We start from the raw sequence: 72089 nt of genomic DNA on the forward strand, positions 1-72089 counted from the left end.
TTAGGTGTTATGTGTTCTGGTTTAAGTGCAGTTGTTCTCTAGTGGTGTCGGTTCTTCAAGGAGTGTTTAGGAGACGCCTCTGACATTCCAAAAATAACAAAACTTGGTCGTTGTGCCAACAGAACCTAACAGCTACCTTTGTCTGCATTTTCCTATTAGTCTGCTGTAAGATGGTCTGTTGAAGGCCGCGATTAAGTTTGGTGAACTGTATGGGTGTGTGTTTGTATGCACATGACAAGGTAATCATGGTGGTGTTATCGGGTCGCTCCACACCTAAAAATCTCCAACTTTTTTTATGAACCACGATGTAATGAAAATACGGAGATGAGTACCAGACACCTTGCTATGTCGAAGGAATGAAAGCAACTACCTGTGGTAGCACCCTCTGCCGATGCTCGTGGTCTAAACCCATTTTTATTTTATTTTCAACACACCCTAAATGTATTTAGAGATAACTTTACACTATTTGCAAAATATGTGGATATATATTCATTTTGATGCACATGGCTGGGCAATATTGGTCAAATATTTTGCAAAGGTTGCTTGTGCTAAGTCTGCAAAATAGCGAGTGCCGAAAATGAGACACCCAACCAAAATTACGCACCACGTAGAGTTTCACACCGATGGTACGCTTAATTATGCTTGTTCAGTGCATCTGATGGGACTTCGTACACGACCTTGAAGACTTCTGTTGTGTCTGTTTCAGCCTATCTTTCTTGTTCACGCATATCCAACACACAAAAAGGCCCTTAACACACTTTGTGCCTCTTACACTATGCATTTTTAGGAGTTGTTGTTGCTTTGATGTATAATTTGATGGGAGGTTCGCAGCTGAATAGATCTATATCTCTTTGGTGCTGAAAGATGTGTAGGCTTTATGCAGATTTCAGCAGCTGTGTGAAAATAAAGGATAGTTCAGTATCTCACGCATTGTCGATGTTTTGAAATAGCATACCGAAGTCTGGAGTGGAAAAATCGCGGCCTAGGGTAGAGACTCATTGCTCACTCAAAGTCGCAAAGTGTTCTTGAAATTGTGATATGAACCTGGTGAAAAATATTTACTTTTATTTTGTTTGACCTAATTCATTACTAAAGTCACTACTCCGCTGGGGCACTCAATGTTTCCAAAGCATCTTTGTAAAATTTCAGGTACAAAAAGCATCACAGAATGTATCACATGAGACCACGAAATGAAAACTATTTTAGCCCAGCCAGAATCATTGATCTACAAAGTGAAAGCAAGAGGCAACATCTGAACAAGAGCCGGCTAAGCAATGTATATATACTTGAGTTTATTGTCTATCACACAATTAACTGACTAGATTTATTGAGAATTAGCTCGGGGACATTCAAGATCTTAAGTACATGTACCAAATTTCAGGTACATCTAGTATCACAAGAACATATCATGATAGCCCCTACAATGAAGACACTTTCTGCACAGCCAAAAAATTTCATTCAGCTTTTGACCAAGCGGGCGGTACGTGTGGTTGTTGTGGGCGAGCACCGCAGTGCAGAGAGCATCGTTAGGCTGCGGGGCTGGTGCTGGAAGTGGCAGCGAGGTGGCGCAGCTCTACCGGAAGGGCGTCGAGAAGAATGACATGCTACAGCGGCTGGTCGGTGATGCCGTTCATCGCCAGAACGGCCGAGCTGCATAAACCATACCTTGGGGTAGGCTGATGGGAACGGCGGCACTGGCAAACAGAAACGTGGAAACATGGCAGCCGATGGCGCGTCGAAGGGTGCGTTCTCCGGGTCACCAATGTAGCGAGAGGAAGACGGCACGGTGGCCAATGTGGTCATGTCAAACTCGCTGCTTTATTCGAATACCAGTGCAGCGGCGGCGGCTGCCAGGTCCAAACCGCCAGGCGCGTAAGCCTGTTTTAATCCTCGTGCAGCTCGAGCTAGCATCAGCTGTGCGAGAGACGCGGCGCAGTGATCGAAAAATGATGATGATGATGATCATGCCTTTACACCTGTTCCCTTTGGTAGTTATAGGGAATGGGTCAAGTAGTTCGAAGCCTACATGGAAGTATTGTTCTGTTTGGACCTCAATTGGCTGAACAGAACCAGCAGGAGGCAAAGCAGGCGTTTTTCGCCACTAACACAGGTCGCAAGAAGCGACATAGTGTTGCACAGAGTGATAGAGACCTGGACAGAGGAAGCGGCACCTTACGCATCATGGGAGTTGCTGCAGATGGTTTTCGAAAGTTGCCAAAAACACGATTACATCATCTAGATAAAAGAGACACATTGACCACTTTAAGCGCGGCCTAGTTTCCGGAAGTGAAGCAGCCTGTGGATGGGGACAAAGAGTGGTGCATGAGTGGTGAACGTGTCCGATGACCTGGCGAAGACTGTAGTGGTAAGATTTTGGCGAAAAATTGATCTGGTTCACGATAATGATCTGGTTTAGAGTGTAGGGCAAGAAGGAATGATTATCGAGCAGCAGGTGGTTGCGACTGGCATAACCGTTGACGTTTGGTTTGCCATTGCTGCTGACTAAGAAATTGGCTGTCGGTTTTCCAGGGTGGCGGCAAGCACATGACGTTTACTGCAAAGCTCCATAGTGGTACCCAGCCCCTCCACCAAATGTTGCGGGAAGAGTGCAGAGGCACACAAATACATAGCTGGTATATTGGCAGCAATTTTAGCAGTTGGCCTGGGGGTGATGAGTGGCGTCATCTTCTTCCAATCTGAATGAACTTTTTCGTTTTCTATATTGCAACAATACTCCACTGGCCCTAAAAAATCAGGTATGCGAAGTTGTCTAATGCAAATCAAAAACAGCAGTAAAAAAACTACGCTAAAAGCACGACTCCCAAGAAAGCCTTGGCCATTCTGGCAAAAGCGGACAGATCCTCAAATGTGAGCTCGACCATCCTGTAGTTCCCCACTTACATCATCACAGAACGTGATATCCTCCCGAATAAAAACGAGACTACACACTTGATGGCCAGAGACATGCTGCACTGAACATGGACGTCCCTCTCGTACAATAAGGAACATACCTCATATATAAGGAGTGTATCACTAGCTATAAGGAAACAAACAAAGGCAGATTTAACACAAGAAGAATATGCCCACCGCTTAGTCCCCAACTAAACAGCTGACAGGCCATTTTTTGGGGACAGCTCTAGATGAACAACTTCCATAACCCAGTCCGTCTAAGATGAATATATTCGGACAACCATCAGGACGACACAAAAACGTCCCAGAAAGGACGTGCAACACTCTAACACATGTTATAGGGTTGTAGTTATGTTGCCAGAATGCTTGCAGTTACTCTGGAGACCCTTTCATTGAGGTTGGCTACTGCTCTGCACATCTCAAACTTTAGCGTGTAGATATGAGCAGTCCAGCAAGCTAACGACGCGGCTTTGAGGCAAGGCTTTGCCGTTTCCCTGTGCGAGACCACGCCGATATTGCATTAAACCTTGTTAGACATTCAATAAAGTTGTATCAATAATGAAAAAATTGGAAGCGCAAACCAACAGGACACAAGAGAAGAGACAAACAAGCCCGTTGTCCCGTTGGTTTGCGCTTCCGACTTTTTTATTATGAATTTGTACCAACTAGCCCGCTTGTCAACCCTTCTGAAAGTTGTACCCTTTGAACCATAAAGTAAGAGAAAGAGGCAACATCTGAATCTCAAGCTTGTGCGTGTTACAGAACGAGCGCTCAAACAGGGCGCGCCGCCAAATTCTTGCGATAACGCGCGGGAGAGACGCCGCGAGGTCAAAAGAAAAAAAGAAAACAAACATCCAAGGCTCCCCGGGCGTGCGCTCTCCCCTCGGAAGCGTGGCCTCGCCGACGAACCTCCTCACCCTACATAGGCGGCCGAGCAAGCACTCGAAATTTCTAGAAGGAAAGGGGCGTGGTCTTGCCGGGTTGAGTCATCCATCTCGGAGGGCATTCGAACCGTCTCGCCCTCTCCCCAGCCTTCTCTGCGTATCGCGCCGATGAAATGACGAGAACCTTCTGGAATCTCGCACGGAAGGTATTTAATCGAGCGGTCGAGACGAGAGATCAAGAGAAGACGGAAGTTAGCGCCAGAGCGCGTAGGGATTCCGCCGAGTAGTCGGCGAAGGTTTTCTCCGTAGGGACGAAGCAGGATAAGACGGCAGTTAGCGCCTAAGCGCGTAGGGATTCCGCCGTGTAGTCGGCGAAGGTTTTGTCCGTAGAGACAAAGCAGGAGAAGAAGATGATTTCCACCTGAGGGGTGACGACTCGAGCTACAGGCAAGAGTGTGTATTTACCGCTATCGAGCGAAGACGCGTGGCAACAGCTGCGGGTGTGAAGCCGACGTGTTTCCGGCGAAGAAGTTTGAAGCTTGGAAAGTGGCCAATTGAAGACGCGAGGTTTCCTGGAAGAGAAACTTCGGCGAGGTTTCCTGGAAGAGAAACTTCGGGGGCTGCGGAACGACAACGATGCGGGACTTTGAGTGAGTGATTCACGGAAGAGTATCATCCAGAGTTTTGTTCCAAGAACTTTGGACTGAATAGGGTTTCTATCTCTTTAGTCTTTAAGTGTCTTGGTTGTTCAATGCATGCGACTGCAATGTAGTGCGTATTGTTGTCTGTGTCCGTTGTTTAGAGTGTGGCCGATTGTACTGTGTAGTACGTTGTTTGATTGGTGACATATTGTATGCAACTATTGTGGAGTGTGCATTCTTGTGTGTTGGTTTCGATCTGCCAATATTGAGAATATAATTTTGTTTGTTTATCAACTCTCGGCTCTGACTTGTTCTTTGGGCCACAGCCGGTGTTCGCTGGCACGCCAAAAAGGACCACTTCTAAATTGTCCACGCTTTCGTGGGGCGGTTCGGGGGGCCGATACTTCGCCCCTTGGATTAGCCCGGCGATCGCCTCCCTAATTAATGAGACCTGTGTGACAATTAATCTGGCGGCCGCGACACAGGACCTTTTGGTGCACAGTGTGTCCAAAGTAGTAAGAAAGAGCCTCGAGTTGTTGATAGTGCTATCGGAACGATTTTGTGTGTTGTTCAGTGTTCTCGTTAACGAGTGCATGGGAGTGTTCCGATAGGCTGATTTAGGCAGATACTTTTTTGCACACGGCAGGCTTTACTGGCGAGACACGATGGATCTCGAAAAGTTGGTAGCTCTTGGTGAGAAGATGGGTCTTTCTGGCGCTGAACTAGTACGGAAGTGGGTCACCCAGAAGGAAAAAGAAGAAAAAGAGAGGGCCAAAGAAGAAAAGGCAGCTGAGCTGGAAAAAGAAAGGTTGGCGGTCGAAAGAGCCAAAGCCGAAAAAGAAGCTGAGTTGGAACGAGAGAGGTTGGCAGCTGAAAGGGCCAAGGAAAAGGAAGAAAAAGCAGCTGAGTTGGAGAGAGAGAGGTTGGCAGCTGAGAGAGCCGAGGAAGAAAAAGCAGCTGAGTTGGAGAGAGAGAGGTTGGCAGCTGCTAGAGAGGAAGAAGAAAGAGAGGCACAGGCGCGGCAGCTGAAGGAAGAAAGAGAGCAACAATTGAAGTTGGGGTTGGAGAGAGAAATGTTGGCAGCCGAAAGGGCAAGAGAAGAAAAAGAGCAGCAATTGAAGTTGGAGCTGGAGAAAGAAAGACTGGCAGCTGAGAGGGCGAAAGAAGAAAGAGAGGAAAGGGAACGGCAGCGACCGCACGAGATGGAACTCGAGCGGCTCCGTTTGCAACAGCGAAGTGAAACTCCCGTTCAAGCTAAAGTTGAAAGCAGCGAACGGGAAGATCATGGCTTCCGCTTGAACCCAAGCAAGCTGCTCGTAGCGTTTGATGGAAGGAAGGACGACCTTGACGCGTACCTTCACAGATTTGAGACGATTGCAAGGAGCCAGAATTGGCCGGAACATCAATGGGCAACTGCTTTGAGTACTTGCTTGAGTGGTGAAGCACTCAGTGTGTACGGTAGGCTGACGCCGACCGATGCAGCCAACTATATCAAGGTGAAAGCTGCTTTGCTGAAGCGATTTAGATTTACCGAGGAAGGATTCCGGGAAAGATTTCGGGCAGGAAAGCCAGCTGATGGTGAGACGGCTACGCAGTACGCCGCCCGACTTAGCCACTATTTCGACAGATGGATTGAACTTTCAGGGAGAGCGCGGGAGTACGATGAGCTTAGAGAGCTCCTAATTAGAGAACAATTTCTTACTAGTTGCCACCCAAGCCTGTCGCTGTACTTGAAAGAGAGGAAGGCTGAGTCACTTGAAGGAATGCTTGAATTGGCTGATCAATTCCTGGAAGCGCAAGGTGGAACTAATTTGGCCAAGGTCAAGAAGGAGTGTCCCGAAGATTCAAAAAATTCGGCACCCGAACAAAAGAAGCGTGCACCGGAGAGCATTCCGCGATGTTTTTTGTGTAACCGAGTGGGTCACCGTGCTAAAAACTGCCGAACTAACTTTACGAGCCCTACGGTTGTAAAATGTTTCAAGTGTGGTCAGACTGGGCACAAAGCAGACGAATGTCGAAACGGAGCGAGTCAAACTCCCCAGGTGGCCTGTGTGCTAGCAGCACCGAAATCCGATGATAATGCCGTCATTGACGGATTTGTAGAGTTGAAAAATGGAGAGAAAATGCCAATTGTGGGTGCGGTAATGACAAAACAGCCAACCGGTGTTTCGAAGGGAATGCCAACGTTGCCTGGAAAAGTTGCGGGCAAAAAGGCTACGGTGTTAAGAGACACCGGTAGCTCCACGGTTATCGTGCGGAGAAATTTGGTAAGGGAAAGTGAGTTAACAGGTGAAACGAAAGCAGTCTGCCTAATTGACCATACGGTTCGGATGCTTTCCGAAGCAGAAATTGAGGTTGAAACCCCGTACTTCAGCGGGAAGGTTACCGCTCTATGTATGCGACCCCCCTGTACGACCTTGTCATCGGAAACATCGACGGGGCGCGAGGACCGAATGATCCGGAATGTTTGGGAGAAGACCTTAAGATAGAGCCCTCGCCAACCAAGCGACCGCGAGATACAGTGGAGGAGCAACCCGTGACGGATCTCACTAGAGCCCAAGGTGAAGCCGCGGTGCAAGAGACAGTGAATGAGAAGATGATCGTGTTGGATGAGTTCACGGGCCGGGCAACTGGACTTACGTCGGCACGACCTGAACCGACCGACAGTGCAAAGGAGACGGAGTTGGCCAGCCAGGCCAAATGTCGGGACGTGAACAAGCGGGTGAATAGCCGGGCAGGATCGGTTGAGCGTCATGACCCGTTAGCAGTGTCGGAAGTGACAATGATGGCTGAGACGCCGCCTCAGATATCGTCGTTGGAAAGGGCTCGCCGAAAAAGAACGTGGAAACACAAGAAGAGATCGAGCGAGCACCGCAAGAAAGGGCGCAAGCGGCGCTCGGAATGCACCGGATAGGTGTCGAGGTCGACTCAGAATGTGTTTGGCAAGGCTGAGTGCCATATGTTGTGTTAATGTTGTGTTATCCTGTGTGACAAGTGTCGAAGCGTTTGTGCTGTCATGTATAGTGTTGTATAATTGTTGTAAAGACAGACCTTTGTACGTTTGTATTGTTTGGATTGTGTGATGAAGCGTTGTACTCATGTACCTGCGGTTATATTTCATGTGTGTGAGATTGAATTGTAATGTCCAATCGTATTGAGTGATATATTGTGAATGTGACGTGTCATGAGCGACGGACTATGTTACAGTCTTTGAGAGTGTGGGGACGGTTCGCGCTCGTTTGTGTGGTTTTGAATATTATGAGATAATAATCTTAAAGTGGGGGGCAGTGTCACAGAACGAGCGCTCAAAAAAGGCGCGCCGCCAAATTCTTGCGATAACGCGCGGGAAAGACGCCGCGAGGTCAAAAGAAAAAAAGAAAACAAACATCCAAGGCTCCCCGGGCGCGCGCTCTCCCCTCGGAAGCGTGGCCTCGCCGACGAACCTCCTCACCCCACATCGGTGGCCGAGCAAGCACTCGAAATTTCTAGAAGGAAAGGGGCGTTTCATGCCGGGTTGAGTCATCCATCGCGGAGGGCATTCGAACCGTCTCGCCCTCTCCCCAGCCTTCGCCGCGTATCGCGCCGACGAAATGACGAGAGCCTTCTGGAATCTCGCGCGGAAGGTATTTAATCGAGCGGCCGAGACGAGAGATCAGGAGAAGACGGAAGTTAGCGCCAGAGCGCATAGGGATTCCGCCGTGTAGTCGGCGAAGGTTTTGTCCGTAGGGACAAAGCAGGAGAAGACGGAAGTTAGCGCCAGAGCGCTTAGGGATTCCGCCGTGTAGTCGGCGAAGGTTTTGTCCATAGAGACAAAGCAGGAGAAGAAGATGATTCCCACCTGAGGGGTGATGACTCGAGCTACAGGCAAGAGTGTGTGTTTACCGCTATCGAGCGAAGACGCGTGGCAAGAGCTGCGGGTGTGAAGCCGACGTGTTTCCGGCGAAGTTTGAAGCTTGGAGAATGGCCAATTGAAGACGCGAGGTTTCCTGGAAGAGAAACTTCTGGGGCTGCGGAACGACAACGACGCGGAACTTTGAGTGAGTGATTCTCGGAAGATTATCATCCAGACTTTTGTTCCAAGAACTTTGGACTGAATAGGGTTTCTATCTCTTTAGTCTTTAAGTGTCTTGGTTGTTCAATGCATGCGACTGCATTGTAGTGCGTATTGTTGTCTGTGTCCGTTGTTCCGAGTGTGGCCGATTGTACTCTGTAGTACGTTGTTTGATTGGTGACATATTGTATGCAACTATTGTGGAGTGTGCATTCTTGTGTGTTGGTTTCGATCTGCCATTATTGAGAATATAATTTTGTTTGATTATCAACTCTCGGCTCTGACTTTTTCTTTGGGCCACAGCCGGCGTCCGCTGGCGCGCCAAAAAGGACCACTTCTAAATTGTCCACGCTTTCGGGGTGTGGTTCGGGGGGCCGATACTTCGGCCCTGGGAATTAGCCCGGCGATCACCTCCCTAATTAACGGGACCTGTGTGACAGTGCGCCATAGCTAAAATGTCTCAGCCTGAAATAAAATTAGGGAAACAACAAATTCAACAATGAAAAGGAGGCTGTTGCTCAATGCAAGCATATATGCACCTGCAGGCATCATATGAGGTCTGTTCGAAAAGTATCCGGCGTTTGGTGGAACAGCCAAAACGGGCATTATTGAAGCATTGTAAACCTAAACACCCTCAAAGCAGTCCCCTTGGGACTCTAGAGACTGCTCTAAGAGGTGATGCCATTGTTGGAAGCATTCCAGTCACTGCTTCAATCACTCCCTCATTTTTCTTGCAATGAAAAACCGATCAGAGCACTGTGCATACCTCACTCAAACACTGCAACTCAGTGTCTGACGAAATTGCCAGGAGGGAAAAAATTCACACGTGCCTACGAAGGTTCAAAATCGGCTAGTGCAAGCGCGCTTGTTCCAAATCCAAGAAGTGCTTGCGAAAAAAAAGGGTCGGACACTTTTGTAACAGACCTCATACATTTTCCACTGGCCTTATGTGAGACAGAGGGGCAATGTATTGGCAAAAGCGAGTGGCAAACAGGAGGCGCTATCTGCAAAACTTGTTGAAAAGCTAACAGCAAAGCATCACCAAGAGCAACTGTTGCAGTATTGTACAACCATGAAATTGTTCATAAAATATACCTAAACCTCCACATAACAAAGTACGAAACATCAGCGATACAAATCGTGGTATTGAAGGTTCTTCGCATAAGAATTGGAACTTCTTTGGCGAAACCCGAGATGCCCGTATATTAAGGTTTAGGTGCATCTTTGAGATCACCACTTGGAGATAATTTCTTGAGCTCTCCACTACGGCGTCTCCCACAATCATATTGTGGTTTTGGGTCATAAAAACTCTAAAAATAATATTAAATTACACCCACCTACCTTCCTCTGCAGTGCTATTCAAATTATTTTATGACTTCTGTATTAGATTACTACACTGCTATTTTTTCTTCTTCAACTGTTTGCGAAGTTTAGAAGAATGTATTCCCCTTCAACTGTAGTGGCTGGTCTCTGTTGCACGGAAGATGACTTGACAAACGCTAAATTTACATGTTTTGACAACTGACACTAGCATATGTTTTAGTGTATTGCCTTCTTTTATCAAATTTTTAATAAAGCGCATGGACATTCAGGTGCTAAATAAAAATTGGAACTTCAACCTTAATTTTCTCCACGAATAATTAATTTCTAACAGTGAAACATGGGGTTAGAGTTCCCAGAGTGCAGTTTGTCAATCTAAAACCAAGTCATTGTTTCTCTTTAATGTTCATTCCAAGGAGCCATGACAAGCAAATTTCATAATCTGTATTATAAAAGTTGGTCCTTTGCTGTTGACAAATGAGCTGGTGAAATTTCAGCACACTTGGTCGAACAAGTATTTAATTTATAATGAGGATTTTCATAAACACGAATGTGGCCCGGTAGCTTCACAACAGTACTTGTGAACCATGACATAATAAGCCACTTGCTTTGTGAGCGTCTCTACTCTGTCCACCGTGCCACTTGCTTTGTGAGCGTCTCTACTCTGCCCGAAGGACTACTTCCTCTCTTTCTTATTACTTACAGCCATTATTACCATACGCTCTTGACAGTAGTTGTTTCAAAGGTAAAAAAACCAGCAACTGATAGTTCCTAATGATGTAGCAAATACGTTTCATGCCAGCAGACCGACTATGGCTGAGTTTCTCATCTTCAATAGCTTTTGCCATATTTTATTTTTGTGACATCACATGTGCGCTGCATCAAGTTAAAATGAAATGCCTGAGTGCTGAGTTTGCATGTAGACAAAATGAATAACTGACAAAGATAACGATGCAGACAGCACTGGCTTATTTCGGTCGCCTGCAAATGCTGTTTTCGTACTTTCATGCCTGGTATCTGCAGCAACGCCTGCGGCACCTCATGATTGGTGGGCTTCGCGGATCGTTCATATTACCCACGTTGGAAACAAATGTAACTGAATCAATAGGTTTTATGGCAATAAAATGTACTAATGCTGGCCGTGGCTAGCCAAGGCTCCCGAGTCATCCAATTTTCTTAATAATTCATAAAGTCAAACTAACGAGCTTGTTCTGTATTACTCATGAAGCTGCATGAACTTGTGCTTAAAATCACGCACAAATTTCCAAAAATATACTTAAAACAAAGATGAGCTAACCTATGTCTATGGCTCTTTGAAGTTAATGCAAAGGCTCTCTGGCTACGCACATTATATTATATATTTTCTGGCAGCAGAGCAAAGGTGATGACATTTTATTAACAATTTAGTTCTGGAATATTTCCTGGAATAGTTCCATAGCCTTCTAGCGCAGCAAATGCTTCGTATCAATTGTAATATGCAACATTTCACTACAATAAAAGGTAGCACCTTTTATTGCCACCTTGACTTCACTGCAAGTTCACATCATTGCAACCGACTGGAAGATGATCACGTGTGCTCTGAGATTTCTCACAGTGAGAGTGGCCACATGGCCCTGAGATTGTGGATCTATTGAAGGCCACAACAGCTACCAGACGATGGCACACCTAAGCACATGCCACGTCATAAATTTGCCTAACATAAAAGGACACAGGAGACACCAGTTTTCCCATATCTCCTTTCCTGGTCAAAACTAAAGATGCGATAAAGCCATATACTCGGAGATTTTAGGGGACAAAGAAATAAGCTTTCCCCAAAAAAGATTTACTACACAATTAAAGTGTTTTTTAACTCTTGCATTCAATAGCAAGCATCTTCATTTACAAACGTGTACTTGCATTTTGAATGATACTCTTGTTTTCTACCAGGCAAAATACAAGAAACAGTGATATGACCAAGCTTTCTTTTACACACCTTGCAGAGGCACACGAGTGTTGGCCCCCCCGTCTGGTCTCACCAGTGTGGGCATCAGGGGGCCTCCCACGCACAGTTGCATCGCCTGGTAGTCCAAGAAATCGCAAGTAAACAAGTTCAGAAGGAGGCTGCTACTTGAGTCTAGTGCACACAAAGCAGACTTATTCTCAGACAAAAAAAGGTAGAAAAGCAGCAAGGGCAACTAAAAGAAGTGGATCCATGATGAAACTATGCGACTAGTTTTTGAACATACTGAAAATACTTACACTTATTAGGTACTTATTCTCTTATCAATTTATTATTGCATAGAACAAAAATATTGCACTGAAAAACAAAACAATGTCCTTCACTGAGCTCGTATTAGTTTAATTAGGGACTTGGTGCAAATGTTAGCAACAGCTAAAATCTGACCCTGTATTTCTTTATAGCACAAAATAGAATTTTTTAGGCCTCAATAGCTGCACCTAAAGTCGCTTTTGTTGATGTTGAAACACTGATGATGAAATTCATTTGATTCTGTTGCATGTACCAACAAAACTAGACATTACAAACCTGCAGCAGCAACATTTGAAGGACTAGATGTTGGGGTTTGAGCCCGCTGGGTGCAGCAGTTGTGATGCGGTCAGGTGCTGGGCATGAGGTCGTCCGGTTGTCTTCGAGCTCTGTACATCACAAGTGAACCAACATAGGAGCTGTGCTGTGTGCTTTCAGGTTGAACCCAGCTTTCCTGTACAATACACATGAGCAATAACTGCTCTCACGCAGCAGCTATTTTGATGAGAAATACAGGCTCTTTCCAGTGCCTTATTTACATGCTGGAGGCTAAGTCTCAATAGTGCCGGCGTAATTACTTGAAAAGCCTTATTTTTGATGGTCTCCCAGGTATAAAATGAACAAAAAAAGTGACAAACAACAGAGGGTGATGCACAAGCTATCAACTAGCCCCTATTGCAGCCTTAGTAGCTACAGAAACCCACTGCAAGGCTAAAAACGACAAGTAGGAGAAAAAAGAAAAATAATAGAAAGTAATTTCAGGCCTGCTGAGAGGCCCACCTGACTGGGAATGACCATTTATGACTATTTTAAGGATTCTATAGTGTTGCCACTTCTTCCTTGTGCTCGTGTACGTGCATTTTCCAGTCTTAAAATCAGTAAACACAAACTAGCCGAATTGCGTGCTACAGCGTCCGCTAGTTTATGCAACATTGTATTCAGCACGTGTGTAATGAAAAACTGTGTAATGATTGTAATGAAAATAATGAACATAGGCCATGATATGTTTGGCGCAGTACAAGTCGGAAGATGCACGTACAGTAATGCTATGTACAGAGACTAATATGCGTAAGTAGTTTCTTCCGGCACAAATTCCGAAGTACAAGGCAAAATATGACAGAATACAAAATACTATATATATGACAACAATGCTATGCATAGAAATCGCGTGTACACACATACACATACACATAAATATACACACAGATATATATATATATATATATATATATATAGACAGTTCCATGAAATGCGTGGACCACCATTTTCTCGATTTTCACGATAAAAGCAAGTCCGTGTCGATAGGAACTTCAACCGAGCTTTTGTCGCCTTATGTTGCATTGTCTTCTCTCGGACACTTGACAGAATAGTGTCTACAGACATTTGGCTGTTGTCGATGCGCGCAAGAACGGACGCCGACTGTCTCTGGATGTCATACAACGGACAGTCACACAGGATGTGGTGTATAGCGTCTCTTCGCAACGACCGGCATCGCGGAGAGCGTTGTCAGTCATTCCCGTGACAAAGAAATTAGATTTTGTAAATGCCACTCCTAGCCATAAGCGATGAAGAAGGGTGGCTTCTTTTTGGTCGAGCCCAGTGGGCATGCGGAGAGCCATCAAAGAGGACAAGTGGTGTTGACGATCCGTCTCGTTGCTTGGTGGGCACCATAGTGAAAACTTGATTTCACGCGCAAGTCGTCGAAGATTACTGGCAGCATTGGTCCGCGAAAGTGGTATGGCTTCTTCTCGTGTTCTTTAAAGAGCTGACCGCGCAGCAGTATCGGCCTGTTCGTTTCCTATGACGCGGCCATGACTTGGCAGCCACTGAAACGTTACATGATGCCGTTTTTCGTGTGAAGTGTGATAAAGGCAACGAATTTAAAAACAAGCTGTTCGTACGGCCCGCGACGCAGTGCTGAGAGCACAGATTGTAGGGCAGCCCTTGATTCGCTGAAAATCAACCATTGTTGCGGTAGTTCCCGATTTACCACACAAAGTGCAGCGCGCAAAGCCGCTAGTTCCGCTGCTGTAGATGCCGTGGAGGGGTGAGTCCTAAAGCTGATTGTAACACCTCTTGCTGGGACAACTACTGCACCTGAAGAACACTGGTGGTTGGTGGAGCAGGAGAGTTAATAGTCAAAGGCGGCCAGATAGATCTATGTAGATAGATAGATAGATAGATAGATAGATAAAGAGATAGATAGATAGATAGATAGATAGACAGATAGATAGATAGATAGATAGATAGATAGATAGATAGATAGACAGACAGACAGATAGATAGATAGATAGATACATATATAGATAGATACATACATATATATAGATAGATAGATAGATAGATAGATAGATGGATAGATAGATAGATAAATATATATATATATAGATAGATAGATAGATAGATAGATAGATAGATAGATCACATTCATGAAACTAAAGAAATTATGATTTTACCTACTTTTCCAAATATGTTTCTTAATGTTAAATCCTCCTATGAGACCTTTTTAGAAAACGCTAATAACATTCCGACCTGTGTTACCTCCCCTATGTCTACGCATTATGTGTCTCGACATATTATACATGCCGAAAAGGCTCGCATGTCGCCGTAGTACGCAGAATAATTCCTATGGTCTTACAAAACTAGTTCATTAACAAGAAGGGAAATTTGGGCTAGTTGGTAATATTTCATTTTTTTAATAAATCACAGCGCAAAAAGAACCAAACAGAAGAAAGATAAGACAACACGGGCGCTCAAGTTGTCTTATCTTTCCTCTGCGTCTTTCGCTTTCCTGCGCTGTGAGTTAGCGAAAAATGAATTATTACCAACTAGCCCAGATATCCCTTCTTGTTGAGCTTGTTTCTCGTACATCGGGCTCTTTTTTGTATTGTGGCATGCTTTAAATGGCCAGCGCTCATGTTTTTTATCTTTCGTCGGCGTCTTCATGCTTCTTGCGCTGAGAGTTATCAAAAAATTCTTCTTGAGGTTACGTAAAAGATTTGAAACTTTATAAAGACGCTGCTACTGAATTTAAATCTGACTTGACAGGTCCAGTTCAAAGCTATGAACCATGAGCACGCCATGGGGAAGATACAGAATTTTACGCATGCAAGTTTGAAGTTCCACAGTGCCGGAACATTTCCAGAAGCAATGCATCGAGATTTTCAGGGTCTTGGTTGCGTCGACGTAGTCATAGATGACATACTAGTTTAGGGTTCGTATACAGCACGTGCACAACTCGCTTTACTCGTCTGCCTCACTAACAGAAGCTCGAGAGAAGTATGCAGAAGTAGAAAAAAAAACATGTTACTCACTGTACATGGATCCACTAGATTTCGCAATAGTCTTCGAACAGAGATACATCTCGTTGGAACGCCATCACTCTGCACTAGAGGCGACAATTAAGAAACCATTCCAATAGTGTCTATAACGTCCGCAAAGGATGCGTCTGACTTTTCAGGAGTATTCCTATCGGATAATATAGAAACCAAGAAACTAGATGTTTATTGCAGATGCCTTGTCCGGTTTCCATAAAATAGAAGGTGCCGAAAGAGCACTTCCAAGTAAATTTTTCACGAAAAATGCCCGTTTCCACCGAAAAACAACGGGACATAAAGTGAGACAAGTTGAGACTACACCCTTTGTACCCTGAAGCAATTGTATCAACTACATTTTGTCTGCTAAGTTTTGTTTTTCTTTTTTGTGCCCTTACTATGCTTCGCCGTGTATAAGTTCTGCAGTGTTAAAAATAACGAAGAAAGAGTATGCAAGTACCACATGGCCAGAAGCCATCTGGTCCATTCATGAAAAACACGAGTTCACTGGAAGTACCAAGACGAGATTTATGTCGATGAAGCTGCCCTCTTCTGATATGAAGGACTAATCATTCCCAACAGCATTTGAAATAATGTTTGAGACCTCTGGCACGCAGATCAAGAAGGCGCATAAAAATTCAAGCAACCTGCCAAGGATATGATGACTTCGCCTGGTATGTCAGCTGACATTCAAGCGAGCCAACCAATATAAGCCGAGGAACAAACGACTACCGATGATGATCCAAGAAGTTCCTGAACAACCCTGGCAAAGAGATGAAATCAATTTTTATTACCACGAGGGAGAGTAACAGGATTATATTCTACTTCTATTCGCTTTCATTTGAGAGTGGATGCTTGCAGCACATGATTGCTGAAGCCAAGATTACACGCTGCCAAGAAGTATTCGATACACACTGTTTTCAAGCCTATTAGTGACAAAGGGCCACTGGTTAATAGCCACAAGTTTGCTCGATATATGAAGTGGTGCGATATGGTGCACACCACATAGAGTCAAGACTATATACGTTGCAACGGCATTTAACAGCAAACCGTCCAAAAGAGAAGAAACTTATAATGAAGACTGCATGCCTATGGTAAAACAGGGCCCTACAATGTCTTACTAGAATAAAGAAACACTCAGAGGGACAAGTTGTTGAAATACCCAGTTCGACGCGTGAGGGGAAGTAGAACAAGGGCACAGCTCCCTGTGCACATGGAGCTTCTAGAACCTAGGACAGTGCTCCAACTTAGGTGACGGCAAGACTGAAGGAGATCCGCCAGCGAGAAAAGACGTACCATAACAGAGGTATGAGAGAATTAGATCGTAAACATCCTGGTGGCCCTTCCAAGAGGCATCTAGCGATTTTAGTCTTCGTAGATCTGACACCGAGATCATACATTGTGACAGGCAAAGATGGACAACAGTTGCGTACAACCGTAAGTATATCCTATTCCACAGCTCAGCAGCAACTAAGACAGCACAGCCCGAGGGCCACAACCTGAACCACTAAGGCGAAGATCTAAAGAACGCTAAAAGCCATGACGCTTTATTGAGGAAATTCTGAGAACGCACTCGGTACTCGTCACCTAGCGCCACTGAGATCACGGACTCTCCTAGCACCATTCCCCTTTCTCAGCCATTTGCTGTCCTAATAAACGCTCTTTTCAATGCGAAGAATTTTTCATCGAACTTCGGTGACTTTGAGCGTATCTATCTATCTATCTATCTATCTATCTATCTATCTATCTATCTATCTATCTATCTATCTATCTATCTATCTATCTATCTATCTATCTAAATATCTATATGTCTATCTATCTATCTATATTTATCCATCTATCTATCCACCTATCTATCTATCTAGCCACCTACGACTTTCAGCTCTCCTTCCCATTTCGATTTAGGTATCGATGCCGAAATTGGTATGACAACATTACTGTATTAAGAGTATATATGGCTAGTCATAACAATAATATGTGTGTCATCAAGACATACTTTACATTTAATATCCCTGCAGCTCTTGCGGCGGTTTCGTTCACATGGCATGTCGCAAAACTAGTATGGTATGACATGATTGCAGGCCTAACACATGCAAAAGACCCTGACATGAAAATCACGATATCCCGTTCATGTACCAACATGACTACATGCCATGCTCAAGACGCGTTCACGGCCGCTTTGCTAGCGTCACATATACCAAATTTAGTATTACAGTACGTGAATGGATGACAAAAGTGTGACTGGTGCAAACATGATAAAAGTTAGATGCGCGTCATGTAACAACATGAACACAAGCTTCGCTTATGATGCCCTCGAGGCCGTTTCGCGATGATCACATGTGCCAAACTCGGTATTACGCGACGCGAAAAGACGACATAGGCAAATTAAACGTCTAAACATGAAAATCATGACATGCGTGTCATGTAACAATGTCGCTACAGGCCACACTAATGATGCACTCGCGGCCGTTTCGCTAGCTTCACATATGCCAAATTTGGTCTCACGTGACGCAAATGGATGACGAAAGTATGTGACTGGTGCAAACAAGATAATCATGAGATGCGTGTCATGTGAGAACATGACTATATGCCACAGTCAAGGCGCCAATACATTTTGACGTGACGCGGTGTGCGTGCTCGCCAGCGTACCTTTCGTCGCGTTGCGCCAGCGTTGCCACGCAAGGCGCCGGTCATGCCATGTACTCGCATGCGCGCGCCGCACTGCGTTGCTTTCATGCATGCGCGTTACAGCGTTTCCAGCGTCCCTCCGTCATGAAAAGAGGGAGAAGCAAAGTTGTCTGGGCAACGGATTGGCGCGAAATGCACCATGTCACATTTTGCGCCGGTTGCCATCGGGCTGCGCGCGCCGACGGACGGTCATCGCACCTGGCGTCAAACTATAAAGAGCTCGCGTTTTGCTAACATAGCATCTCTGTGCCCAGCGTGCGCGCGCGTCACCTTCACATTGAAGTATATTCGGCCTTTATTCATCCGCTCGCGGTCGTTTTGCTAGCTCCACATACACCAAATTTGGTGTAACGTGGTGTCAATGGCGAAGAAATATATAACTCGTGCACACTTACTAATCCTGACACGCGTGTTATGTAAGAGCATGACAACATACCACGCTCATAGCGTGCTCGCGGTCGTTTCGCTAGCTCCACATATACTAAATTTGATATCACGTGATTTGAATAGATGACGAAGGTAAACGGCACAATCATACATGAAAACCATGGCACAAAGGTATGTACGGCATCATTTACCTACACCTCTTAACGTTGGGCTGATTTTAAAGTGATATTGTGAGCGCGACAAGCGAAAGACCCTTTATTCTCTTTGATAACATCATCACCTGTACATCTTCTTTATCTGTAAATATCATCACCAGCGTGATTTAGCTCGAGCCTTGCTGAATAAACCGGTTCCTCACAAGTGGTGGACGGTGCTTTTCGTTCCCTCAAGTCCTCTCGCCCGTTCTCGCTGGAGCTCCGCTCGGGTCGTCGCATACAACCCCCTGCCATGGCGGGCCAAGAAAACCCTGGCCCATCCAACGTCGCCGTCCTACTGCAGCCACCGCCTCCCGCTCCGCCCAACAACATACGCCTGCGTGATCCACCTGTGTTTTCTGGTCTCCGAGGCGATGATGTCGAAGAGTGGATCAAGAACTAAAACATTATCAGCGATTGAACAGGTGGGACAATTCACAAAAGTTGGGCAGTGTCCCATTTTACTTGTACGCTGTTGCGAAAACTTGGTTCTGGAAGCGCCACCCGGATCTTCCCGACTGGGGCACTTTCGAGCAGCAAATTCGTCAGATATTTGGTGCCCCTGCAGTTCGAACTGAGGCAGGAAAGAAGAAGCTCGCTGAACGCACGCAGCTGCCGGGTGAATCTTACACCTCTTATATTGAGGATGTCCTTGCACTGTGCAAGCGCGTTAACACCGGCATGTCTCAGAACGACCAAATACGCCACATTATAAAGGCATTAACACAGTCACATTTAACGCTCTCGCCACGCAAAATCCTGCCACCATGCAGGACGTGGGAACCATCCGTCAACGACTTGACGATCTTCAGCCTCTTCGCCTTTGCTACGATGGCACCGACATTAGTTTTCTTGCACTCCTCGACTTGCGTGCGCTTATTCGGACATCGTTCGTGAAGAGCTTCATGGGCACTGCTCTTCCGGTGCTGCGGAAATAAATTTCCCCTCTGAAAAAGATAGCTTGCGAGACTTGATTAAACAAGACATCGCATCCGCATCGCGTCCAACGTGTTCCAACAGTCCCTGCGTGCGCCAGACGCGCACGTATGCCGAAGTTGCCGCGCTCTCTGCTGCACCGTTTCGGTGCCTACAACAGCATACCATACGCCTGTGGCTTCGTTATCACCAGCAATGTGTGCACCACCTTACTACGCACCTCAGCGCCCACCTCAACGAATCTGTTACTACTGCGGCTATCGAGGACATATCGCTCGGTTTTATCGAAGGCGCCAACAAGACGAGCAACGCGGCTACGCTCCTGAAGAACATCGAAGCTTCCGTCCGACCATCAACTACCTACGACCACCCTCTCGATCGTCCTATTACCGTTCACCGTCTCCTACCTATCATACTGACATGCCTGGGAATTCCCGTACGTCTCGCCGCAGGTCGCCTTTGCCAGGTCGCCGTTCAGTGTCGCCTCTGCGGCCCGCGTCCCATTCCATGAACGACCACGCGGAAAACTCCCCATTGCAGTTTTAGGAGGGGAAACTGCATCCACCGGACAGCTAACAATTCCTCCAGAGCGGCCATAGAATTTGATAGTAGTGTTTGTAGAAAGTGTACGCGTTGAGATTCTTGTAGACACTGGCGCTGCCGTTTCGATTATTCTTGCTGATTTTTGTTCCCGCCTTCGAAAAGTCACCACGCCTTATAGCGGCCCACCTCTACGTGCGGTGACCAACGTTCTCATTCGTCCATTTGCACAGTGTACCGTTCGTGTCTGCATAGAAAGCATTCGTCATCACATTGTTTTCGTGGTATTTCGTGAGTGCACCCACGCTCTCATTTTGGAGTGGGATTTCTTGTCTTCTGCGTCCGCTTTCATATCTCGTCATCAGCACCTCCTGCATCTAAATGCCCCTGACTCTTCTCCGCTTAAACACAATATCTGCCTTGTCGCCACGTCAAATTATGTACTTTGGCCATACATCGAAGAAATTACAAGTGTTGATTGACCCGACATTGTAGATGGTGACGTAATAATTCTGCCTTACGGCATACCCTACGTAAAGGCATTGTGATCACACCAAGGCTTATTCGCTTCTTCAATGGGTCTACGTACCGAACCGCCATAAATCAAACGCCCGAGCGTGTACTGCCCTCCTGTGGCTCAACAGTATCTTGCACGGTCGACAGTGAGCATGTTGCGATTGTTACTCTTCCTAACAACAACCACAACGATGTCCCAAAGTCACAATCGCTTCCAATCAATGCCTCCTCCACACTTGTGTCGGCAACCATAAGCACTGACTTAACACCTGATCAAACTGAAGAATTGCTCGCCCTGTTAAATAGACACCGTTCTCTATTTGACGTGAACTCGCCCGCCCTCAACCCGACTACCACCTCTACTCACAGCAGCCATACTGACGGCTCTCGTATTGTACATCGGCGTCCATATCGCGTGTATCAGGCAGACCGCAAGATCGTCGAGGAAAACGTCTCAGACATGCTACGATGCAACATCATACGTCCTTCCTCGAGTCCCTGATCATCGCCAATTGTTCTCATTCAAACGAAAGATGGGACAGTGCGTTTCTGCGTCGATTACCGTGCGCTAAACAAAATAACGCGCAAGGATGTGTATTCCCTCCCTCGGATCGACAATGCAATGGATTTATTACAGGGCGCAGGGTATTTTTCTAGCCTCGACCTTAGGTCAGGCTACTGGCAGACACCGATGTCGGCGTCAGATAAAGAGAAGACCACCTTTTCAACGCCAGCTGGTTTGTACGAGTTTACTGTGATGCCTTTTGAACTCTGTGATGCGCTCGCTACCTTCGAACACATGATAGACGGCGTATTGCGTGGTTTGAAATGGCAAACGTGTCTGTGCTATCTCGATGACATAGTAGTGTTTTCATCCACGTTCTCGCAGCATCTGAAACGTCTTGACGAAGTCCTCACATGCCTTGCAAAAGCCCCTGTCTACAGCTTAACACCAAGAAATGTACCTTTGCTACCAAGAAAATGAAGGTTCTCGGCCACCTTGTCAGAAAGCAAGAAATTCGGCCCGACCCCGAGAATCTTGCCGCCGTCCTCGATTTTTCTCGTTCACTACGTCAAAAGGACATGCGCAGCTTTCTTGGGTTATCTTTTTACTTCCAGCGCTTCATACGTGGATTCGTGGAACTTGCGTCTTCGCTCCATCGATTCCTCGAAAGGAACGTCACCTTCATTTGGTCCAAAGACTGTGAAGGCGCTTTCATGGCATTGAAGCAAGCCCTCACGTTAGATCCGGTACTCTGCCACTTCGATTCCACCGCACCCACCATCCTTCACACCGACGCAAGATATCGTGGTCTTGGTGCGGTACTACTGCAGCGTGACAAAAACTCACGCGAACGCGTCGTTGCTTACGCAAGTCGTGCTCTTACCGCTCCAGAAAAGAACTACACTATCACCGAGCAGGAGTGCCTTGCTGATGTTTGGGCAGTGCAAAGATTCCGACCATATCTTCACGGCCGTCATTTTACCGTCGTGACCGACCATAACGCACTATGCTGGCTTCCATCGCTGAAAAACTTATCGGGTCGCCTCGGTCACTGAGCGCTTCGCTTGCAGGAGTATGATTTCAATGTCGCCTACAGATCTGGTAAGAAGCATCAAGATGTTGATGCTCTATTGCGCTGTCCTTTGCCCAGCGGAAGCCACTCACCATTGATACTCCAAAACGACAGCACCTCTCCAATCGCAGCGCTAAGTTCATCACCTGCCACCCTATCCGTCCTTGTTTCACAACAACGTGTCGACCCATACTGCCGCACCATTGTTGACCGCTTGACCGCCTCTACTGCTCCTCCAAACGCCAGACTCCGTCGAAAACTTTAACAATGTAAGCTTCTTAATGCTTTATGTCGCTACATTTACCACATCGATGGCAACAAGTGGGTACCTGTCATCGCACGTTCTCTGCAACTTGAAGTTCTGGAAGCCTTTCATAATGATCCAACCGCCGCTCATCTAGGCTATAACAAGACTTACGACAAAATACGAAGTCGTTGTTTTTGGCCTGGCCTCTCTTCAGCCATCGCTAAGTACGTCGCCTTCTGTGTCCATTGCAAACGGCGAAAACGACCGACAACTGCTCCGGCTGGCTTAATGCAACCTCCTCCTTGTCCCGCCTCGCTTTTTGAAGTCGTTGGAATATATTTGTATGGCCCTCTTTTTATATCATCCAATGGGAATCGCTGGATTGTCACGGCCATTGACCACCTTACCCGCTACGCAGACGCAGCTTCTATACCATCTGGGACTGCCACTGAGATCGCAGATTTCTTTCCTCGCTACATCTTTTTGCGTCATGGAGCTCCACGCATTCTCCTGAGCGAATGTGGCAAAGTCTTTCCCTCTTCCATTGTCGATCAAGATTTGCGTGCCTCGAAAACAGTTGCGTGCCTCGAACACCCGCACACCAACGGATTGACTGAATGGTTTCATCGAACCCTATCGGACATGATCGCCATGTACATTCACCCCAATCACACGAACTGGGATGCAATTCTACCCTTCGTGACATTCGCCTATAATACGGCTGCTCAACGTACTACCGGTTTTTCTCCACTTTTTTAATGTTCGTGGTCGCTCGCCGAGTTTCGCTCTGGATGTCTCTTTCCTTTCGGCCCCTGCACCCTCGACGGCTCCTTTCTCTGAAAAATTTCTATCTCGTCTGGCAAACTGCTTTCACCAGGCCCGTGTTAACACCGGCCTCCCTCAAGGCACTCAAAAATCTCGCTACGACTCGTCTCGTCGTGTAGTGAGTTTTTCCACTGGTGACAAAGTTCTTCTATGAACTCGACTTCGCGTCCCCGGCCTATGCCACAAATTCTTCAGTCGCTTCATTGGGCCGTACACGGTGGTCGAACAGACATCTCCTGTGAAATACCGCGTATCTCCTCTTAGCGCTAATCTTGATCATCTTTGCCGAGGAACAGAGATAGTGCACGTATCGCGTGTAAAGCCTTATGCGCGACGAATTTCATAATACTGTCAAGCTACCAGGCAGCCGCTTTCACCGCGCGGGGGAATTAGTGTGAGCGCGAAAATCGAATGACTCTTTATTCTCTTTGATGAAACCTTCACCTGTAGATCTTATTCGTCTGTAAATATCATCACCAGCGTGATTTAGCTCAAGCCTGGCTGAATAAACCGCTTCCTCACAATATATCAACATGTCTCAATCGTGCTTCGGATACACCGATTCCCACTGTACGTGGTATCTTCCAATTTTTATTGTCGGCCATTAATGCGTCACGTTCTTGCGCATTGGCGAAGCCTTCGCCGATTTTTTTGAATGTGAAGCATTTCCTGATGAACTTCGGTGACCATGAGCATATCTATCTATCTATCTATCTATCTATCTATCTGTCTATCTATCTATCTATCTATCTATCTATCTATCTATCTATCTATCTATCTATCTATCTATCTTCTATCTATCTATCTATCTATCTATCTATCTATCTATAACCGCCTCATTACGCACAAGGTCACTGTAAAGACCAACCTTGCGAAGAGCTGATATTCTGTTTCCATGCGGGTAGTGCGGAAGCCTAAGAGGTGTTGCAAATTGTGCCAGACGCCTTTCGCTACTGAGCACTCAAACATAGCATGCTGTTCCGCCTCATGTTTGCTGCAATTTCGGCAGTGGTCATTTGCAACGACTTGCTATTGTCCGAACCTCTCACAGGCAGACAACGATTTCCATTTTGTCAACCAGTCAAACTCGCGCACCTCGTCAGGGACGCGATGGCATCTCTACGTTTACATTTTTGCGTGCAAGATTCTTTTACTTACATTTTGCTTGTTGTGCTACTCGTTCCTATTTCACTCAGTTCCTGTAATTAAACATCAGTTAGGCTGCACGAAGGTATCGATTAAACTGTTATTTTTACTCCAATGGCAGTTCAGTGAAACTTAAGCGGAATTTCCGGTTGTGGTATCACGTTTGCAGTTAGTATAAAAGTTTGTTTTGGTGTACTATTCCAAAAAGTTAGGAGCCTGTCCCCAGGGAAATTTATGTCAACGAAGCGTTTCTGTGTTGTTCTTGCTGCTTGTGCCCTCGAGAAAGCTGATATGTCTTGGAGGTAAAAGCGTGTGTTGGGAAAAAAATGTTCGAATATTAGTACTACGCTCTACTCTACTATGGAAATATACTCAGCAGTTCCTGTCAATCCTACAGCAAAACACTGCAGAAAAAACATTTATAGTATGTGTTCAGAACAAGTACTTGACACTACAGGGTATTATGCCTGCGCGTGCTTAGAAAAAAAAATCGGCAGCATATCCACGGAATGAATGATGGAGAGTGGGGCGAAGAATTCGTCCGTCCATTCGTTCTTACTTCCGTCCGTGTATGCGCCCGTCTGTGTAACCGTCCGCGCGTCCATGCGCCCATCCGTACGTGCGTCTGTTCGCGCGTCCGTCCCTGCGTTCGTCCTTGCATCCGCCCTTGCGTTCGTTCATGCGTCCATCCATGCATCTGTCAGTGTGTCCATTCGTCCATCTATTCAACACTTCAAATACCACCATCTCTAATCTTTTCATCATATATTCCTCATATAAAAGCACCGCCATCCAGCGGTCATTCTAAGGACTATATGAGAGGTAGCACACGCACACTTTCTTACGGCTTGCGCTTCGGGTCTACTTCACACTTTTAGCCACCTCGAGTTCACGGTATATACTAGTTCACTGTACTCATGGCACTGCCGCCCAAAGCTCGCTAAACCTTTTCAAAACCAAGGATGTTACGCCCAGCGAGTATAACGTAGCAACATTTTCCTCTCAGATAGTGCTCAATGTACATGCCAATGGCTGCTAACGGGTAATGAGAGACAGGAGAATTCGGCTTATACTTTTTTGCGGCTTGCACTTCGTATCTACTTCCCACCTTTAACCACCTCGAGTTCATTGTATATACTAGTTTATTGTATTCATGGCGCTGCGCCTCGACGCTCGCTAAACCTTTTTAAAACTAAGGATGTTACACCCAGCGAGTATAACGTAGCAACCCTTTCCTGTCAGATAGTGCTCAATGTACATGTCAATGGCTGCTAATGCGGATCGCAGCGTGCGCCTTAACTAAAAGCCAAATGCTGCTGTCTCTCATTCCCCTCAACAGCAATTGGCGTGTACATTGAGCACTATTTTTATTGTTCAACAATGCACAAAACAATCTCTCACCGGCACCTACTTGGAGGTAAAGATGTTATAGTTGGTACACACTCCAACTGTTACGAGGGACGAACGGGTGCCGCTATAGAGAACTTCGCCCCTAAATATGAGTAGTGGTTTGAACACGTTGTACTGAACAATAGAAAAGCAGGGAACTGTCCCCATTCCGAGAAAGACATAAAATCCGAATATTTCCATGGAGTGAACAATTATCAGTGGGGCGTCCATCACGTGGTTCCGTACGTTTATTTGTTCTTGCTTCCGTCAGTCCGTGCATCTACTCGTCAGTCCGTGCGTCCATCTGTGCATCAAGCAGACAGCCCACGGAGAGACGCGGCCAGCGGGTGACTCAAGGTTTGCTGATACCATCCTCCGAAGCTTCGCCCCAATCATTATCATTCACTGTGTGGATATGCGGAGAGGTGGTTACTGCATACATGCATATATAAAGGCGACGACCAAGCCATACCTCAAGAAGCTTCACCCATAATACCGAGACTCACTATTTGCTTGCTTACAAAAGTTGTTTAACAATTTATGGTACTCGGCCCTGTCCAATAAGATAGCTGAAAACCTTCCCTTGGGATTCACATTTCTGTTAAGATAATAATGTTCAATGATTTAGGGTAAGATGTCCTTCACTATAGGAGAGCCCTGGACGGTGTGTCCAGGCGCTAGTAGAATGTCTCATGCCTGTGTTTAGAAAACGTGGTTAACGATTTAGATTACTTGGTACTCTACTATGGGACAGCAAAATGCCGTCCCGTCTGCCTCAGAAACTGACAAGGGCCTATAGGTCTGCTCAATGACGTTACTGTTCATGACGCAACACAAGATTGCGACTACTTGGGCCTCCTAGCTCTGAGAAACCCCAACTCAAGCATCAGGGAGGCTGCATACCGCTAATAAAGTTTCAAAAGCAAACATTTTTGCTAATGTTCTTTATACTTGTGTATTGCACATTGTTCGTAGGCTGCGTCTGTTCTTTACATCGATGCCTTGACAAGTTAAAATACATTATACCGAAAAGTCTTCTTTCACGTATGAAATTGGCACCTAAGGCCATTTCAGCAAGTATTCGTACCAGCATCCACTGTAAGTGAAGTAGAATGCGTGGAGTGTGTGCAGTAACACGGCCGCTACACGTGGCATAAGGACTAGTCGGATAAGTTATCCCTAGTTTATCAAAGGCTAGGCTAAGGTACCCTCGAGTTTTAGGGGCGAAGCTCTATGGCCATGGCTCGTTCCCTCCATTTAAATGCGAAGCGTTTCTTAACGAGCTTAGGCGACTTTGAGCGTATCTATCTATCTATCTATCTATCTATCTATCTATCTATCTATCTATCTATCTATCTATCTATCTATCTATCTATCTATCTATCTATCTATCTATCTATATAGCCGCCTACGACTTCTAGCTGTGCTGGCCGTTTCGATTACGGTATCGATACCAAACTTGGTATGCCATAACATGGCTGTATGAAGAACATATTAGACTAGTGCTAACATGAAAATCATGAAACGTATGTAACGAATGTCATGATTTACAATTCATGGTCCTGTTGCTCTTGCGGTGGTTTTGTTCACATAGCATGTTGCAAAATTTAGTATGATATAGCATTAATGCATGTTGAACTAAAGCGACAGATCCTAACATGAAAATCATAGAAATGCGTGTCATGTAACAACATGACTACATGCTACGCTCATGATGCACTCGCGGCCGTTTCGCTAGCGTCACGTATACCAAACTTGGTATTACAGTACGTGAATAGATGACAAAGGTATGTGACTGGCGCAAACAGGATCATGAGATAGGTGTCATGTAACAACATGACTACATGCCACGCTATTGATGCGCTGGCGGCCGTTTTGCTAGCTTATACAAAATTTTGTATTACGGTACGTCAACGGATGACGAAGGTGTGTGTCATGTAACAGCATGAGCACATGCTATGCTCATAATGCACTCGCGGCCCATTTGCTAGCTTGACATGTACCATACTCAGTATTACGTGACGCGAACGGACGGCATACGTAAATCACACATCTAAACATAATAATAATGAAATGCGTGTCATGTAACAACAAGACTACATGCCACACTCGTGATGTGCTCGCGGCTGTTTCACTTGCTTCCCACATGCCGAATTCGATATTACGTGACGTGAAAGAATGACAAAAGTATGTGACTTGGGCAAACATGATAATCATAAGATGTGTATCATGTGAGAAGATGACTACATGCCACAGTCAAGGTGCCAATACATTTCGACGTGACGCGGGGCGCGTGCTCACAGGCGTTCATTTTGTCGCGTCACGCCGGCGTTGCCACGCCAGGCGCTGGTCCAGCCATATGCTCGGAGGCGCACGCCGCACTGCGTTGCTTTTACGCATGCTCGTTTCAGCGTGTCTCGCGTCGTGTCTCGCGTCCCTCAGTCATGAAAAGAGGGAGGAGCAGAGCTGTCTGGGTATCGCATTGGCGCGAAATGCAGCATGTCGCATTTCGGGATTAGCTCGGAGGAATTCAAGCTGGACAGACGTGCCCTCGCGATCTCCGACGCCAGCGTAGCTCCCGCCGACTGGTTCACCTTCTGCGGTCTCCTGACGCCATGCAGCTCTCGCATTGTGGTGCCTCTCCCTTGGACTGCTTCAACCGGATCCCCACTTTTCTATCTCCTTCTGTTTTCCTCCGCTTGCCTCTTTATTTATTCATCTATTTCCTTCTATTCTTTTTATCTCTCCTTACTCACACCCCTTCAAGGCACTGCGCCGCGTCGCCCATGAGGCAGACAGAAATTAGGTGCCTTTTTTCTCTTCCTTCTAACCACACCCACTACCACCATATCGCATATCGCGTGGGTTGCCGTCGGGTCGCGCTGACGGACGCTGGTCGCGCCTGGCATCAAACTATAGAGAGCTCGCAGTTTGCTAACGTCGCGTCACTGAGACCAGCGTGCACGCGCGTCAACGCTACATCAGAGTATATTGTGCCCTTCATGCTGTGCTCATGGCCGTTTTTTCAGCTCTACATATACTAAATTTGGTGTTACGTGACGTCAATGGATTACAAAATATATGAATGGTGTCAACATCACAATATTGACACGCGTGTCATGTGAGAACATGGCAACATACAAAGCTCATAGCGTGCTCGTGGCTGTTTCTCTAGCTCTACTTATACTAAGTTTGGAATCACATGACGTGGATAGATGACGAAGGTAAACGACACATCCAAACATGATAATCATGACACGGAAGTCGTGTTCGGCCTAATTTTTCTCTACCTCGTAACGTTGTGCTGATTTTAAAGCGACGTATCAAGATTTCTCATTCGTGCTTCGCATACCATCGATTCCCACTGTACGTGGGATCTGACAATTTTTTAGCTGTTGTTGTATGTAGCCACCTCTAGTTAATGAGTTGCTCAGTAGTGGACGTTGCGTGTGTATGTCCTTGAGAATATTATAACTATATGAGATTAGTAGTTTTCACAGCATATCTACAAAGTGGCTGATGGAAAGAGAGGCGAAGCGTCAGTCCATCCGTCTGTGTGCCGATCTGTCCGTGCTTCCGTCTATTCGTCCGTAGGACCATGATCTTGTCCGTTCGTGCGTCCGTCCATCTGTCTGTCCGTTCGTGCTTTCGTCCGTCCGTCCACGTGTCATTCCGTACTTCCATCTGTCCGTCCGTCCGTCCGTCCCTTCATCCATTTGTTCGTGCTTCTGTGCGTGCGTGCGTCCACACTTCCGTCTGCAAATTAATACGTTCATGCCACTGTTCATTCGTGCGTGCGTTCGAACGCAGAGACTGACGGGCGGACGGTTCACCAAACTCATCATTCACTTTGTGGATATGCTGTTATCTTTTTAAATGCTTTTCTTAGTCACACGATGTCACACTTCAGCGTCCGCAGTGACGCCGTTCAGACCCCCCCCCCCCCCCTGTGCATGCTCGTCTCTTGCGTATCATCTGGTACAGGAAAATGTCCGCACAGCTGTCACTCCCCTCTTCTTATCTCACCACGCAAGGCCAACGCAGGGAATGTCTGCTAGCGTCGCACGACATCTGCTAGCACTGCAAAACTCCTGCTAACGCTGCACAAACGCTCACTAGCCACTGCATATATGTATACTCCATCTCACAACGGAGGAAAAATAGGAGGAAAAGAATCACAGGGAGGTTAATCAGCCTATAGCCAACCGGTTTGCTACCCTGCACATGGGAGAGAGATAGGGTAGATGAAAGATATAGAGCAGAGAGGGAAATGAGATAAACACAACACATTCGGCAGCACACGCGCGCACTCTCAGTCATAGTCCTGTCTTGTGTTCCGCGGTGTGTGACATTGCCGTTACAGCCGCTTGTTCTAGTCTGCGTCGCGTAGGAATTTCAGCAGAGCTTTTGTCGTCTTCTGTTGCAATGTCTTCTCTCGGGCACTTCACAGAATAGCGTCCACAGACATTTGGCTGTTGTCGACGCGTACAAGAACGGACGCCAATGACTGTCTCTGGATGTCACACAACGCACAGTTGCACCGGATGTGGTGTATTCACCCCACAAGCTGCACTGGGTAAGCTACGGAGTGCAAGGTGGTGGTATGCCAGTGCATTGCTAAATATTACGCTCATTGGGAGTATATATCTGTATGTCTATTAACTACAATGAGAGCTTTATTGTGTGCTTCTAATATATGAAGCTATATAAAGGCCTGTCGTGTGGCATCAGAGCGCCGATGAAGATGAGCGCAGAGAAGCGAATAATGTGGCCCTGAAGGTAAAACTACAACTAACTTTTGATTTTATTGTTTGATAAGTAGATTTTAAGGTACCGAAACAAGCACATGATTATAAGAGGCGCCATAGTGAAGTGCTCCGAAATTTCAGACCACCTGGAGTTCTTTAACGTGCACCCAAATCTCAGCACACACGGGCCTACAGCATTTTCGCTTTCATCGAAAATGAAGCCGACGCAGCCGCGATTTGATCCCGTGACCTGCTGGTCAGCAGCCGAGTACCTTAGCCACTAGACCAACGCGGCGGGGCAAGAGCTAACTTTCCCCCGCATTTACGAACGCTCATCGGCTCGACTATCTCCCTTCAGTTGACAGAGTTGAGCACTGCACCGCCAAAGAACCCCAAGTGGTCTAAATTTCCGGAGCCCTCCATTACGGCGTCTGTCATAACTATATAGTGGTTTTGTGACGTTAAACCTCACATATCAATCAATCAAGCATTGCACCACTGCTCACCTGAAAATGACGCTGCGCTGTTTAAGAATAGCAGCATATTATCACTGATATGCAGTGACTTGCGCTGCCTAGATACGGGGCTCCCATGGGCTTTCTCAAGTGAAGATGGGGCGTTGAGTGAAGGGGCGTTCTAGAATACGGGGGATTTATGTAACTGTGCAGCCACTACGGCTTCGTCGCACACCCTCGAACCACTTCCCTTTCACACACGAAGCGTGAGGACGCATTATCGAAACGATGGGAAAACTGTTTGGCCGTTGCTGTGTTACCATGAGGCACCACATTACTTCCCCTCCTAGTTAGTGTATGAACGTTCTTAGCACGTTTCAAATTGTTCACAAATTTATACGAAGGGGAGCCTTGGAGACACGCCCTGCCGCGGTGGTCTAGTGGCTGAGGTACTCGGCTGCTGACCCGCAGGGCGTGGGTTCAAATCTCGGCTGCGGCGGCTGCATTTCCGATGGAGGCGGAAATGTTGTAGGCCCGTGTGCTCCGATTTGGGTGCACGTTAAAGAACTCCAGGTGGTCTAAATTTCCGGAGCCCTCCACTACGGCGTCTCTCATAATCATATAGTGGTTTTGGGACGTTAAACCCCACATATCAATCAATCAAGCCTTGGAGACACGTTCACTGCTTGGCTTTGTGATTTGGCGTACTTGAACGAGCACTGCTTCGATGGGTGAAGTCACAGAATAAGGCACATGTGAAACGGTGTCTGCGCTGGTTTTAGTAGACTTAGTTCGATAACTTCGTGACGACCACGCACGCCAATAGTGAACTGCTGTTCACCTCAACGTAGCACTCTAATTGGTTTGTCATATGGTGGTCGGAGAGGCCCATCAACTGCTTCATGACACACAAACACGTGTGTACGCGAAGCAAGGTCTTATGTTATCTGCACCGCGCGTGACACTGTCCGTCGCAGTGGCATAGTTTCAAGTTTTGCCATGTCTTTAAGCCCAAGGACGTATGCTGTGGTGGTTGTGCAGCAGCCTTATGGACTGTTCAAAGAATTCTCTAAGAAGGCGCAGTGTCATCCCGTAGATAAGTTCTTCTGCCAATCCCAAGCTGATGTCTGCCTTGACAGCTGTTACGATTCCTAACGTAATGAGTGGCAGTGCCTTCACCCAGCTCTGCTCCTCTGCTGCGGCGAGCGCGGAATCGAGCCGGTGATGAAAACGCTCTACCATTTCATTGCTGACCGGGTGGTAGGCAGTTCTTCAAATGAGAAAGGCGCCAATGAATTGTTTATTGCTGGAAAATAGGGATGTCTTAAACAAATTTTCGCGGTTGCTTGTTATTGCGGATGGTACACCGAAACTAGCGACCCAGTCGGAAAGGAAGGCGCATGCAACCGTGTCAGCAGTGCTATATTTTCTAGGTATCACTTCTGCCAAGCGCGTGAATCTGTCTATGCACGTAAATAAATAGACATGCTCCTGGCAACGCAGCAGAAGTCCAACGAAGTTGCGATGTACATAACTCTGCCAACGGGGTCACAGTATACAGGTGACTCTTTGGCCCACTGGTACGGCAAGTATATTTCTCTATGGACAGCAACGCACGTTAAGCTCTTGCCCAGCAACGCACGTATCCATTGATACGTGTGCAGATGAACCTTGCATGACAAGCTTATGCGAGGCTTCGATTCCAGGATGCGATAACTTGTGACCATAAAGAACGATGCGGGCGCGTAAATTGGCAGGCGCGAATAGCCGTAGCTTTCATGTGGAAGTGTTCAGCAAATCTCATCACCTTATCCCGTAACCTGCATCTACTGTAGCTTTATATTGCTTGATGTGGGGGGTCTAACGTCTCAAAACCACCATATGATTATGAGCAACGCCGTATAGGATGACTCCGAAACTTCGACCACCTGTGGTGCTTTACCATGTAGTGAAAGCTGGATTAGAAATAGGATGCTGAAGGTAGCCGGCGGATCTAGCGTTGCACAATTTGCAGGCGTTCACCCAAATGTGAGCCCACAGGCCTATAGCATTTTCACCTCCAACGAAATCGCAGCCGCCGCAGCCGGGATTCGATCCCGTGACCTGCGCGTCAACAGCTGAGTACCTTAGCCACTAGACCACGCCGTTGGGCACTATAGCCTTTGGGCTGTTTTGTTGCTTGCAGGCTTTTTAACACGATAGCGCTAAAAAGCTTGTTTTGCAGAAATTCCAGTGTTGGTGGCAGTGTTGTTGGTTGTGAGCGAGAAATTAATACCTTATTCATCACCGAAAAACTGAGAATGATTCAAATAAATCGAATAAGTGATAAACAAACACTGAAGCATACTGGGGATGGACCCACGGTTGTTTGGGTCCGAGTGGGAATCAGACCAGGGTAGTCGGCGTGGCATGCGAATGCTCTACCACACGGCCCCATTTTCACTTTTCTTCTTTGATACATGGAAATAATGCAATCAAATTTTGTAGAGATATTTATACAGAAAAACGCTTCAAAATCGTGCTCGCATGAACACATGCGCAAGACACAATTTCATACAGTTCAACAAACCTTGAAAAGTCCGCTAAACAAACGCACATGTCGAGTGCAGGGTCGAAAGTCTCTAAAACACTACGCACAGCTTTTGCTTCTAATAACAGTGAAAACAACTTTCTCTGCTTGGAAATGCAATGAAAGCAGCTTTCATATTTCACATACACACGAGCCTTCTATACATGCTTCACAATGAAAACATTAAAATATTGCAATAATAATGCGTAGTACAAGCGTGGATTGAAATCTGGTGCCAAAATATGTGATTATCATAACAATTCCGCGGTTGAAAGCAGGCACCGTACTACAAACATTGCACACCCTACTGCACCTATTTTCTGTAGGCCGCGTATAGTGGGTGCATAGCAAATTCGAAAAAGTTTCATGCACTTATTGCTTGAATTAGGCACTAGAAAAGAGGTATTGCTATCACGTTCAACTCCTAAAGGCGAAGCTGTAGGTCCTTTTATGTTTTAGGGGATAGGCTAATTACGGCGTGGGACGTGCGTCCGCAATGTATGTAGTAGTAGTAGAAGTAGTAGTAGTAGTAATTGTAGTAGCAGTAGTACGTAGTCACCTCCAAGGCCGGACTAGACGAGTGGCACGCGTGCAATCTTGAATTGAGAAAGAAACCCGCGCACGTTATTCACAAATAAAGAAATAGTTGATTCTAATAAAAAAACCTATAGATACGAGTGTCAGTGGCCTAATATCGAACAAAACTTGCCTTGAATTTGAAGCTCACTAAAAAAACCAGTAGCAGAAAAACGCACCTTGAGGACTATCCGTCCAGAAAAAAAAAACTGCTAAGTTAAACCAACTGGGCGTAAACTCTTCGATTTTAGCAAAGCGCAGGGAGAGCGCACTGCTCTCCCATAGTTGAGTACGAAGTACTCGAAATCGTTAAACACTTTTTCTAAATATATACGTTTAGAAAGAGTCGGGCCACATTGCCATACTTTAGCGGTGGTGAAAGGGGGGAGCTACACACAAAGCGCCAGCCGTAAGACAATACGCGCATGCCATTTCTCTTGTCCAGCCGTGCCATCTCTCGTTTATTCCTTGCAATGTCTGCTAGATGGCATTACTTCTATATGACGAGTACATTATGATAAGAGATAGCGGTACTTGCAGTGTTCGCTAGACGGATGGACAGGTGCACAGGTGGACGGACGAATGAACGGACACAGCGACAGATGCACGAAGAGATGGATGAATGAACGAACGCGTGGAAGGACGCACAGATGGTTACAAATATGGACGTATGGACGAACGCAGGGATGGACGCACAGACGAATGCATGAATGGTCGCACAGGCACACGGATGAAAGCAAGAATGAACGGACGGCCGGAAGCGCGGATGGACTGATGGACGCTTTGTCCCACTAATCATCATGCACTCCGTGAATTGGCTGTGAGCTTTTTTTTGGGGGGGGGGGGCAGTCACCAGCGCATCGAAGGTAACTCCTCCTGAATCGTTCAAAGCATTTATAGCGCTCTGAGACAGGGCGTCAGCAATGATGTTGTCACTCCCTTTTACGTGGCGAATGGCTGTCGTGTATTCTAAGAGGTATGTCAGCTGGTGAAGTTCTCGGGCTGTGAGTGCCACCGTCAGAACCCGTATAGAGTGAAGAGCATAGCTCAAAGGCTTAGGCTTATGGCATGCTAGGATGAAGAACTCTACCCCTTTGAAGAAATGCTGAAAGTTGCGTATGCTTGAGTAGTCTTAGCCAAGCAATGTTGCCTTTAGCCTTGTCTCCTTGCACAATATTTTAATTGTTCCTGATAAAGTAATGCAGAAATAAAGAAAGAAAGACTGCTTGGAGTTCGTGCCCGAAGGTGCTGTAGTGGCGCTCAGTAGGTCTCAGTTTCTTTGAGAAGAATGCAGTTGGCTCCAAGTGTCGTCACTCAGCTGTTGCCACACGACACAGAGAGCTATATCTGAGGCATCCACCTTTAAACGATGGGAAATTCCTGCCTGTGCGAATGACAGAAGAGCAGCATTTTCCAAGGCCTTCTTGCTTTGAATGAAAGCCTTTTCCGCTTATTCGCACCAAGCCAGGGTTTCTGACGATACCTGCATTGCCTTCAGCAGCCCGTGAAGCGGTTGTACGATATGGGCGCATATAAAGGCACAATCCAGTAGTAAAAGTTGAGCAATCTAACAAATTTACGTAGTAGACGCTTCGTGGCTGATAGTGAAAAGTCTTGGATGACTTGCACTTAAGATGAGTGTGACCCTACTCCCCAGTTCGAAATCATGTGGCCCAGAATTGATAACTCGGGCACGCCGAGGTCAATCTTAGCCACTTTCATGATAGCGCCATTCTTAAATAGGCACAGAAAAGAGATCTGCAGTTGCTCTTTGAGTTCTTCTGGGCTGGTGCTTGTGAAAAGCAAGTCGTCCAAGTAGGCGTGGCAAAAACTGAGGCCTCGTAGAGTACCTTCGATAAACCTTTGGGATGTTTGGCCTGCGTTGCGAACGCCGAATAGCATATGCAGATATTCTCATAAGCCAAAAGGTGTCATGATGGAAGTCTTGGGGAAGTCTTCCTATGACACAGGTATCTAGTGGTATGCGCGCACGAGACCAATTTTTGAAGAAACAAATTTGTGGCCCCATGCAGGCCTGCCATTATGTCAACGATATGCCTCATGGGGTACCTATCGGGTGTTCTAATACTGATAGAAGCTCGATAGTCCGCGCAAAGCGCCAGTCACCCGATCACCACTTTGGAATGCCAAATAACTGGCAGAAGGTTGGATAATCCCCATCTACAACTTGTGGTCGAATTCCTGCCGTGTCAATGCTAGTTCTTCAGGTGACATTCGGCGTGGTCGATCGTTAACCGGTGACCCAATAGTGGTGATGTGATGAAGTACGTCGTTTTTTTCTTGGATCCCACTTGACGCTGCTGTGTCAGCTCAGAAAAATTCACTCACTATTGAGGTGAAACGAATAGTGCCAGCTGGCTTCATCAGTGTAATGGGCTGAGCGGTGTATGCTTTGAAGGCTGGCCTTTTACATCCCTCTGTGACATTGCGTCCTGAAGCCTCTGGTTACGCCCGTTGACTAACAGTTCTAAGCGTCACCGAATATCTGCCCCAAGAATGTGGAACCTCACGTTGCCTATTGTGAAGATCCAAGGAATCTTCAGGCTCAAACTGTTGGTTACGGAGCGGCTGCCGTACACGGCGGTGCTCGTGCTGACTGCTTGCAGAGACGATGTGTTCGGGCGCTGGCGGTCCTCGGGTGATGCCGGAAGTGCACCCACTTCGGTACCTGTATCGACGAGGAAATGGAAGCTACTGTTTAAGTCAGTTAAAAAAAAGACTGATGAGAGACGCTGCTCCTTGGCAGCAACGCTGGTCGCCCTCAGTGCCTGCCCATGGTGTTCGCCCTCTGTGTCTGTCCCAGAGTTCGCAGAGGGTACGCATTCGCGTGTGCGTTGCAGAACTTGCGGTAGTACCGGCATTGCTTTTCACGTTTCATGACTAACTGCGAAGAACTTCGACTGGTCAACCTTGATGGTGTGTGAAGGGCGGCCACGGAGCCAGCGAGACGCCAGGTCTCGGTTTGCATCCTTTGCAGCTGCTCGTGTAGAGACGGTTCACTCGTGACGCTCGCGACAGATGTGGGAGCTACTGCCATAAGCCAGTTTGGGTAGATCGCTCTGGTTTGAAGCACTGAGCACCACTCTGGCATTCGAGACAATTTTCTGTAAAAACATAGCACGAAACAGCAAGCTGTCAACACCATCCGCTTTGCTGCCCAACAATTGCTGCACCTCACGAAGCAGTTGACTTGGCATTCTGCCACCAAAGTTACCTTCATGAAGAAGCTGTTGCAGCCAATGGGTTGCAGGGGGCGTGACCCCCTGCAACCCATTGACCCCGGATGAGTGTTGCCTTCAACGCCTCGTAGATCTTGTCTGCTGGAGGTGAAAGCAACAGGTTCCGAACTTCGGTTGCAGTAAATGGAGGGAGACTGCTCACCATGTGATGACATTTCATGAAATCTGCCATTATGCGACGTGCAGCGAATAGTGACTCTACCATGAATGAACCACAGGGCAGGGTCTGCAGTTGAAAAGTGATGCAGTTTGGTATCGACTCTGGAGAGTATCGGTGCTACGGTGCTTTCAAGGGTGCCTATAGCGTTTGCTGCTCGTCCGGGTCACCAATGTCCTGCGGGACGAGAGGGCAGCTGGAAATCAGTACAGAGAAGCGATTACTGCGTTCCTGAAGGTAAACAACAACTCACTTTACCTTCAACAACTGTGCGGCCACTACGGCTTCGCCATGCACTCTCCAACCACCTCCATTTCCCAAACCCAACGCAGTAACTTTTCACCTAAACTACGGGAAAGATTGTTTGCTGCTGAGTGACCATGAAGCCACCAAAAGTCCTTGGCTGTGATTATTTTAAGGATATCCACTTTAGTATTATAATGTGCTTTTTTTCCTTCTTCACTTGTTGCCAATGTCATCGATTAACTAGTTCTATTCACATTTACAGTTTATGTTGAAAGTAGGTCCAAAATGTATCGACTGATTGAGCACCTATTTATAAACATTCTTGAAAAAGCAATATAAAGTTTATTGTGTGCGGACAAACAGACGCATTTTCAAAACACGATGCGGAGGTTCTAAAATGTGGCGCGATGTCCTTGGCTAACATGGTTTCCTTCAGTGTAGTAGCTTCTAGTTCATGCCGTTATTTGAAAGTTCAACTTGATCCGAAAGAGGCGGAGACACAAGAACAGCATCCACTGGCCATGCATACTGAATGATTCGTTATCCGCGTGTTAAGTTTTATCATTATCGTCAGAATCAGCAGTACTAAATACATATAAATCATTGGTCTCAACAAACATTCGTCTAGTGCGAGTGATATCGGCTCCCGGTGACACTGGTATACGTATACTTAAAAATGTGATGGCTGACTCAATAAGAATAATGCCCCTTACAGCCTATGTAATAGCTGTTAGGTTCAGAAAACTTTGCCTTCTTTAAGCTGCAGAAGCGTACGCATTTGGGCTGGTTGGTTCATGTTCACAGAAGTTAAAAAACAGCGCTAAAAAGACGGGACAAGAAAAGAAAGGACAACAGGACAGGGCGCTGAAAGGACAACAGGACAGCGCCCTGTCCTGTTGTCCTTTCTTTTCTTGTCCCGTCTTTTTAGCGCTGTTTTTTAACTTCTTCTTTAAGACTCATCAAGTATTGCTATGCTTAATCGAGGAATTTTGCGCTAAGACTTCGCAGGGAAACATAAATGGTGTCTTCTACGCGTAAACTGGATGTCTCAGTAAGAAAACTACGATGCCGTGTACAACCTCTTAATTTCAACATAAGCAGGTCTGGCGTGATGCCATCCCCTTTGTGCTCTTGCTATGACGAGCCTGAAAATATCAACCAAATTTCTGAAATGTCGCCATTTCAAAAAGCTATAAAAATGTTTCGATTTTTTTTCTTTAAAGACTAGGAACATTACTTGGTACTTCAAATATTTTGTCCTTTGATTGATTGATATGTGGGGTTTAACGTCGTAAAACCACCATATGATTATGAGAGACACCGTAGTGGAGGGCTCCGGAAATTTTGACCACCTAGGGTTCTTTAACGTGCACCCAAATCTGAGCACACGGGCCTACAACATTTCCGCCTCCATCAGAAATGCAGCCGCCGCAGCCGGCATTCGATGCCGCGACCTACGGGTCAGCAGCCGAGTACCTCAGCCACTAGACCACCACGGCGGGGAAACATTTTGTCCTTTGGTGCTGCTTCACGGGAGGTAAGAGACAGGAACTTCTGCGGGGCACTCTGCAAATTTCTATGTGAAACAAGAAGATTACCTTTAGGGGATATCGATCAACTCTCAATAGTTTGTAACGAAGCCTAAATTGTGTATTTCTATATTACACTGCATTGACTTACTTATTGAAGAATTATGTATTATAAAAGGGGAGAAGCCCACATCAAAGCAAAGGTAGAAGAAAAATTATTCAAAGGTGACTACAGACAAGGCCAAAAACTCAGGAAAACTTCTCAGAAGTAGCTCCTGGAGAATCTCGTGGAAAAGTCAGCATCATGTATTTTCATACGAACGAGAACGGCCCGTCGACCACACAAGCCCATCAAGGGAAAGACGTTTAAAGGCACGAGAGTGGAACAGACGTCGGAAGCACCACTAGAAGACCAAACACTGGTAAACAGTCCGACTGACCTGCATGAATCGACTCGGACCTGATACAAGAACAAATGAACAAAAAGTATGTAGTAAGAAACTGTCTGTATTAGTGTTCTCCGTAGTCACTTGCCATCGTTAGGGCGCAGAAGATGTTAGGTATTGTGCAGAAGACGACGAGTGACACTATCATTGTTAGTTTAAGATCAGATCAGAACACAAAAAAGAACAGGTCGACGGTGGGCTTCACCATGGAGACGGCGGCTCGTATTTTTCTCTACGTTTTCGTGCCATGAAACCCCAGAGGAAGGGCCTTAAAAGGGGAGACAGTGCGGATTTCATGAATTTTCAACCGCATCTGTAGCCTGGAATACTTTATAAAGCCGCCGTCACGCAAAGCTTTGTACGAAGCCCAACTATTGCCGACACCGAGATCGTAAAGAATGACAGCCCGGCAGCTTCCGTATGATCATTGTGCCGACCTTTTGTGATGACTGGCATTTCGGCTTCGACTTCACCACATGACGCGACCGGCCAGTGATTTTCCCTGTTGTCGACACTGGACTGGATCATGGAGGCTCTGTTCAAAAGCCAAAGTCAAGCATGCAAGGCCATCACGCAAGCCATCGTAAACATCGAACGCCTTGTGCATATGCATCGCCCACAAATAAGGGAGTTGACGAACATTGTCACAATTTTGACAAACGAGTATCAGAAGCTCATAGAAATTGACAAGGAGGTGGAAGGTGCAGTTTCAATTGAACGTTTAGAAGCAAGATTAGGGAAGCAGACGATGACGTTCACCAGATTATTTGAGCGAAAGTTTGAACAGAGTACAAGATTGAAGGCGCAATAAAATCTCGGAAAGCTGATGTGGAATGAATAAAAAAGTGGATCAGAACAGAAGTGAAGGAAAAAATGGGCTCCTCGTCTATGGTGGTCTAGTGGCTAAGGTACTCGGCTGCTGACCCGCAGGTCGCGGGTTCGAATCCCGGCTGCGGCGGCTGCATTTCCGATGGATGCGGAAATGTTGTAGGCCCGTGTGCTCAGATTTGTGTGCACCTTAAAGAACTCCAGGTGGTCGAAATTTCCGGAGCCCTCCACTACGGCGTCTTTCATATTCATATGGTGGTTTTGGGACGTTAAACCCCACATATCATGAAATTGTTCACTTACATTAACCGCCAGTTTCTCGGTCAATGCCCCTAAGTGGGTAAGAGCCAGAAAAGAGTATCGAATAAGCAAGCAAGAAATCACGTCGAAATGCACGGCCTTTATTTCATGGTTGAAATAAAGATTGAATAATAATATGCAACAAATCAGAGCATCTTAGGCGAAAGCTTCCATGTAAAGCTTTTATGAGTGGAATGGTCAAGATGTATTGGTTATAGAGTACCTCTTTTAAAGTTAAAAGGTTAGAAAAAGTGGGTATTGATTTAGAATACTGAGTACTTTTCTATAAAAGAGCTTAAAGCCGTCCCGTTGGCCTCAAAGGTTATTACAATTTTTAGGGGAAGTGTGATACGCTCTGAGTTGTCATTTCTTGTTCGTTCCTGATTTCTTGCACTCAGAATCCACGCCTTAACGCCACTTGCAGCTGTTAAAGTTCGGCATTACAAGTTTAACCAAGTAGTAAAATGTACAGCTTGCCTGTTTTATTGCAGGCACAATCTTCTGTGCCACTGTACCTTTAAGGAAGAAATGGGTACTCACGGTTTCTTGAGCAAACTTCTAGATGAAAGGATACTCAAAAGAAGCAGCAAGAAATTGCAAGACTTGAAGTTTAAATTGTTCTGTCGTGTGAGCGCCGATGCTCCACATTTCAGAAACAGCTGCTCTTCAGGACATTCTTTTCGCTTTAGAAGCACCGAACAGATTAGAGCAGCATATTCTATTTTATTGCTCGTTTTTGTTTGAAATCAACAAACGTAGCGCGAAAGGAACGTACGTATGTGAGATTTTTGAAGAAAACAGTTTGTTGATGACTAGAAAACGGTCTTACGACAAACACACGCTCACAAATCAAAGTGTCACCACAGGGCTCAATGCGGAGCAAATTACAATTAGATGCTCAAAAGATAAAGAATATGATGGGCATGAAGAAATATAAGTGGAGGATCGTTCTGCACTGTTCCTGTATGCACGTAATATACCTTATGCTTGCGCTTCTAATTCATCTTTTACATTTATTTGTTCAAAGTTTCGCTTTCACAACAAGCACTAACACTACAGAAGTGACTTCACAGCGAATCACATTGAACAAACTCACTAAATAAAGCATATATATATATATGAACTTTTTATCAGCATAAAGCATACGCATATGATATATGTATATATATGAGCGAAGAATGACGAATGATAAAAATGTCTGCATTTACAACACGACAAAGCAATACGGTTCGAGAAACGTGCCGTAAGAAAAACTGAAAAGGTGGATGAAAAGTTTGATGGCGAATTGAATCTGGCAGAAGTGGTAACGCGTTTCTTGGATGCTTTCTTCTACTGCCTCATGCTTCTACTGCCTAAGGTCAACTTGGTTCTGCAGCAGCCGCCTTTCTTAGCATTGATGTTTCACAAAATTCACAAAAACATGAAGGCTGAGCGAAACAACTTGCGGCAAAAGGTACTCTAAGATTTCAAACTTGTTAAAGAGTGAAATGTAAAACAGACACATTTTGACACAACGACAAATGTATACTAGAAACAGACAAAGATCGATAAAGAAGCAGCTATCTGGTATACCCTGATTATTCTCGCAACCTTATATGAAAAAAACGCCCTAGCGTGAATGAAAAATGTTTTTTTTTTCAGATTTCAACAAGACCAAAAAAATAAAGGAACCCTATTCATTATTACGCTGCATCAACACCTTAGCTCCCGCATTTCTGACTCAACTTGTCATGTTGGTCCATATCGACGTTCTTTGTGCTTTATGCTGCTAAACACATTGTTACATGGCAATGATATAGTGACGGAACAATGTCGAGTATTTCACAATTGGCTGGCACTTTATACTGCTTTGCATAAAGTCTGTTTTTCCCCTTGTTCTAAATGCTAGTTCCGCAAAGGCGTAGTTGGTACGAAAAACAAGCGGCGTCTGAGATCTAGGTGTTCTAGATTTTAAACCGCTCGTTCATACACTACACAAAATCGACAAGAACAGCTTTATATCATGGAACACACAAATACAGTGACACCAGGACACATTCTATAGGAAAGCGCCGCCAAGCTCAAACGAGGCGCCAGAGTTCGAGTGTATTCCGTCTCTTTGCCGGCCGTACCTACTGCTATGGCTTATGAACGGTGCAGCGCATCCTTTACCGCAAAACTCGAGCAAAGTTTTAACATTTCGCGTCCTGGATTCACCTTTCAATTCCATTACTTCAAACGGTATGTACTTCGTAGTATTAGTCCGGGTCTTTTCTTCCTACAGTTTTTCCGTTTATCGGAATGAACTGTTTTTTTCATAAAGCTGGTTGTATATATTTATCTTGCATTGGTTGATGTTATTTTAATATTAGCGTTTATTAGCAATTTAAGACCTTCAACTAATTTTTTTTTGCTTGTAAGCCTTTTCACTCTATACCACTGGGCTGATTCAGTATGTTCACCATCCTTAATCACTACCTTCCAGGATTGTAGTGGTTGCCATGAAAGAATAAGTGTTCGGCCTCATGTGAAATGACAATCTATCACTGCAGAAATCATAATACAAGGAAGCAATTTTGCGCCGAGAAATGTGCTTGTCCCAAGCTAAAATATTTGGTGAGCACCTCTGCCATATTAACATATACAGGTACTGTTTTCTTTTCGCAAAGAATCAACGAGTAGAATAAAGTGCCCGTAGAAAATCTAGAAAGTGCCGATCTGAAGTCACCCCTTAGTGCGCTGCCTGCGCCACCTGTCTGATAACGGCAACTCCTATCCATTTCACAGCGTGCTTTATTTACATGTGCTTTACACTATTCATTTCACAGTGTGCTTTACTTTTACACATATAAGTTAAACTGGTTGTGTGTTGTTCAAACTGTCGCGCTTGTGTACTAACCCGACTGGCTGCACTTTTTTTGCATTGTTGCCGACATAACTTGTAGTAGAATGATACCTGGTGCTGCAACTTTTTATTTATTACCAACTTGAAAAACCTGCTCTGTGCAACTAGTTTCAGACAGTTTTTGTACTGATTTGTGTAACGCGGCCATTGTTGGGATAGGGGACTGTATATTGTACTTCTTGTTGGGCGAACCGACGCGCGTCTTCGCTAAAGTCTGTGTTGACAGAACGGCTGAAAGCAATTGTTCCACAGTTATAAAAAAGAAATGTGTCTCAGACCAATTTCTGTCGCTATCGCTCTCTGCGCTTGGGTATTTTTCTGTAAACGTTCGGCAAACGTGCTGCTGTGGGAATGTTCATCCTACTAAATTTTCGCACTTTATTTTCCAGAAAAAGTTGGCTTCGTCTGTGCTATAATCGCAAATGCATTCGATCATTAAAGCCATTTTAATCAACTACCTGACTTTGCCCAGTGAGCGACAAAGACTGCCACGTTATACGCGCCAGCTTTTTAATCTCATGGACCCCACAAACGTTTTGTCTCCGCTTCGTGCGTTTGCCTTCTCTTGGAATCCACTCAGTTACCCTTAATGGCCAGTTGTTGTCCTTCCTACGTGATACGTGCCCGGTCCATGTCCACTTCTTCTTGATTTCAACTATGATATTCTTATCCCCGGTTCGTTCGCTTACCCACTCTGCTCACATGTCTTTTAGGGGTGCACTGACCACTTTCCTTTCTATCGCTCGCAGCGTCGGCCTCAAATCAAGCTGAACTATTAGCACTGCAGTGCTCAACCTGGAAATGCTGATGTCATGTGCCTTAAATCATTTCATGCGCGCTTAAGAAATTGAGCTTTAGTTTTGTTCACTTTAATAACGTTATTTTACATCTGATGGTTCCAAATTCTACATTTGTTTTGAAGCGTCAAGGCGACGCTTTTTTTCAGAGGCGTGCATTGGCACGTATATTGCTTCGCCATCATTTATTGTGAGCCGAAAGTGTTTGCAGTGGTTGGTTCAGACCACGTGCGAATGCTACAGAACCTTCGCAATCTTTCAAGATAATTGCGGTAAACGTAGTCCGAGGAAGCGAGTAGTTTATAGCTTACGTGGCGACCAGCGACAACGTTGGAATCTTCGACAGCTCATGTATGTGAACCAGTGTTCTTTACCACTCGTAAGTGTTACTGACGGTCGATACTTCGTACAGTGATGTCAGTGTGACGTACTTATGTTTGTTCGATTTGTTTGTTTTGCGGCCACAGGTTTGCCCAAATTGAAAGTTTGGCCTTGAACACGCCAGCTTATGCTTTGTAAAGTTACGACCATATAACGGTATCAACATACAAGCAAGACCGGTGACACACTTTTTAATTGTTTGCTGAGAAAACGTGTGTGTATTGAAAGGGTCAAATGCTTTTCTTCTTTATTCTGCACAGAAATAATATTTCTGCAGCGTGGGCCCGAAGCCTCGCGGTCTCAAGCAAGCGGGGCTCGAATGTCTGATCAACTTAATTCCTTCAACGCCGTTCTTGCTCGCCATTGACTTGTTGTCAAGCGCTAAGGTTTGCGAACCTGATGCCCGAATTTGAAGTGCAACTCGCACGTCCGATGGTTGACTTGAGTATGTAAGCTCTTAACTTTAATATTACGTAAGGACAACATACGGCATTACCACATAAGTGCCGTAGACAGGCGGCACCCGCCGTTCAGACAGGCAGCCATCTGTCATCGTCGATGAATTTCTTTTCTCATTGTTGGGCAATAGGTTCAGCCAATAATATATTTAAGTTCATTGTCGACATGATCTCTGTTTTGTTTTTTTCTGGGCTGGCCAGCTCTCGGTCACCTACGGGACATTTGGTTGAGGTCCAGTGTAGCGCGACTAAGATCTGAATAGACGTGGGATGGCGTCATCGGTTTCCCGCAGGCAGGCTTCGGTTTCTTGAGGCCGCTGGCCCGGAAGGTGTGGTGGGGCATTCACGTTCAATTTCCGAAGGCCCCCCTGGCAATACAGGCAGTTTCACAGGAGCTGATTAGCTTCTCTGCCGTAGAAGCAAAGTGGCCGTTGATCTGGGGTTCTCCAGACTCCAGTCTTTGGTGGTGCGGCTTGCCTACACGCAGTTGAACATGTAGGCTCTGGTGGGCGTGGCGATGGTGGGTGGATTTGCAGGCGTCGTGGTGACGTGTACGTTTTTTGTTGCCAGCTTGTTGGCCTTGCTTATCTTCGCAGTGAAGCGGCGTAGGTGCAGATTGCAGGCCCCGAGCAAAGGAAAGCTGTAGATTTGTTCGCATTATTGGGATTACCTGTTATCAGAGCTTGCTCTGTCTCTTCTTGTACGACGTCTGCGAGAAAATAAATTTATGGTACCCAACCCCGTAGCAGCTTCCGTAGCTCGTCATGAACAACGGCATAGATGGTTCCTCGAGCTGGCCCTTTGGAGGTCGTTCTCGTCTGGTGGAGGAGTGCTGAAGCTGTGACTGTACTGCTTTGTCCGTAGCTCAACCATCCTCTGAATGATGTAATCCTCGCCAATACACTCTGCCATTGTTTTCGGAGGGTTGATGATGAGCGTTGAGAAAAGCGTCACTTTAGCTGCTCTCATGAGGCACTGAAACTTCTTTTGTCCGTCATGTCTGCATCTTCGAAGCAAAATAGCTTGTGCATTTCTTCCGTAAAAATGGTCATGAACTTGCATGCTTGCTGCTCAGGGGCTTCGAGCAAGGATTTCGCTCATTCTCTGCGCAGGATTCTTTGCGAAAGTTTTAGATGCCTGCCTCTTGAAAACATCTTACCTTGTTAAGTTGCGATCTTTGTGGTCGTACCAGGTGCTAGTGTAGTATTCGTAAGCGAGAAATGCGTGCCGAAGTTTGCCTTCGTTGGTTCAGTTATTTATGGCTGCAAATCTTTTGTAACGCAACAACCAATGTTGGTCGTCATCATAAGGTGAATCGCAAAAACGCTGAAGCTGTTGGGGGTCTGAATTACCAATGACACAGGTGGGGTGGTGGTCGCCATCGGTGATTTTCAACGGTCGTTTACGAAACCACTACTGGCAGCGAGTGGTCGGAATGCAGCCGGAAGACCCCTTAGTAAGCGGATACTCCGAGTTCATGCCTTCTTGTCTTCTTCTGTGACTTTTATCGTGTCTACCACTCGAGGGCTGGTTTGGCCGTAACATCCGCGCCGGCAAGCTCACCACCACCTGTGTAATGGTACTCATTTTACGTCACAACACAAAGATATCATTCTGCCGTAGTAGCGAACTCGAAATAAATTTTCGACAATTGGGGATTTTACCATGCACCTAAATCTAAGTATATGTGTCTTCGTGCGTATGCCACAATGAAATACGATCGCTGTGGCTTGTAGTCAGAACGACATCCTCTAGGTTGTCGGCGAAACTCCTCAACTGCTTATCTACCACCACATATTTTCTTTCTACAACTACTAAACTGGCCTTGCTATCACTCGGTAGTATTAACTGTAATAATGCTAAAGGCTTTGTCAATGAATCACGCACTTCGGTGGCTCTACAACAAGTCTTTGATCAATATTCTGAGACCGTTTACTCTGTAATCATAATATTACACAACTGCACAATCGCCATCGTGCGGCGTGCCTAAATATTTTGGCGTTTGAACTGACCAAACACACATTTGTAGTAAGATATGCTATGTGAACATTTATTCAGGTCCTCATGAAGAACCCTTAGGTTGACGCAGACGGCTTCCATGCACCGCCATATCGGGGCAATTCTGCATAGCCGCTGCTTGGTCTGAAAGTGTTCTACCGTGAACCAGTCTATTTCCTTCTCACCAATTTCTTCTCCTGTCACATTCCGTGAAAGCAACAGGACTGCGCCAAAGTAAATGGTCCATAGCAATGGTGCCATTACACACTATTTCTTGAAAAAAACTTTTGCAAGAAAACTTTTATGCAGTTTCTTTACTACATTTCTCGACGACTGTTCAGCGTTTGAACACACTTGACGTTTGCTATTTATGTGTCGACATGCCAATGCCTGCGAAAGTTTGTATATATATATATATATATATATATATATATATATATATATATATTTATATATATATATATATATATATATATATATGCTTGTAGAGGGTTTTAGTGGTGTACGGCAGAAAAAGAATATTTTGGGCAACTTCCTTTAATTTAAAAGTTTCGGCCTGGTGTACCAACAGCTTAGCCGATCTCCTTTTTTCTTTACACTAGCTTTCTTGAATTCATGTGAAATATTATAATACCTAATGTACTAAACGTTTGTAATGTGCGCAATTCAACAGAGAAACTGCAATATGTTCGCTTCTTTTATCTACACACATAGCTCCAATCGTTATTTACACACTAATTCGAGAGGTCATTTGTGCCTCTACAGATGAAGAAGATAGCGTTGGTTCTTTTCCAATCACCCGTTCATTTGCCGCTCGTGAACTTTCAAGGTGTGATAAGCTTTGGCAAACGCTTCGAGAAAAAGAGAAAAAAAACGCATCTCCGCAAAACCCTTTAAGCCTATGACCATTAGAGGTATTCAGAAAGCTTAGATAGGCCTATTTGTTGGACGAGTGGCCATGTCATGGAGCGCGTGGGTTGTTTCTCATGAAAATGAAATACAAACTGAACGTAACAAAAGCTGCCCAAATGGGGTCATTTTGTACGTTACACAAGCGCTGCATTCAAAAAGATAGTCAGAAAGCTTGCGAAGTTTTGTCTACCAAAGTTCCTGCGATAAAGTTTGAAAGCTTTATTGCAGATTAAGCAATAAAAATTCCGGTTTTCATTTTCACTTTCGTCAGGGTGCTCTGTTTAACGTTCCGTGACTGCACCTTGAAAGTTTTTCGATCGTATCTGTAATTTGCCGCGATGCCATGGTTTAGTGGTTACGGCTCCCCTGTGCATCTAGTTTGTAGACTCTGTTTTTATGGCTTTCTGTTCTTATTTTATTTCTCTCTCTCTTTTATGAAGCCATTCTGAGACCGTAAATGATGCTTTCGAGTGTGCATATATTACTGTAATGAAAATATCTTTCCTGCCGTTTTCGCCGCTAAAATTGCTGTGCTCAACATCGACAAGCAAATGAGCAAACATCCCTTTAGAATGTATGCTTTAATAATGTGTACATCATGCTTTTATCTCAGCCGTTTCCTTCCGCAATGTATAGGCTGCCCCAATTTGCGTATTCATGCAAAAACGAAATACAGGCCTCTGCTTCTCACACTTGTTTCCTCTATGTGTTTCTGACCTCACCATACATTGCTCAATTTGGAGTAATATTTTCTGGCGTAAGGACGTGAAACCAAATAAATAGTATTATGTAGCTAGGCCGAAACAGTTTTGTTGAAGCAAAATATCTTTAGCTGCATTATTATGCAAGCTTTACTACGTCAAGCGCTCAGTTCTGTGCCGCGAGCATGAGTGTAGCATAGATGGAGATCACCTCTCCAGGAGTAGTTTGTGGCACATCACAAAGAAACGTCATATTCGTATATTTGTAACTCGTACTGCATACTGAGCGCAGTAGGACTCATCCCCTCTGTTTGCGAGGAGCCTGATTTCAAGAACAGGAAACGTTTTAAACTAGCCGTTCCCCTTAAAAGCACCCTTACACAGGGCGAGGCGACATGTTGAAAATACAACTCAACACCGGATATACAATGACACAGCTCACGATCGTCGTTATAGAGTTACAGATGTGCGAACTACCTCAAGATGTTGCTTTCATACGTGGATTAATATCCAAGCAATGGAGCTAACAAGTAAAAGAATAGGACTGCAGTTCGGAAATATGGTAATTAGATTTCAGTGCAAATACACCTAATATAGCGTTTATTGAACAGACTTCAAATAATCGAAGAAAGAACTGTAACTACGTACGGAAAGGTACCTGGTGTGACAGTCTCGCCATTGGAAGTCGCCGTGTTGTTGTTTTTTGATCGGACCCGTCCCAAATGTAATGTATTTGAAGGTGGTGAATTATCTTGGCTGATTGCTTTATTTCCAAAGGCTAAAAAGCTTCATGTACCGATTATATGATTATTATTTTGGAAATAGTGACTGTGCCTCCCTCTTTTCTCCAGCGCTCCCCCTTCTCTCATCTCGCAACGCCGATGCAGACATCGTCTGGCAGAGAGTTTACTGATTGTAAAAACTGACTGTTCGCGCTGCGCAACCCTGAATTGGCAACCTCGTATATAGAGGCACGGGATCTTGCCCTCCAATGTAGTGCTGGTTGGATATTTGTCCTGTTCGTTGTTAAACTCGTAACGTGCGCGTTAAGTAAAAGTGCACTGCTAAACTCTGTGTCTAACAAGAGTGGTCTGTATCTCATTGCCCATTAGCAGCGATTGGCAAGTTCAAGCAGAAAACACCGGCTCATCACTGTGTGGTTTGTGCCTCCCTACGTTACACTCTTGTGCAACGCCGCGATGAGCGCCAGTGTGAACGCTGCTGCCAGTGTAAGCGTTAGCGCCCGCTGCTTCGCATGAATATATCGTTTACTTTAGCTGGAGTTGGTACATTTTATTGTAGAGAGTAGTGAAGCGCTGCTATTCGTCTTCACCCATGCCCACGGCCTGACTCTACTGCCTCTCCCACGTCCCCTTACAGCCTTTGCGATGATGGATGTTGCTGTCTGCCACCGCCGCTCTGTGGGGACGCTGTCACCTTCATGTTTTACCTCCGCACTTCCGTAAAGCGTGTTGACAGATGAACATCTGCAGGCTGCATGCTACAAACATCTGAGTATTCTAAGCCACCGGACCCCATATATCTGCTATTTTAAGCTTGATATTTGAATTCAGCACCAGCAGTCAACATCGCAATATTATATGACGTGAATGGATTGGCCTATAGGCTATCCTAGAAGACGTAAGCTAGGAGCAGACGATGCCTAAAACGCAAAATGTGAAGATCCTCCCAGATTTCACAGTTATTGAGTCTACGTCGTTACTTAGGTGATAAGGGTATTTAGGCACACGCACGTTATGTTATAAGGTTGCAGAGATGTGAGGCCACAAGAAAACTGAGGTAGCTGAACAAAGTGTATTTTCTGATAGATACAAAGTACTGTGGCAAACTTTGATGCCGACAACTTTCCCATCATGTACTGTAAGGTCTAAAATGCTTTCTCGATGGCTTGTGCACATAAGCAACTGGTTTTTCGTCTTATGTTACCATCTTAGTGTGATTAACTAGAAGAAGCCTCAGAAGCTTGTCAGCAATCACACTAGCGGTGCAGAATCTATGACCGTTCCAGACATCCTCTCAGTAGGAAGATTTTTTAGGTATAGCGTAAAAGATTTGGCCCTTTGTGCGCTTTTGTATGTGTTAAATGCTTCAAAGAAGTTTCGAAGAAAACCACAATATCAGATAAAACTGCCAAGAACGCACGATTTCGGTACTGCAGTCTGCTTTTGTCACGAGCTTGCCATAAAATGGACAGAGGGTCCTCTTTGTTAGTTGTCATCACCATCATCAAGCATGCGTCTCAGCCTAACTCACTAATGACTTTCACCAGGTACCCCCAAAATACACCAAACTGCAGTATGCCATTGAATATTATTTATTTTTTTTTTATTTTATTTATTCATACTCTTAGCCCAAGAGCCAAGACACGAGTTGGGGTTAAATATCTGGCATGTACAAAGAACATATGTAAAAACGAGTTTCACACTGTACGCTCAAGACGCACACTAACAGTTCTTGAAATCAGAAATAACCGTTTGAAAAACCGAGCTTTTATATATTTGGATTCATGTAGAATTAAGCTTTTTTATAAAAGCATCACAGGCAATACTCCTGTTTTTGTGTAGCAGATGAGGCTGTAGTGTTGCTAAAGCATGTTTGCTTGAAACATGCGTGTTTCATTGAATATACATAATTTTTTTGAATAAAAAGAACAGCTAATGTGAATGTAAAATATGGCTTTCGTTGTCCACATAAGGATCATGAGTTTACATTTTATGTCCAATGCAGGACAAAAACCTCTTCAAATTATCTCTAATTTGCTCTGTCCTGTGAGGGCCTCCTTATTTCTTGCGCATGAACCTGCTTTTGACCCACCGCTGCCCACGGCCAGGTTTCCCATATCTTGTTATTCATTTTGGTACTCAATTAACCATAGTCTATTCTTTGCATTACATGACCTGCCCCAGTCATGTAATGCTATACAAATCTAATTATGAGCTTTATTGACGAACACAAAATATTCATTAACATGTTCCTGCTTTTTCTTTTGTTGACATTAAAATCACCTCACCCGCGCCAAGCACTCATCTATAAACTGAAGCATCGTAAAATACAAACACGACTCAAGCATTCAACGGCAATAATTTTTTCTCACGAATACTACCAACGAACACAAATGAACTTATTCTCCTTGCAACTATCATATTATATTTTGTAGGAACTGCATTTCAATTGTACTGCTGGTTTCACACTCCATAATCTGCTTTTTGAGCATGAATTAAACTGACTGACACCTGAATTAAAGCCATTGGCAATTGAATTAAACATGGTGGCACTTGGATTAAATTCACAGGCCCGCGACCTAATTGAGTTGGCACTTGGATTAAACACATTGGCACTTGAATCAAATGTTTAGCACATAGATTAAATAGCTTGGCGCTCAGAATATTTAAACGGCATGCAGATTATTTAGGCAGGCATTTGGATTAAAGTGAGTGCGAAAACCTGTAGTGTTCACCTTTGGGAACTTTTAGCTAAGACAGCTTGCTTCTGCACAAAGAAACCCTCCGGCGCTACACGCGTGCACTCATTCCTCCGTGTGGATCAGGCGTTCCCGGCAGTTTTACTCGCCGACAGGAGGTTGCAGTCAGGAAGACTAGTGTGGGCGCTGCCTGCAGGGCACAACTGGCAGATGAGAACTACAACAAGTAATGGTGGACAAGTTTTCTGTCATCATATATATAGCAGCTAGCAGTCACTGTTTCTTTTTGCTTCTGGTAGTCAAGCCGAATATGCAACATGAAATAACATAAATGCAATATGCAACAGGAAATAACAAAAAAAAAACGCAAAACTATATCAGAATACATCCCGCATAGGTCACGGAAAAAAGAAACTTGTTCGAATACATCTCGTACACGTCCCCAAAAAGAGAAAAAAGATTTGAAGTAGTATAGTACATATTCAGTATATTGATATAGTACATTGAACATATTCAACCCACAAGGAACAAGCAATTTGGTTACAAATATTCTAACAAAGCCTGTTTGAACCTTTTTAACTGGCAATGTTCAACTATGTATTGAAGTAACTGATTCTTGTCATCGATGCTCCGAACCAAAACGAATGCTTGAAGAAATCTATTCTGTAGCTAAGTGGTGTGATATGTTTCGAGTGTTTTGTTCTGGATGCGGTAAATGGCTGTAGTGCAATGTGTTCCCTTAGGTGAACCTTGTAGTCTCTATTGAGTATGTGAAAAAAGTATATCAGTCGATTATATTGCATTTTTCGTTTTGCGTCATTAAACCAGCTCTGTCTCTAAGCACACTAATAGGTTGAGTTCTGAAATAGGAATTGAAAATGAACCGCAAGGCTTTGTTTTGTATACGCTCACATTTAAGTGCATTTGTTTTGGTGTATGGTTCCCATAGATGACTTGCGTAGGTCAGTACTGGAAGAATAGTCATTTTATACGCCATTGTTTTAGCTTCCGGGGTGGCATCGTGAAGTTTTCGTCGTAAGGACCAAACTTTACGCATGGCTTCATTGTAAACACTGCCAAAATGCATGGACCACTTCAAGTCATCTGCAAGATGAACACATAGATACTTAACAGTCTTTACTTCAGTCAGCACTGTGCCTTTAATGCTGTAAAAAAAGGATAACGGGTCTTTTTTTACGTGTGATGCGCATGAAGAGAGTTTTTGATGCATTCCGTTCCATTTGACATTCATCACACCAAGGACTAATTTTTTGTAAATGGTTACCAAGCTCCACCTGATTGTCAGTGAAGCTTATCTTCGCATACACAATGGTGTCATCTGCGTAATGTTTTATAGCTATTTGCTGAGAAAAATCAGCACCCATGTCACTGATAAAGATAGAGAAATGTAAAGGGCCTATTACGGACTCTTGCGGCACGCCTGATCTGACTGGTTTATTGGTGGTGGAGACATTAACTAATTCAACAAATTGTTGTCCATTTGACAAATATGCCTCTATCCATTTTAATAGTTGACTGTCACCAGTCAAACAAGATGACTTTTTAAGCAACTTTCTGTGAGATATTTTATCGCATGCTTTTCGGAAATAAAAAAATATGATGTCTATTTGACCTTTTCCATCTAAACACTAACCAATTTTATGCGTAACCTCAGTAAGAATTGAAATTGTGGAAGACCCTTTGCGCAACCCATGCTGATTATTAACTAAAATACCATTTTCCTCTACAAACTTCATTAGGTGAGTAGTCAAAATGTGCTCCAGTGTTTTACAAGTACTTGTCAAGGAAATTGCTCGGAAATTTGTGACGTCATATTTGGAACACTGTTTATGGATCAGTATTACCTTGGCACACCTCTAATCTATCGGAATGTCACCGAATCGAAGTGATTTTGTGAAAATGTCGAACGGAAAAAATGAACACCACTCGGCATAACGCCTTAGGAAGACGTTGGGAATTTGATCAGGTCCTGGGCATTTTTCCACATCTACTTTAGGTAAGACACCCATAATGCCTTCTTGTGTTATAGTTAGCTCAGGTAGACATTGCTCATTAGAAATTCACACTTGAGAAGTTGAACCATCGTCCCTAATGAAAACCGATTCAAAATATTCATTAAATTGGCAAGCCATTTTATAATTATCCGTGATAGTTACATTATTGTTCTTCAAAAATTGGATGCCAAGCTGTGGTCCTGAAAGGTAGCTCCAAAATTTTCCCGGTGATGTTTTAGTGAAATTGGTAAAAGTTACATTCATGTATCTGTGTTTCGCTTGAATAATATCCATTTTGAGTTCCTAAGAAGCGGAACTGACGTAATGACGTGTTTTTTGTTGACAATGGTTTTTTTAGCCCTCGTTCTTTTCAAGAGTCCCTTTTTCTGAATTATTTTTTGCGTAATCCATGGGTTTCTTCTGTTAACTTTCTTGGTGCATTTAGAAACAAATAGTTCTATTGCTTTCAAAACAATGCATTTAAACATGTTCCACGCATCATTTACTGATGTAGTGTTCAGAGAGATCTATTGAGTGAAAGCATCATATCTCTGCTCTAAATGATCTATTGCTCCAGTATCACCTGCTTTAAAAAATTGAGAACTGTCGTGGTTTTATTCTTTTTCACCCGAGTGCGTGTGGTATCTATATGGGTGATCACCATTTTGTGATCAGATATCTCTTCTAATACTTCACAATGGTATTTGGATTGTGCGGCAGATCTGCTCAAGAAGACCAAGTCGAGCAGTTATTCTCCTGATTCATGTATTCGCGTAGGTGTAGTTACATTTTGTGTTAGGTCAAGGGAGACAGCCAGTTCCAAATGAACTCGAGACACAGTTTGTTCATTTTGACCTTCCTGATAATTCACCCAATCGATATGCAGTAAATTGAAGTCTCCTGCCAGTATGATCTTATAATGAGAATGTCTAAACTTATCAATTAGGAATTATTAAGAAGTATCATATATTCTTAAGGGGTGCCAGGTTAGCGATACACTGCGATAACTACAAAATACTACTCATCCGCTTGTATCGTGCACGCAACGCATTCTAATTCCGGTGGGGTGAAAAATTTCAGTGCAATGAATTGAAGTTTTGTGAACAATGGCAACACCTCCTCCCCTGGATCCTCAGTCTTTGCGACAGGCAGTATAATTGGGAGGCAGGAACTCTGTATTTTCAACTGATTCGCTTAACCAGGTTTCTGTCATGATTTCAGCATCCAGTTTATGTTCAAAGAGCGCAAAGTCAAAGAGTGATGACTTGTTACAGATACTGCGTGCATTAACATTCATAACTGTTAACTTGACAGGAAAAATTTCCACTGCCATCCAAGCTGGTGACTTTCTCTTATGGCGAGCGTTTCGGCACTCTTTACGCGAATCAGTGGAATCGTCCCAGTAATACGCCCTGCCGGCTACGTAGAGCTTCTCGTAAGCTAGGCGCACCCGCTTTCCACTCAACTTCTCGTCTTTAGCGCTCTCCCAAAGGCACTTTCTGCTGTGTAGCACGCGTTTTGAAAAGTCATCACTGATAGAGACGTGCAAACCTTTTAGCTTGTAACAGTTAGGCATAACTTCCTGCTTTTCCTTGAAGTCGTATAGTCGGAGAATAACCGGTCGCGCTTTTGACTGTCTTTTTCCAATGCAGTGCATACGCTCCACGCTTGATGGATCCACACTTGATCCACGCTCCACGCTTGATAGAAGTATGATGGATCTAAAAGTGATTTCAGGTTCTCCGGCTAATATGTCACTTTAGGTGAATATAGCTATAGCGAGCTCTTCAGGATCAGCCTCTAACATCAGTTTGACCGGCCTTGGGTGGATGGATTTTTATTCGACGATGTTATCAAGGTCTATTGTGACAGCTCGCATATTAAGCATATTCCCCACACATGGCCATGAGCCATCCGAAGAGGGCTTCGTGTGGTTTGCTGTTTCACGAAAAACATACTTGATACCTTCTCCCAAGGGAACCTTTGTCGTATCCACTATTGCCTTCGTGGTGAAGAGCAAGGCATTGTACGTTTATTCTGTCAATTCACTTCTTCCTGGTGAGATTTAGGCCTCCTAAACGTTCTTTGCACAGTAGATGAAATTCTTCTCCAGGCATGACATTCTGGGGTCAATTTTGTCTGATTCTTATACCCAATATACGCTGTGCCTTATATGTCGAACTATTGCTTCATGACCTTCTTGAACATTATTGTGTGGGTGAAATTTTAGACATGTAAAGAGCGGGGTATCTGAAGACGTTTTCTTGTAGGTGTGGCAGTGAAGCGGTCACTTGAAGGAAGGTTGTTAAACAGCATGAGGCACGTTCATTGTTTTGAAGTTGGACCGATAAACGTGCTTCCTTGTTAGTTTATACGCCAACTTCATGTTTTTTTTTCTGAAATTTATATAGTTTCTGGACAAACTTTCTAGTAATGCACAATGCGCTGTCTGTAAGCTCGCGTTCTAGCAACTGGCTGCGTATGTTTCTGAGGATATGACAAGGGGCAAACTTGAAGAAAGTCACTCTACCTGAATCATAAGGATGGAGCACTACTGCAGGGAAACATCATTTATGTAATGTTTAAACATTGTGACACTCACGAATAAACAGTGATGACTTTAGGAAATGCATATAACTTCATAGCACAAATCTTTGGTACAAGAAAACAGGTTTTTACACTCGGCTGTCTAGTAAAGTAGTAGGAACATGATAACCTGTATGAATTTGCCACACTATGCGGAAGAAAGCACAATACTCTAATTGTAAGCTTGTCTGTAGAGCTGCAAGTCGCATTGTTGTCGGGCTTGTCTTTCACACCAAAAGCGGAGTCGGGCTCCTTGTCATTTACGCATTTTCATTTAATGGCAGCTTAGTTCATCTTCAGTTATGTCTCGTGTAGTTTTATGCGGATAATTGATACCTCAAAGACCAGCCTCTGTTTCATTGAATGGATCCTACCTGACGACTTTGGAATAGGGCTCATATACCTCTGAAGCGTGCACTTCGCCACAGTGCCAAGAGGTAAGATTTTCGAACGTGGTCATAACTTTTCGGTTACACTTTTTGACAACGTTATAACCTCTCTGACAAGTTCTTCAGATTATAATGGTCGTTCACTGCCTTATGTTACGTTCTGGAGAAGGAGAAGAGCAGGATTTTTCTCGCCTGCCGGTGAGTCGAAGACAATCTTTTTTCCAGCAGCATAGTGTTTGAGGTCGTTGTACGCATTCATTTGATCTTCGTGTGCAGCAATATATTTCAGTTACCCGCCTTATTTTGACTGTTGTTAAACAGCCTGAGTCCGAAGCCTCTTGATCATGACGAAATAGCGACTAGCTTAGATAGCGTCGTTACTGTTGCTTGTTATTGAAAAATGTTTTCGTATGTCCGTTACCTCCTCCAGGGCACCAAACTCTCCATAGCGACGCAGCAGAGATTTTGCTTTTCTCTTTAGAAGATATCTAGAAGTGGCGGGGAGACGACATGCAAGATCTTTATGTGGTATTTTTTCAGCTGGCACCATGTGTCCGGATACTGCTGAAACACGCTAGGCATAGATTCTGGAAGAAACTTTTTATTCGGCATATGAGAACAAGTCACTTTCGTTGAACTGTTTGCTACACATTATAGTTCATGCCGAGTGGTCCTTGGTGGCAAGATTTTTTAAAGAAATGTTTGTCGCCACTTCTAACACAGTTCCGTATCACTAGCGAACCAGTGAAATGAAACACCTGGCATTTCTAGAATAAAACACTACAGTACATCATGCTTACGGTGATCGCGCCCGGAGCAGCAGAAAGAAACACGTTGAAGTCTGCATCAACAGTTTGGCCAAAATTCACAATCTAGCAGCAAGAACTGGTGCACAGCAGACAACACATACGGATCTCTGCCAAAGGCATCAATCTCACGGAGAAAGCTCACAAGTTTAGCAGAAGCTTGCACATAAGAAAACATAAGGAGATAGGTGGAACCAGGCTTTTCTGGAGATTCCGTTGTCAAACGCAGACTTCGTGGATCACTGCGCTCACAAAAGCAGACCATCGTTGCAGAGAGGAAGTCCGGACTCACGTAGAAGACATCAGTGACAAGTCTGGTCGAAGCAGCATGCATAAGTCTCACCGACCTATACGCACCCGGCAATGCAGTTTACGAGATCTGATGGTAGCGCCAGAACACACCCTAGTGAGTAGGCGCAGCAAAACCAAGTCTTCTAATGCGCAGCCTAGCGAATAGACGCAGCAAAACCGGACTTACTCGTGCATATTATTCGGCGACTTCGAGCGTATCTATCTATCTATCTATCTATCTATCTATCTATCTATCTATCTATCTATCTATCTATCTATCTATCTATCTATCTATCTGTCTGTGTGTCTATCTAAATAGACGCCTACGACTTCTAGCTCTCCTGGCCGTTTCGATTATGGTATCGATACCAAACTTGATATGGCATAACATGACTGTGTGAAAAACATATTTGCCTAGTTATAACATGAAAGTTATGATATTTATGTGATAAATGTCAAGATTTACATTTCATGCTCTTGCAACTCTTGTGGTGGTGTCTGTCACATGGCATATTGCAAAACTGGTATGGTATGACATGATTGCATGGCAAACACAAACGACAGACCCCAACATGAAAATCATGACATGCGTGTCATGTAACAACATGACTACGTTACACGCTAATGATGTGCTCGCGGGCCTTTCGCTCGCGTCACATAGAGTAAATTTGGTATTACGGTACGTGAAGGGACGACGAAGGTATGTGACTGAGGCAAACATGATAATCATGAGACGCGTGTCATGTAGTACATGACTACAAGCCACGCTCATGATGCGCTGGTGGCCGTTTCACTAGCTTCACATATACCAAATATGGTACTACGGCACGTGAATGAATGACAAAGATGTGATACTGGTGCAAACATGATAAACATGAGATGCGTGTCATGTAACAACATGACTACTTGCTAAGCTCATGATGCTCTCGCGGCCGTTTTACTAGCTTCCCATGTACCAAACTCGGTATTACGTGACGCCAATGGATGACGAACGTATGTGACTGGTGCAAACAAAATCATGAGATGCGTGGGGGGTGAGAACATGGCTGCATGCCAAAGTCAAGACGCCAATACATTTCAACGTGACGCGGTGCACGTGCTCGTCGGTGTGACGCCAGCGTTCATGTCATCGAGTCACGCCGCCGATGCCAGGCCAGGCGCTGGTCCTGTCATATACTCGCATTCGCGTGCCATGCTGCCTTGCTTTGGCGCATGCACGTTTCAGCGCGTCCGGTGTTCCTCCGTCACGAAAAGAGGGAGACTGAGTGAGTGTTGTCTGGGTAACGTATCGCATGTTGTCTGGGTACCGAGTCTTGGTAACGCGCCGTTTTTCGTCGGGCGGTGCCGACGGACGCTGGTCGTGCCTGGAGTTTTGCTAACCAAGCATCGCTGTACAAAGCATGCGCACGCCTCACCGCTAGATTGGAGTATTTTGGGCCATTCATGATGCACTCGCGGCCATTTTGCTAGCTCCTAGCTCCACATATACCAAATTTGGTTATACGGGACGTCCATGGATGAAGAAGATATGACTGGTGCAAACATGATAATCCTGGCACGCGTTCATGAAGAAACATGACAACATACCACGCTCATAGCGTGCTCGCGGCCGCTTTGCTCGCTACACATATACTAAATTTGGTATTAAGTGACGGTAATAGATGGCGAAAGTCAACGCCACATCCAAACATGATAATCATGACATAGAAGTCATGCATGGCATCATTTACTTCATTATATTGTCCTCATTTTAAAGTGACATATAAATATTTCTCAATCGCACTTCGCATATCATCGATTCCCACTGTACGTGAGATCTTGGAATTTTTGCATTCCGATTTGTCAGAATTGTACGCTACCACCTAAAGTTGCGGTATACTATTACCAATTATTTATTTCCACGGGAAGTGCCAATTTAAAATAAATGTAAATATTCGCCTATGCATATATTTATTTATCCGTGTGAAGACGATACTCTCTGTCTTTCTGTGTGTCTACCTGCCAGAATACTTAGCAAAGCGGTTAATGTTTGAACAGTTGCGGAACGCCCGCCCACCTTGAACTTGTTGCTGCACTCGTACTTGTGAAGAATATAGATCAAAAAGCGAATATTACGCATATCTGAGTTGCAAAGTGAATACGTGACTTGTTAATTTACTAGAATATAAATAGATATGTAATTTTACAGCCCCTACTTTTTTGTTGCCTCTTCTCAAAACGCGATGCTTCGCCCGAAAAGTCCCTGTGCAAACCTTATGGTGCTGCACTTCGTTCTGCACAAGCTCAATGGCACTGAGCTTGTGAACCTAGTGCAGAACCATTGTGAACGCCGTGCACCATGACAGTGATACTGACTTATACGCAAGTTCATGTTTCCGACAGCACTGCCTATTGGCGCCTTAATCTTAGGTAGCGCCACCTCTTTTTTATCCATGCAAGCTGTATGCGGCCGATTCAACATAGACAATGTACTGAGACAGGGCAAACCATATATGGCCGATTGATGAAATACATCCTCCTCTACAAGCATGCATCAGTGCTCGTGTAGTACGGCCTGCAGAAAATTATTGTCTTTCGATGACATTTGCAACAAAGCACACTGATACGCGACCAGTTTAATTAGTTCGGGTGTTCCTTTCATGTCCCACATAAAGCATCCTGCACGCACGCTTTGCCCTTCACAAGTGGGACCAAGCGTTGCTTGCGTTGCAAATTGAAGTGCACTGCTATGAGATTAAAATACATATTCTGGGTGAGAGGACTTCACCGTAAGATAGCTCTCATAATATACGTATATCTCTAAAAGTCGCACCCACAATGAAACCTGCCTGACGTTTGTAAAAGACGGGCACAGTAGTTACCTTCTGCTTCAATTTTTTGTAACACTATAACACTTGCGTTTCGCCGTCCTGACAGTTGTGTTAGCTTGAGCATGAATTACAGTTTATTTTTCGTTTTAGTTGGACGGGGCATCTGAGCTTTTACTCTCACTAATGACCAACAAGCAGCCGTGGCATTCGCAGTCGAAGAAATGAAACATCACTTTGGGTAATAACAAAAGAAAACAGGAATGAATAGGTCAAGCTTGGTATTAGGAATAGCTAAATAAAATATTGATGATATGTGGGATTTAGCGTCCCGAAACCACCACTTGATTATGAGAGACACCGTAGTGGAGGGCGCCGAAAATTTCGACCACTTGGGGTTCTGTATTGTGCACTCAAATCAGAGTACACGGGCCTACAGAATTTTCACCTCCATCTAAAATGCAGCCATAGCATCCGGGAGTAAGTCTTGTGACCTTCGTGTTAGCAGCCGAGTACTTTAGCCACTAGACCACCGCGGCAAGGCTGAATAAAACTTTGCGCGTGTTAGTCTATCTTTGCAGTTTACAGACTTTTAGATTTCGTTATTAATGGCAGTGAATGACTCGTTTCATATTGACTCAGTGTAAGGTTTAAGGTTTATCGCATGCATAACGCCGCTGAACATTCGTAAAATAAAGTATGCGGCCACAAAACTATGAAGACGGTGCAACAATCATTCATGAACTATGTACAGCATAAAACGCATCACTGTGGTTGCTGGGACACAGGTGTATTACGTCTGGCAAACAGGGCACGCAGACACCAGCACAATGTTTCTTGTGGAAAAAAGTTACTTGCGCACATTCAAGATCAAGGTATACAATTGTAAAAGAAAAACTTTCTTTCAGCAACAAAGACTATTAAGCCTTCTAAGGAGTCAAATTAGTAGTGACAGCCAATAACAAACGCATGTTATTGTGGCTCAATGTGCATTGTGTGCCCTCGAAGGTGGGCAAAGACGCGACTGTGACTGAACACTGGGTTAGGAGGTTCCTATGTGTGGACATATTACAAATACGCCTTATTTCGCGTTTTTCAGTTTGGAAAAAAGATTGATTGTTCGGCGAGTTTAGTGAAGCATTGGGAACCAAGTCAGTTCCTACCAGACATGTCACACTCCGGAGATTCTGGAGACGATTAACGTGACGCACTTGGTGTTGACACAGTGCGCGCGTGTTGAGAGCTGCCTCACAGATTCATTCACTTGCTCCGCTCTGTGGTAAAGAAACCCCAACCAGAAATTCTTATTTTGGGCTAGCATCCATGTCGACGTGTCTTTCTTTTTATCTGTGCATGCTGTAACTTTGGTAATGCCTCGAGGGACGTGTCTGGTGCTTGCTCAACTAAGGCTGTTGAAGTCACGGCCATATGCAGATATCCCTGATATTTTAATTTGCTGATGTGCCAATTCTAGAGAAATTCCTCCTTGAAGTCTGGCGATCCTCTTCCGGGCTGGTTGCTTCTTTTGTTTATCGACTGCAATATTTACTGGCAACCAAAAGCTCGGTCTTTTCAGAAGAAACCCACAGAAGCACGCTTGTTGGACTGTGAAAGAAGTTCTGTCACTTCTATAGACGCCACTATTCTATAGACGCCACTATATAAGTTTTTTGCATATCATCACACCTAAAATAACTTCTGCACAACAAGACTTGCTTCTTTTCGCCTGGTCTACATATTGACTGTTTAAAGAACCCCAGGTGGTCTAAATTTCCGGAGCCTTCCACTACGGCGTCTCTCATAATCATATAGTGGTTTTGGGACGTTAAACCCCACATATCAACATATCAATCAATTACATATTGACTGTAAAGCCTAAGTTATGTTTGCATCTCCTGATCCCCCTATCATGCGCAGGGTAGCAAACCGGCTGCCTATAGGCTGGTTGACCTCCCTGCCGTTCCTTTCCTCCTGTTTTTCTTCCTTCCTTCTCAGTGAGTTTATTTGGTTCACTTCATTCGACGACACAGGACTGGCACTTTAGCATGTGTTTTTCAGTGCAAAGTTGGTTGACAGATACGTCAAAGATATCCTTCGGTAAGTTTTTTTAGGTTTAAGCATTCTTTTTCATGTAGTGCACTGTAAGACAAAAATACCCGAGAGAAGGGTAAGGTAATTGGTTAGGCCTGCGCGATGAACGATTAGGCTGTTGAAGGATCAACCAGAGAAAAACGCGTGCCATATGCCAGCCAGTTTGTATGCGAAGCCCGTAGGCAGAGATATGTTTGATGTGCAAACCGTTGCCAAGGAAACTAACCGTCCTCCCACAGGGCTTGTAAGTCTTCCCATATGTGTTCGTGGTAGCATGTCGATTGTTGCATTGGACTTTATAACTTCAGTTCGACGATGCAGGAACTACGCCGCGGAGCCCTACCTATGCACGTATGGGTGGATGGTCACTTCATGTGGCTTTCAGCGTTTCGCCTCGTCCTAAAAACTGTGAAGCTGGTGTCGTGTAAATAAAATTGCTTGCTCTCACCTATCTTGAGGTAAAAATAAACTGTCAAACACGTGTAGCGCATATACGTGAACTGTAGGCCCTGGTATACATGTAAGTTTCAAACGAGTCCGAGTAGAGGGGCCTGATTTCTTAGGCGAAAGAAGTTTCACGTTAGTCATAACCATCCATATATATTCGTCATACCAACTTATCCTCTTATACTAAATAATGGTCTTCGGCAAGTCAAGGAGGTGATCATGAAAGCCCTAGGACGTAGGCTGCTAGATAAATAGATAGATAGATAGATAGAGAGATAGATAGATAGATCAATAGACCGATCGATAGATAGATAGATAGATAGATAGATAGATAGATAGATAGATAGATAGATAGGTGGCTTCTTTACCTCGAAATTGTATTATGTCGGACGCCACCATAGCTCCACCGACGTATTTCTGTCACGCATATCACGGCGTAATATATATACTAAGAGATAACAAAGAAAAAAACCTGAAGGAAATGATCCGTTGTGAGGCGTCGAACCAGCAACGTCTCAACAGTGCGCTACGCAGGCCGCCATGCCACAGATCATAGGTTTTCATAGTTACTACCGGCAAGCCACTTAGGTAAACCTTATACTGTTGGCGCTCCTCAAAGCTCCTCAACTTCAACGCATTTTTGTCACTAATAGCAAGATAGAGCGATGGCCTTGCGTTACCCGCTTCTCTCCATTCTTTGAGCGTGCGCCTCCGCGGAATGTGGTCTATGGGGTTACGCGCCCGCTTATCAGATGAGACTATCCTAAGTCAGGAAGACAAGAAAGTCATTGCTCTCGCCGCAGCGGCCGCATTTACGAAAGGAACACGCTGCTCACATGATGAGGTAAGAGATGTGACAATTATTCGTACTCGTCCTCAGTGTAGTTTTATGTTCCCTTCGCACGTACTTTCTGTTTGAGCAGCGTTTTTTAGGTGTCGAGAGAAGACAGTTGTTTCACCTCGCTCGTGCTTTGTATGCTACTTTTGTGCGCACTTTCTGCGTGAGGTGTGCACTGTAAGTTTTGAGCTGCGTGCCGTTCTTCGCTTGAAATTGCACTTTGTTGCTTTAGCATTCAGTGCAGTGTCACTGGGGCGAGACAATGTTAAATAGTGCTTAACTACTTTGGCGAAGACACGTGTAACTAACGTTTCATACCAATTTCTAACTAGAGAGATGATCTATTTTTTTTCATTCTAAAACAGCATGCCTTCTTCGCTATACTTGTCTACTTAGACATAGAGGTAGTAAAATGTACTTACTGTAGTGACACTCTCCGTGTAGTTTGTCACTCTGACAGCGCTATCAGCGTAATTGCTCTTAAACTGATCTTATTGAGCAGCTCATTAGGTCCTCTTGAACGTCTCTCTCGATGCTCTTAGCAAGTAGTGCAAAGGACGAATTGCTGGCTCGTCGAGCCAAGCAAGGAGTTCAATAGAAATATTTAGAGCTAATATCTGTGTACCTTGGCATCGCTGAATCTCACATCTTCAAATCTCGACGCGCGCGTACTCTAAATTATTTGGATATCTTTTAGAGCAGAAGGACGGGCGAGCGTTTGGCAGGTATTGCGTGCTCTGGAGCTTTCAGCTTAGGGTTGTATAACCTACAGCTCTTTTCTTATTCTTGTTTTCGCTGCTGTTGCAATTTGTTGTGCTCCTAAAACATATCGGGAACATTTCTTTGCATTTCTGTCATGCCGTCTAACAGTTTTATTGTCACACAACAGAAAAGAAACGTGTGAAAACGGTTGGGCGTTTTCTTACATTCGTTATGGTATCTCGCAAAAAAAAAGGCTTCACCCGCAGCGTAGCCAAAAAAATATTTCTCACTCTACGTCGAGACAAACTGAACTTCGTCTGCTGAGGCTGATATTTTCTGTTTCTTTCCAGATTAGAATTATGTTAGGAAGCGTCACTTTCTTTCGCATTTACACGCACCCACCTTCTCAGACTGTCTTTTTTCGTTGTTCTCATGAGTCGCAACGTATATCGAAAACGAAATGAAGAGTTACAAGCATTCAGTGAGACAGAAGACGAAGAAACAAGAAACTGTCCTAAACTTCTGACAAACATTAACTGGAAGCCAACAGCTTGGTAGGCTGAAGAGGAATGCTTTTTGTATTTTTTCTGAAAATTACTTGTGGCATTAATTTTCGCCCTTCTCTGCACAAAAATCATCCGAGACATTATCTTTAATTTTACTTTGCGTAGGAGCTACTTTGAGATCATTTTTAGTGTTCCAACTTGGAGCTAGGAATACCTTTCTCTATGTCACTTGTCAACGAGAGTCACAAGCGAAAAAAAAAATCAATGCAGACTGTGCGCCGTAAAATGCCGAGTGTTCTCGGCATTTTCAGACTGCATGGTGCTTTCATGCAGAATCATTTGTGTCAGAAGTGTGAACCGAGTCTTCAAATGCTTTTGGTGAATTATACTTTTCTTATAATGAAAGTTCTCTCTTTACTGTCTTTACCAAATACATTTATTGTATGAATATTGTACAATTTTACTAAAATTAACACGCACAACTTCACTTGCCTAAGCATCAAGAGAAATAAATTGATGAACAAAATCAAATTATGGCGCGTATGATTGAGCTCATACAGGAGCACCTTCAGTAGTCTGTATAACACACAAGCTCAATGCTTATATGGTTCTTTGAACATTTGGCCCTCAAACATGTTCACTTCAAGCAAACAGTTTATTACTGCTTATGGCCTTCGTGCTAAAATTTATATCGATGTTACACCTAGCATCTTTAGTACAATTCGCCAATTATCATATATAAGGGATAGGTCAGTTGTTGCTATGAATTCAAGCAAAACGGCTTAGCGTGCAATGAGGGACAAGAGCCAAGTCTGAACTGCACAAATCTAGTTCACGTGTCTCGGCTTTCCTCTCGTGTCAGTTTTTACACTGCGTCGCTGCATTAGTTAGGAGACTGTTTTTTGTTGTTAAACAGGACTAATACAAAAGGTTTCAATAAACCCGTACAGTTCAAAGTACCGGTGTATGACGCTTAGTTTTTACGCTAGGGCTTTTAATCAACCATTTTTAAGTAATGTTCCCGAAGAACTATATGAAGCTTGCCGTCACATGGTTATACAGAATAACAGTTCATGGTAATGTCCTAATAATGGCTGCTATACCTAAAAAAACGGTATTTAACTTCTCAATTATTTTCGTATATCCTTTTTCTTCACTTCTTTTATCTTATTTGTCTCGATTTTGTACACACGCAATAAAAGTGTGCAAAAAGTAAATCTTCGTATAATGGACTCATAGGTTTCGGAAGCTCTTGTGCACGTAGCTTAATTCGCTACCCACGCATGAGCCACCTACATGTACTTCATCTGCACTTTGCCTACACTAATCAGCATATCTCATGCCAATGCGAAAAAACTGTCTGCGTTATCTCGCCAAACATTTTCAGAGACGCAACTGGTGTAATAGAGTACGACAAAAAAATCGCATGAAAACGACTATTTATTCATTGTTTCCAGCGGTTTGCCTTCGAATTTGACCTTTAGGCGGAAAACTTTAGATTCATTGTGCATAACCTTCACATACGCCTTTGAAAAACTTCCAAAAATTTGTGACAATCACTGTAAAAAATGTGTAAAACTTAGGAATTATTTGAAAGTCATTCATATAATTGAAAAAGGTTGTCCAAACTTTATGTCACTCACCTGATTTGCTTTTTTATCGTTCTCAGTTTGTACCCTTTGTAGACTTATTCTGTCACGTTGTTTGTTTGTTGGATCCATACATACATTTGATAGACAATAGGAAGTAAATGTCTCTTAACTACCTAGCAGAATAACTCATTTTATTGCACCCTATGCAATTCATATATTCAATGTATGTCCAGTTGCAAAACTACACAACGCAACCATATAGATTACAACAATGACTGGTAAAATACACTGAATGCTTCAAATGTGCAACGAATACACCTGTGGTTTACAAAGCATGCTTGTTTTGAAATCACCTCTAGTTTCGTTTTCAAATAAACTGTGTTTTCTGGTCACTTCAGAGTAGCCAATAAGCTTTACAACGCTTTAACATGCCGGATTCGACCAAGCTAAAGTTGTGTATTTGTATTTTGATTAAAGTTGTACTAAACTATTACATGCTTCTGCATGGCTTCATGCATTCTAACTTTACAGCAAAGTACTGCATAGTCGAACGAACTACTTTTCATTTCACAATTAATAGAGTGAGCACTCAAGAAAAGTCATAAATGCTGGAGCGTCTCGGATACAATACAAGTACTTTTTGTAGGAGTGACAGGCCAGATCAATATTAAGGAAAATATTTTGCTACCTTGCATAGTGCGGTCACGCCACATTTATCAAGTGAAAGAAAACCACGACAACGGAGATACAGGCCGCACGTAATTCTGAGGCAGCAAGCGTTACAAACATTCACTGTCGATCGTGCCGAATGATAGACTGCGTATTTAGGCACAATCACGTTTTTGGGGGATTTCCCATAATTTCCTAGTGTAATGAGTGCTGAATCTATTTTTAATTATATTTTTATAAACTGCAGGCTCAATGACAATAGTGCGGGACAGGAAAAAGAAACAATAGCAACTACATTTTCACGAATAAGCTTCCAGAAAGTATTTAAATGGTGTAGAGTGGAAACTTCCGAGCCGCTAATTCTAAGCTTTGACAGTTTAAGGAACAAAGCTGTGCTTCAACATATATCTGTGAGTGAAGAAGATTACTAGGCTAATGGTGTGCTCGTTTCTTGTATATGAAAGTCTGGCAATCTTAAGATAGTTTATTAAAGCGTTAGGGTGGGGAGAGTTGATTAGTGTGTAAAACATAAGAGGTAATAATCATAGAGACATTTCGGAACTATGTTGAGGTGTAACTTGGAAGAAAATTTGCACTAAGCAAAGTCCTTGTCCTTTTTGCACACAAGCTTGTAGTAAAACAATATTGTTTCGTCTCGTCTTTTGATTAGGTTTAACATTTTCTTGTTTATTGGGCAAATGAAAACAACACGCTGTTTATAAAGCTCATCAGCTTCATAGGCAGCATGAATAAATAGTTGATTTTATTTATTAGCAAGCTTACTGCTAGTTAGGGTCGGAATTTTTGGACCCGCCATACAGTATTGCGGTAGAGCACACTAACAGGAGTTTGAATGTATGCTCGTGCATGCTTTGGAGCCCACCAAGCCAAGTCTTTGAACACCTGGCTCACACTAATCCACTAAAGACATCGAGTGCCATAAAGAAAAGTGCAGAGCTTGGTCAAACGCCATATACCAGAACTTATTTGCCTTTCGCACTACCCGGAACACAGGACAGCTTTTGCTCCCGGCTCGCGAGGAAGCAAATGCCTTGAGAGAATGAAGTGATCCGAATAAAAAGCGAATTTCTCGCGCAGAGGCTTTGACTGGATCTCATGTATCCACATGATGTGTGCTTCAAGCATCAACAAAGACCCCGTACTGAACAGGTTACACATGTATGTTTGACATTCCTTCAATTTTTTGCACAATCAGACTCCTAATACAAACCAAAACTTTTATGCTTATGAAAAATAGATGTTCCCGTCTTCCTTAAGCGTTGTGTTGAAGTCTGCATATTACACGAATGTGTCTTGTTTAATATATTGCGTGGCTTAGCAAATCCTAATGCTATCGTGATAAATATGCAGATATCTAATTTTTACTATTATTACCTGCAAAGCGCAAAATCTCAATGTGCCCGAAATTGAATATGTTATGGTAAAAATTTTCCCTGGCAACACATCACAAAAAAGCGTGCACATCCTTAAAGTTTACAGTAGTACCAGCTATCATAGACAAAGGTTCACGTGCTTGTTGCAGAAACCCAGTCCGCCTAACCCGCTAGTGACTGCGGGCGATTTTAACGCCGCTCATACCCCCCCGGGGCTACGCGTACGACACACACAAAGGTAACGCACTTTGGAAAATGGCGAATGATATGCACCTTATTCTCATTACGGACAAGGCCTTCCCCACTCGCACCGGTACGTCCACGCAAAGAGACACTACGCCGGATCTCGGCTTTGTCAAAAATATTGCCGACACCCACTGGTCCAACCTCGCGGTAGATGTCGGTAGCGACCACTTCATATTGGCCGTACACCTCCCCACAGTCAGCAGAAAGACCGAGGCGTACACGTAGGTCGACTGGGACCTCCTCCGTAAGACCTGCGCAGAACGACCTCCTCCCGTTACCCCATCAGGCCTCGAGACGTGGATGGCCCAGCTCAAAGCTGACGTCAACAAGGCAACAAAAAGTATCACTACGGACATTTCAACCGAAACATTTACAGTCGTTTCGCCTACCTACTCGAGGCCAAACAGTCTCTATTGGCCCGGTGGAAGGGCCAGTGCCTTAATCTGAGGTTACACAAACACATATCTCAGCTGAACAAGAACATGGTGAATCACTGCCGCATCCTTTCAAAACAGCAGTGGGACTACGTTTGTAACTCGTATAATGGTCCGGTTCGTACTGGTAAAACGTGGAACTTACTCAAACACCTCCTCAATGAAACCAACACACGCACGAATCAGCGTCATTTACTCTGGCCGCGATAACACTAACTTTGACGCCGATTTTTCTATTGAAGATGTGTGCCGAGCTCTCCATGTGCTCAATAGCCACTCAGCCCCTGGCCCCGACGGCATCACAAACATGCTCCTATACAACCTGGATGATCCCCCCGTCACTTACCTCACCGACACTATCAACAAAATATTGAAAAAGGGTGATATACCCGATGCCTGGAAACTAGCTCACATGGTTCTCATCCCCAAACCGGAAAAGGCATCGAGCCTAGATCACCTACGCCCCACGTCTTTCACGTCGTGCGTGGGCAAGATGGCTGAGCACGTCGTCCTCAACAGCGTTGATTGATACCTCGAAGATAATGACTGCCTCCTACACCACATGATTGGCTTCCAACCAGGGTTATTCACTCAAGACGCCTTATCATTCCTAAAGCATCAAAATCTAGATAGCGGAAACACTCGCGACACTAGTGCAATATTGGTCTCGATTCAGAAAAGGCTTTCGATACCATAACGCACTGGTCAATCTTGAAAGCGATCGCAGCCTTCAGCCTAGGTCATCAATTTTACTACTTTATCCGCTGTTTTCTTATTCGACGCAGAGCCGTCCTCCACGCAGGAGACCTAGTGTCGGAAGAAGTGGAACTCGGACAGCGGGGCACTTCACAAGGGTCCGTCCTCTCACCCACGCTTTTCAAAATTGAGATGATCGGGCTTTTCGAACGACTTTCGAAAATCAATGGGCAAAACCACACTATTTAGGTGGACGACGTAATCATATGATGCTCCACAGGGTCGGATGGCTTCATTGAGTCCGCCCTGCAAGAGGCCATCAACACGGTTGAGGGCTACCTCGACCACAACGGTCTCAGGTGCTCACCCGCGACGTCTTAGCTGTTAATTTATTTGCCCAAACGCCGGGGTGCCAAGCCCAGAGGGTGGAAACCTCCAGTGGAATGCACTATCACTCTCCACACCAGAGATGGTCGTACAGTACCCAGAGTTAGACACCATCAAGGTCCTGGAATGATCATCGAGTCCCGCGGAACCAATACCGAAACAGTACACAATCTCAGGACTAAGACTGGGAATGCCTCACGACTCGTACGTAGAGTAGTTAACAGGCACCATGGCCTCAAAGACAACAACCTGCTGCGTCTTATACACGTTGTTTCAGAAGGACCAGGGAGACCGCCGAACCGATACGTCTTCGGTTTATTGTTGACAGAACAGGAAAATAAAAAAAATATGCAGAGCGTGACCCTCGCTACTTCTTCTTCCTCGCCTCCGAGCTCCATCTTCAATCTGTTTACTATATCTTCCCGCCGGGCAGATTCAACCGAAGCAACCTTCGAGCGAATACAACAGTTGAATCGGCCTCTTGATTAATTTTCCTTCAGGTGTACAAAGCAAGCTTGTTCTCACTAGTCCATCCTTGCCTGGGAAAATCTTTCCGACCTTGCAGAGATTACACTGAGTTCTTTTTCGCGCTTCTCCAAGCAGAAAACATCTCCTTCTTGTACATTTGTTTGACGCTCTGTTTTTCTGTTGGCACACTTAAGCTCCCTCAGGTACTCCTTTTTCCATCTGGTCCAC

The sequence above is a fragment of the Rhipicephalus microplus genome, chromosome 1, assembly GCF_043290135.1.
Source record: "Rhipicephalus microplus isolate Deutch F79 chromosome 1, USDA_Rmic, whole genome shotgun sequence".
Classification (NCBI taxonomy): Eukaryota; Metazoa; Arthropoda; class Arachnida; order Ixodida; family Ixodidae; genus Rhipicephalus; species Rhipicephalus microplus.